Source organism: Gossypium raimondii, chromosome 5 (assembly GCF_025698545.1).
Source record: "Gossypium raimondii isolate GPD5lz chromosome 5, ASM2569854v1, whole genome shotgun sequence".
Taxonomy (NCBI): Eukaryota; Viridiplantae; Streptophyta; class Magnoliopsida; order Malvales; family Malvaceae; genus Gossypium; species Gossypium raimondii.
Window position 1 is genome coordinate 44,839,150 of NC_068569.1, and position 59,191 is coordinate 44,898,340.

The 59,191-nt window shown below is 33.5% G+C and overlaps 1 protein-coding gene and 1 pseudogene across 1 annotated transcript; one reads left to right on the plus strand and one right to left on the minus strand.

The window, feature by feature from the left end:
* Window positions 1-20,204: 20,204 nt before the first annotated feature.
* LOC105766182 (protein ECERIFERUM 26-like) lies at window positions 20,205-23,791 on the plus strand. The gene is made up of 2 exons (XM_012585532.2): window positions 20,205-20,805; window positions 22,657-23,791. The coding sequence occupies exons 1-2, from the start codon at window positions 20,371-20,373 to the stop codon at window positions 23,521-23,523; spliced, it is 1,302 nt and encodes a 433-aa protein (XP_012440986.1). The 5' UTR covers window positions 20,205-20,370; the 3' UTR covers window positions 23,524-23,791.
* A 10,538-nt stretch (window positions 23,792-34,329) lies between these two features.
* On the minus strand, window positions 34,330-39,128 carry LOC105766183 (uncharacterized; annotated as a pseudogene).
* Window positions 39,129-59,191: the final 20,063 nt, after the last annotated feature.

Below are 59,191 nucleotides of genomic sequence, written 5' to 3' on the forward strand. Positions count from 1 at the left end.
ATTCATTTCCAACTATTGTGGTTGTTGGAAATATGAATCGAGTCGTTGAGGATGAAAATACCAAATCATTAAATTCACCTACAACAAAAGGTATCGATACTTTTTCTATGAGTGTCGATACTAATAGCATTTAATGTCAAATTTAGTGACTGTTAAAGTTAGTTTACAATGATACCAAAGACAATTTATCGGTAACTGGTAAAAGGTATCGATACTTTTTGAAAAGGTGTCGATACTTTTTTATAATTGATTGAAAATAGAATGTCAATTTGTTATAAATTTTAGAAAGGGTATTGATATTTTGAAAACTAGCGATACTTAGCAAAAAAGTATCGATACTTTTTGGCCTAGAGAAATACTGACTTGTTTTAAAATAGTTTTCACTTGATTGAAAATGTGTAACTCAATTGAAACCGTTTTAACTTGATTTTATCATTTTGCTAATTTTGTTCAACTTTAACTTTATTTAAAAACATTTTAATTTGTTATATCAAAACATGTTATCAAATAAAGCTAAGTATAACAAATAGTGACAACTTTTGGTTAATAACCAAGTGAAATAACTTTTGGTTACTTGTAACTTTTCATTTGCAATTATTGGAACACTATTTATATTTTGAAAATATTCCAACAACCTCCCCCATTTTCAAAATATTCTAGATTTTGATAATCTTTGAAATCAATTGCATAAACAAATGTGTCTTACAATTGAACCTTTACTTAGCAAAAACATGTTAAATTTAATCGATACTACATGGTACACTATGCTTTGAACCAACTATTCCATTTGATTAACCAAACACATCACACAATGATTTCAACACTAGCCAATGCACAGTATCCAGGGACTTGATGTATTGTGGCCATGTATTTGTAACCTCTTTTCATTAGTGTTGTCAAAGCCAAGCCCTTGAGCTCCTAAAAGCGGCCACACTTCCACTCACATAGGTAGATCCAATCAAGAGTATTCCCATAAGTATAACACTCTAACATATTTATGTTATGGATCTATTAAGAGTATAATACTCATCCTTCCCCTTATCAATACGAGTACCTAACACTTTTTACACATATTATTTTATAGTGCTATCAGTCACATATTGATGATATACTTTGTCTCATTGAACTCAAGACTTGACGTTATACAAAATGTTGAGTTGTGTTTCCATCATGGGAGACTCAAATATTATAAGCTTGTACCCCATCCCTAAATTTCCGTATTTTCAACATAGCTATGTTAATTATCTATACTACATGGTGAAACTTTATATTTATTTTATATGTTAATTATCCCCACCTTGTTTTATTTTTAGAGGTTCGTCATAAAGGCTTTCCTTTATAGAGGTTGGCCACAAAGGCTTTTTATAATAACCCGTTTTCCAGTGGTGTCAAAAATAGTGGTTTCAAGACCACAATTCTAACGTGTCAGTCCATAAATATTAATTATTTAATATTTATGAGGTCATTAGTATAGTATTAAAATTTGGTTAAGAAATTTTGATGTTTGATAGGTTAATTAAATAAAATGACTAAATTGTAAAGGTAAAGTTAACCAATATTGATTATTATTAGTTAAAAGGTTTAAATAGTTAAATGGGGATCTTAATGGAAAATATACCATAAGTGGTGATATTGGATGGCATTAGGTAAGTTTGATATGGAATTTTAATTAAAATAAAGTTAAAATAATTAAAATGATAAAAGAAAAAAAAGAAAAGAACATGTTATCATCTCTTCCATTTTAAGTCTTCAAGCTTCGGTCTTGCTATTTCCTTTCCATGTAACAGTATTTGAACTTTTTTTCATGAATTTTACGTTTTTGGGATCGTTTATAATGATATCTAGCTAGTTTAGAGACTAATTTGTAATACTGTTAAAGTTTTAAAAATTCACCATTGTTGTTTTTGAAGATTTCTATAATGCCCCAAAATTCTAATTTTGGGTATTGTGAATGTGTGACACAAAATATCTATCTGATTTAGTGGTTATGTGTTCTGGGTGTGTTTAGGAGGTCCCAAATTCAAGCTAGGACTTGGGAAAATTTTGGTATTGGTTAATAGGATTTTAAGTAAAACTTGGCAAATAATTAACAGAATAGACCTGATGTTCTGGTGGATAAGTGGAGTGTTGGTGTGAAGGAGGTCCTGTGTTCGAATCTTGGCATGGGCATTATATTTGCTCGTGCGTCCAGGAAAGTTTGAGATGGACTAAAAATCTGAGTAGTGGATTTAGTGGGGAGTTTGATAGAGAGAAATAAGAGATTGGGGTGGTTATCAAATATTCTGTTCATCCTCTTTTTTCCTTTTTTTTTTTACTTTCCCCACAATCCCTCCACCCTCTTGCCATTTTTCTCTTCATTGCTGCCGAATTTCTACTCTCTTTCACCCATCTTCTTCTTGATTTTTCTTTTCCCACTCTGCCTCTTGCCGCTCCACGTTTGTCTACGATCGTTCAGTAAGTTTTAGATAAGTGATTTGTCTCCATTTGTTAACTTTCTTCTAAAGTGTTTTGTTTATGCCAATTAGGGGAGGTTCAAGGGCTCGTAATCACCAATCGAAGTCTTAGTTTGTGTGGGAATTACTATTCATCGGTTGAAGGTAAGGTTTGGTCACTTATAGGTTAAAACCTCGATACGAGTTCAATTTGGGATCACGTTATGTGAGATTAAATTAGTGTTATTTGTTAAATTATAGGCTTTGGAGAGCTCGGTGACTATTTTAGCATCAAACAAAACAAGGTATGTACCCGAAACGCAGAAAATGGAATTCGACGAAAAGCTGAAATTGCTTGCTGTTTGCACAGCAGCAGTAGGCTAAATTTGAAAAATCACCATACATTGTGGAAATAAAATTAGAAGATGAACAAAATATGGAATTAAAGCTTATTAAGTCTAGTTTCTCATAGAAGAAACAGTGTAAAAATCGTGACATATAATAAGTTTTGTGAGACAAGGTCAGAATGAATTTGGGTTCCCCTATTCTGACTTTGGAAAATCATCAAAAATTGGAGAAAATTAATTAGGGGTTAAATTTTACATGTTTAAATTATTAATGAGTCTATTTTCAATAGAAACAAATGGCAACATCATCCAAATTTTTTACTAAGAGATAATTAATTTTTAACAAAGAAAGGTCGAAGCTGTCAGACAACAGAATAGGGGTAAGATTGAAGATTTTACTTTACTTATTGGCTGAACCAAAAATTATGAAAATTTTATGGTAGAAAGGTATTTGAGTCTAGTTTCAAATACATCAAGCAGACCTTAATTTGGAATTCTGTAGCTCAAGATATAAATAATTTAGTAATAGTGACTCAAGTAGATAGCTTTGAAGGAACATATAAGTAAATAGTGAAAACATATATGAATATTTAGCTAGCACGGGTTACATTAAAAATGGATCACGCGGCCAAGGCCAATTTGGGCCGAGTGGGCCACATGGGCGTGTGAGCCCATTTTTCTAAAAAGTTCTGTAAGGTTGCACGGGTCGCCCAAGTCGACTATGGACCTACTGTAGGGTCGGTAAGCTTTACTTAGACCCCTATATCTGTGATCTGTCTGTCTGATTTCTATACCGAGCATGACTTATGATATCTGAATGTATGTACTATTAATTGCATAATGGCATGACATATTTTACATGTTGCATTGCATCGGGGTAGGTTGATGATATTTAGAGGAAGTGTCTGAAAGGCTATTAAGCCTGTTATCTGGTAGCTCAGCTGCAACCTTCTAATTGTGTGTTGCATTTTGGTACAGCATGGTGTGTGGGGATGGATGGGTTGATTTAGTCCTCACATGGTGTGTAGGGTTGGACGGAGATGGCGTGTAGAGGCTGGTGGGTAGGATTCTAATTTACTGTATCTGCATTTTGTATCTGGTATGGGCCAAGGCCCTAATGTATTTCTGAGAATGTATATAAACGGGCTAAGGCCCAAACTAATTCTGTGATGGGCCCAGGCCCCAGACTATATCTAACTAAATGTTGTTGAATATCTGTATGCATGTTTTCTATGGGGATTACACACTGAGTTTGTGAAAACTCGCCATTTTTCTGTTTAATCTATACAAGTAATCCCCAGACTTGACGGATCGGTGCAGTGCAGGACTCGACGGTGGCCACACGTAAATTTTAGACTATTTTCTGTTAATGTCTAGAATTTATTACTTATTTGGGGTTTTTGATGTAACTTTTGGACTATGGACTGGTTGGCTCTAAATTTGGGACTTTATACTATTTTTATGAAATTTTTTTTAAACTGAAACTCAACAAAACGCGGTTTTTTAGAAACTAAGGTTTTCGTAAATAGAAACGACTTTCCCTAATTAATTGGTTACAAAAGCTTCCGCTAAGAGACAAGTTTTAAAGCAAATCAACTAGTACTTATTTTTTTCCGAATTAAATAAAAGCTAACTAACTGTAACGGTTTTAACTCAACAATCTTGTCTTCAAATCTCATTCCATGTGACATCACCAGATTCGGCCATAACATCTAGGTCGGGTTTGGGGTGTTACAATTTCTTAATGTTTATGCTTGGGCTTAAAGCTTAATGATGGATTTGAACTATTTTGTAAAGTAAATTTGTAGAGTTTTGAGTTTAGGGATTAAATAGATAACATGTGAAATTAGAAGGATTTTATTGAGAAAAATTCAAAATTTACGGGTTTTTTATATAAGGTTGAATGTTTGGCAAAAACGAGTATATGAGGTAATTCTGAAAATTGGCTTGTTTTAATATTAGGGATTAAATTGAAGAAAGTGTAAAAGTTTGGGGTAATTGTGAAAAATTGTAAATAAGAAAGAATATGTACTGAATTGAATAATATATGAAATTGAATCTAATAGATTTAAATAAACTATTTTATAGATCAAGATCAAGCTGATAATCGAAGAAAAGAGAAAGTTATTGATTAGTTCCTAAACCTTTACTAACTCTGCAGTTTAGCCCTGGTAAGTTCATACGGTTTTACTAGATATAATTTTTAATATTATATTGAATCTTGAGTTGTGATATGTTAAATATATCTTTATATGTTGGAATTGTTACAAACTGATACAAGGCAAGACAATAAATTAAATAAAAAATGTTATACGGTTACTTGTATTGAGCCTAGATGAACATAGGATAAAATACAATTGGCATGTCAATAGAATATATTGCACGTGGTACAAGGTTGACTTGCGATGAGATGATGAATTTTGATTTTTTATTTTCCATTGGCTATATCGATGTCCAACATTTTTTGCGGACTATTGTGTTATATTTACAGTGATTCTGATGTGTTTTAGGGGCAATTGTAAGGCCTACAAGCTTGGCACTTGATGCCCAGGTGTGTTTCGCAGGGATGTTAGCCTACAGGCTTGGCACTTAGTGCCTAGTTCACGATAGAATGTGCAAGTATACACAGTCGTTATCAAGTAATAAGTAAGTAAAAGAGTTAATCATCTCCCCAGGGGACTGTATTTGTTAATCAGATAATTGCAAAATTATGAATTTACAAGTTGGTAAGAAAAACACAATATTTTAGGGTGATGGATGTTAAATTAAACTAATTAACTAAATGCAACATTTGACTCAATTCATTTTTCATCATGTTAACAATGTTTCGGAAAAATTCCATGGCAACTCAATCATCCATTAACTTGGAATCTAATATAGTTTCTTTCAAATTCTCATACTTAGAAAAACATGTATATATCTATGTCCATATTTAACTAAGGATTCCTTATAATTTATGTGAAGTAACAGGGATGGGTTAGATTTGAAACAATTTAATCACACAAATTTGAAAGTTATGCAAGGTAATAGAGCTCTCTCGAGTTATTACGAACCTTTAATTTAATCGGGTTAGGATCTAAATTAAGCATGCACATTCCAATTATTGTGTCCATTAATTGCCATCTGGTTAGGATTGATCAACTAATTTTAATACATTCAAACATATTTTAATGCATGAAATACATAAATGATTTTAATTGGAAGCATGAATAATTGAGGCACAAAACATCATAAACATGAACCAAATGAACTTCATCAAATTAATGCAATCATTCTAACTAAAACAAAATTAAATCATCATTGTCAACGAAAAAATATTAAAACAATTTGCAAACATGCTGAATAACTAAGAACAAAAGTAAAGAATAAGGAAGAAGAAACTCTTGATGATTTTGGTGGTTCTTCGAAGATTGATCGTGGTGGCTTCGTCTAATTCTCATGATTACTCCTTCGCTAAAGGGAAATTCTAGCTAAAGGGAAGTGGGGAAATGGATGGCTTATGCGTGGAAGAGAGGAAAGAAAGATGAGAGCTGAGGGATATATTAATGATGATGGATGAGTCAAATGGGAAACGAATGGTGGTATTTATAGTAGAGGAGTGGTATGGGAGTTTGCTAAAAATAGCTTAGGGATCCCTTGGATTGCTTCCTTGCTTGGCCAACCATGAAATGTGGGATGAGAGGTTGATGGTTATTTGATTTGATAGTCAGTTCTACCTTGATTCATGGCATGGGTTGGATGGCAATCAAGGCTCAAGTTGGGGGTGATTTGTAATTTTTCCACAAGTGTGAAGGCCTTCAATTTAATTATCCCAAAGTTAATTTGGTTGCTCTTGATGGCTTGCCGAATTCGGGCTTCTCTTCCCCTTGTTGGACGGTTTTAGTGACCCAATTCAGAAGAACTTTAATTTTTTTTAGCAACCATCTTTAAGTTGGGTCAAGGCAATATTTCTGAGCCCAATTCATCATCTAGTCATCCAAATGAGGTGGATTTTAGCTCACATGCATGTGTGTTTTTATTGACTCCTACATTAAATAATTCAGTGGTCCAACTGCAGCAAATTGAGTAAAAATTAACATGTAGCATAAACTAGTAAAATTAAGTAAAATTAATACTAAATTTCATAAAATTACACACTTTACTAAAATTATGCCCAAGGTCTAAATATGAACTAAAATGACTCAATTAGCTATCCACATGTTCGGAATTTGCGTGAATTAAGAGTAAAAAGGTGTTAAATAAACCTATATAAATTAGACATATCTATGCCCATGTGTGTTTTCGGTTGGCTTGGCTTATTTGAGCGTTCTAGTGTGTTCTGGATGGTTAACCGCGTATCCAAATCCATTTATACCATTTATCGGGCAAGTTTCGAATGGTTATATAACGTGTTATTAAATCTTATATGTGTCTGCATGGTCTTCTGAATGTATATCTTGACTTGATATTGAATGATCTCATATGATCAAATATATTTTGCAACTTGTATATGTACATGTATAAACTCACTTAATGAGTGACTGTGAATGACACAATTTATTATTTGTTAATCTTGTTAATGAAATAGCTATGTTTATAAGGTAAGTTTTATTATTTCAGCCATTGAACTTACTAAGCTATATTGAAGCTTACTCGTGCCATTTTTCATGTTCCTTATAGATAACTTTTTGTGAAGTTGGGTGATTGGATCAACTTGAAGATCACACTATATAGATACATTTTGGTAGATTTTGATACATTTATTCTGGGTTATATGGCATGTAATAGGTGTGTTTTGTAAATGTTTTGAACATTTACTACATGTGTTACATATAAGATTGATGCAAAGTTGCTTAAGCCTGGTATTAGCTTGCTTGTGTATGTGCCTTTAATCTTGGTGTGAATATGTTCATATAAAGTTGTTTTGGTCATTTGATATAAAATTTATTTAAGTGTTTGAATCATGGTATGAATGAATGTGAATGAATAAGAAGAAATCGTATGTTTGGCATGAGTTTTATGTATGAACTTATGAACTTGAATGCAAATTAGTTTTATGTGACATGTGAATTGAGGTTGATAATTGAATTGTGGTGTCAATGAGGATACATTGGTTTGGCACTTAGGTTGAATGTTTTGGCATGTTTTAGGCTTATTTAAATGTGTTTTTAAATTATGGAAATGGTTGATTTTTATTTGGCTTGGTATTTAAGTTATGGATGAAAGTTTGCCTTGTTTTGGATGCTTTTTAAGGTGCACACGGCCTGAGACATGGGCCATCACACGACCGTGTGCCACACACGGCCTACTCACATAGTTGTGTGCCTTATTAATTTTAGGTGTAAGATTTTTCACACGAACACAGTTAGTTACATGGTTTGAGCACAAAGGCGTGTGAGGCAGCCACACAGCATGTCCCTGAGTCACACGATTTGGGCTCTATCACACGGCTGTGTGACTCCTGTATCCAAATTTTTTAAAATTTTTCATGTTTTTCTGTTTTGATTAAAATTAGTCCCTGATTAATCCTAAACTTTTTTAGGGCCTTGTAAGCTTGTTTTAAGGCCCGTAAATGTGATTATGCTATGAATGAAATGTAGATTCGAATTTTGTTATTTAAATTAATAAATGAATGGTTTAATGATGTAATTTTTTTATATGTGTCATAATACTCTGTAACCCTAACCTGACAACGGAGACAAGTTAGGGGTGTTACACTTTTATTTTCAAAGGTTCACCACAAAGGTTTTCATTTGCAGAGGTTTTCCACAAAGGTTTTTCTTTTCCTAGTGTATTCGCGATAGGGAGTTGCCTAGACCCATCCTACGTGAGGTTTGCCCCTCATCGTTTGGGTCTCGTAGAAACCCCATTAGGAAATAACCTTCCATTAGTTCTTTCCATATGATGCCATAACCCACTAGCTATGTTTTTACACGATATGGTGCCATGGAATTTTCCGTATAGAAGTCTCTATGGAGACAGACATAGACTCATCACACATACTGACTCATTCATAATAGACACATTCCATAGCATGTTTTCAAGACACATACACATGTACATTTCAATCATTCGTAAACAATCATCTTTTAGGCTCAAGATTCATATCACGACTTAGACCAGTCAAATCTCATACTCTCTATACATATAAAGTCTATCAAACACTCCTTTTACATCAGAACCATCATACCATACTCATCTAGCTTTTCTTTCATATTTCAATCGTTTTTCATAGAAGTTTTTAGAACACATAACATACATGCAAGATTCGGCTTAGGGACTCACTTAACTTTCATCATCTGTGGCTCCAAATACTCGATCAAGTCCTTCCTTGTGTAATCAATAGCTTGGATCCATATCCATTATTCAGCAAGATGCTACAGTCGCCTCTGCCTTGATGTGAGTAAAATCACTAGAAAAAATCTAGGGTTTCAGACTCATCCCAAAGAAAATGTTTCTACCTTCTTTTAGCCCCTCAATCTTAATGCTTTTAGAGGAAAGAGGGAAGAAGATAAATCTCCTTAACCAAACCTGAATACTCCTTTCAACCTAACCCAAGTCTTTATTGGTAATTGGTAAACGTCACATCAATATTGAGTTTTCATATCCAAAATCTGCCACTTTCACGAAACCCACTCGATTATTTCCTTAGCTTTTAACTTTTCTTAGTTCATGTTTAGTTAGTTCCTAACTACCTTTCCTTGTAACTTAACTAGCACAGGACCACAATTGTTACAGGGTGTACTATACCACTAGATGAACTCATACCCTAAAAATCATTTTTGTTAAGCACAAATCTTATTCTTCCACTTATAAAAATCTGGTTTGAACCCTTATTCTTTTATTTTCATATTGGAGTCCGCCCACTCTATACGACGAAAAGGGCTTTTGGGCGAATACTACTTTGCCAATTATACTTCTTTATGACTATCTGCCCGATCATGTGCCTGCCAAAACTAGGGCATTACAGGCGCACTTGAAGAGTTCCTACACCTAATCAAATCCTAACGTCAAACGTTCAGAACTTACTCCATTAGCCTTATTTCTAAAAACAACACTCAAACATCCAGGGCTTCGTCAGGCGGGATGTTACATATAAAAAGGGGTCCAATTAAAGTATTCTAAAATATGTTTCACATGTTTTTATTTTGTTAAATCTGATTTAACTTATTTATTAAATAGTCTATTTAATAATTCCAATCAAAGAAGGATTTAAAGGATTAAAAGAACGGATATAATTTTGGTAGTATATCATATTTATGATTTTAATCCCTAAAATCCTTTTTTCTAGATTTATCCCAAATTCAAAAAGCGATGTTTTGAATAAGAAAAGATAGGTCTCTTAATTTTCCTAAATTATTACTTGACTATTTTTCACTAGCCTAGCAATAAATGGTGAAATTTTGAAAGTTCTCTAAAAAGAGGAGAGCTTTTCAAATCATTTTTCTTCTAGGTGGGTAGGGGCAGGAGTGAAAATCGTTGCAACTAGTTTCAATTGAGGATTACAGCACTTCTTGCCAAATTATGTACTATTTACTCATATTGGTTTAGGCATATTTTTTCCCTTTTTGATTTGTTCCTTGTACGGGGATACATGGGTTGTCATCATAGATTAATTTTCTCGATACGTTACAAGACGTACCAGCCTAAAAATAGCCCCATTGAATGCTCTGAGATTGATGGATTCCATGCTCAATTTTATCATAGTAGATGGGATATTGTATATGATTCAATATGTCTGATGGTTAGAGATGTCTGTCGAGAGAGGCCAATCAAAGAAAGTCATAATCAAATTTTAATTGTGTTTATCCCTAAAATTGATAACCTAGAGTCCCTATCATAGTTTTTGACCTATTAGCTTGTGTTTTTTTCTATATAAAGTGATCCCCAAGGTAATTATGAGCAGATTAAGAAAAATTTTGCCTTCACTCATAACTTCTAATCAAGTTTACTTTATCCTGGGAAGGAGAATTGAAAATAATATTTTGATAGCAGATGAAGCCATTAATTCCATACAGTTGAGGAAAGGTAAAAAAGGTTAGATGAATATCAAAGTCAATTTGGAAAAGGCTTATGATTGAATTCGTTGTAATTTCATGTAGGATTGTTTGGGTGAGGTAAGGCTACCCACTCTATTAGGTAATATCATTATCTATTGTATTTTGTCTTCTTCCATTCAAGTCCTTTGGAATGATTCCTTCACAACCAAATTTCAACCATCTAGAAGACTTTTTCAAGGTGTTCCATTATCTAATTACCTTTTTTTTTATGGGTATAAAAACATTAGGTCATTGTATCAATAGTGTAGTGAGAGGTGGGATTTGGAAACCAATACATTTGGAAAGGAATATGGGTGCCACTTTCTTATCTTTTTTTCACCGATGATTTAGAGTTTTTTTTTTGTGAAGTCTATGTACAACATAAGATCAATGTCATGAAAACTCAAGCATATTATTTGAAGAAATTAGAGGACAATTGCACTACTCAAATTTGTAGTAAACTAGAATTTACCAAGGTTAATGATTTTGGTAAATACCTAGGTGCGTCTCTATTCCACAATAGGGTTACTAAGGAAACCTAAATCTTTATTATTGACAAAGTTCAAGGGAGACTTAATGGATGGGATGCTAAGCTACTTTCTTTGACAGAATGTATCACCTTGGTTAAGTCAAATTTACTCATAGTTCTTAACTATTCATGTAATATGCTTTACTACTTGTTAATATGTACGACGAAATTGAAAAGGTTGCACGAAAGTTTGTTTGGAGATTCACTAGTGAGAAGATAAAACCATCTTAAGTTAATTGGGACCAATACTATCAGTTGCCTAATAATAGAGGATTGGGCTTTTAAAGATTGAAGAACCAAAACTATTCTTTTCTAACTTAAATTGGGGCAAATCATTACTAAAATTGATGCTTTATGGGAAAGTACTTAAAAATAGGTATAAGGTTGAAGGTAGTTATCCAACATATATTGAAAGAACAAATGCTTCTTTTGTATGAAAGTCCATTACGAACATATGGGATGACTTAAGGGAGATATTAATTGATCAATTGGTGATGGTAGCACAAAGAACTTTGGCATAATAATTGGATACTAGTGATGGGGCTTTTAACAAACTATTTCTTGTAACTTTTAATAAGATATATGAATAGTATGGTGGTTGATATGGAAGACAAACAAAACAGCTAGTCATAGGCAACACTAGATGGTGTTTTACCACAGCGTGTTCTACAATTAATGGGAGGTATTCCACCACTGCAAGATATGCTAAAACTGAATTTATGTGTTTGGTGTTGAACACCCAATGGCTATTGTTCGATTGTTGATGCACACAGACACTTAACTCATAGTAATTGGAAACTAAAGGGTGAGATATAGTTAGTCACATGGAAATTTAAATGACCATAATGTTGAAACAAGTGCCCTAAGTGTAGTCTTTTCTTCTAAGTACACTTGTAATTTTTTGAACAGATGGGTTAATAAAATTATTCATGAATTACATTAATAGTTTGTATATTTTCCTCACATGGTTTTTGTACGTAAAGAAAAATGGAAGCAAATATTGCTCATTGGTTGTCTAATGTTTAACTAATATTAAGTGGTATTATGTAGTCAAATCGTAATACAAAAAGACAACTTCTATTAGTAGAAGAACCTAAACATGTCCTTAGTCTAACCAGAAATGAGCAAATCGATTAAAACACTAATATGTCATCTATCAAATCCGATTGGGGAAATGCTTTGTCTTGGGCATCGGAGTGAATGACTCCCAAAAGATAAACACATAGATGTGGCTGACTGGACTGATAGTACATCGAACTGGATCCAAGTAGAATAGATCCTAAATTCATTTACGGATTTATTCACTTGTGATGTTTATAGTGTGGCATACCTAAATCCTGAATGGATGGCAGGCTATGTATGTGTGACTCGTACACTTTGATGCAAGTAAAAGCCAGAGTTTGAATAGATAAGGAATCAAAAGCTGGGGCGTTGGGTGTATGACTTCTGTAGTACGTACTATCATTCACAATAGTGGAATTCATGGCCCAAGACATGGGTAAATGATATCCTCTCATTGGCATTACATGGTTGATGAAAAGTAAACATGGCCACGAGTATTTCATCTTTGTGATGAATGACTTAATTACTATTCGATAGTAATTGATTTTTCATGAAGAAAGATGTAATGGTTACCATGAGATAAAATAGGATCATATTGGGAGAATGGATATTCTCCCAAAGAGATCAAGGATATCCTATAAGGGTAACACACTTATGACAATGTCATTGGACGACCACTAAGTAGTTGTTTTTGTAATGGTATGTCGTTAGGGAGAGCTCAATCACAATACTATAGTGGAATTACTTCATAACTAAATGAGGTTATAATTAATAGGTGAAAAGCCGAAACTTAACAGTAAATCACTTGAGCCCTAATTACATATGTCCAATCGGTCCCTTTGCTAGCTCGTTGAAACCAGAAAAGAATTTCGTATTTGAATAGAAATGAATGGAATGGATAAAAAAAATGGGAAACATTCAAGAATGATTATGATTTTTCGGAAATGGAAAAATTGAATCATTTGGAAATGGATGCAGGTTTCAAAAATGGAAATGAAATAGAAATGATTCATTTGCAATTCTATTTGGATTACTTAAAAAGGATCGGAAGAATAAGTTTATGCTTTTGAGTTTTTTTGAAGCCCGAAAATGAAAATAAAACATTCAGTCATAGAGAACATGTTGATTTGTGAAATATTAAATAAATTTTCTAGAAATTTTACTAGGGGTAAAATAGTCAAAATTTTACTAGGGGTAAAATAAGGATGAGAAATTTTTTTTAACATAAAATATTAAAGTTTATTTTGGAAAATAGAAAAATCGAATCGGATTAGATCACTTTACATAGTACTGGGTTAAAAGGCCAAAAAAGTACTAGTAATTGGACCTGATGTGAGAGAAGCCCAAAACCCCTAATATAACATGAAAGGGGTGACAACCCTAGCAGGAATACTAGGGTGTGTCGTCCACCCCACTCCTACTCTAAGTAGAAAGTTGTTTTTCTAGTTGAAATAAATAGATGGCAGCGGTAGGGAATAAAATAAAACTTGAAGATATTGTTATTCTGTCAAAAAATAGAGAGAATTTATTCTCAACTATTAAATATATTTTTCCAGAATAACAATTCTATCAATTTCTATTAAAGAAGAGAGAATTTTTAGTTTCACCCCAAATAAAATAGAGAAAACTTTTTCTTGTTTTGTATTTTGATTCAATTGGTTTGAGCCCACACTCGAAGCAGTTCGTGATACAAGAATAGCATAGCATATACAGGTATGAATTCAGTTAGGGTTTATTGCTATAAATATCACAAACCGGGTCAGTTTTCAAAATTTTAATCTTTCACTGTGCAAGAAAATTGTGTTTAAACCAGATTTTTTCCATCACACAACGTATTCGATAATTTTTGTGGATCATTTTTAATAACTAGTTGCTAACTAATAAAAAAATTTAAGAAAGGTATGAGCAATGATTGCAATTGTAATTTGTGTGGCTACAATCTAGAATTTATGTTGCATATTCTTAAAGACTTTCTTATAGTGAAGGCAAGCTAGAAATGTGTTGTTATGAATATTCAAAACAAGGACTTTCATAAATTCGATGGAGCAGACGAAGACATTCTCTTCACGTTTATTTGTTGGAACCTTTGGCGCTAAATAAACTTGTCATTTTTTGTAAGGATAACTTCAACTGATATGAAATAGTCTCTCATAGCTTAACTTTAGCCCTAAATTCTTCCATAGGTATGGTGGAATGGCCAATAGCAGAGAAAGAATCAGTGATGGTGACTTGGACTAAGCCTGGGGAGAGATGGATGAAAATAACAACTTATGGTGTTGTGATAAAAAAATTTTCCAAAGATGCAACAATAGGCTTGATGTGTGATTGGTGCGACAATTGGCTCTATGGTTATAGTCAAAATGTGGGAATTGTCAAGTACTTCAATTGAGATTATGAGCAATCCTTGATGATTGCAACTAGCTTAAGGGAAGGGTCTCATGATAATTATTTTTTAGAGTTTCAATTTACAAGTTGTTAACATGCTAAAAGGGTTGTCGATGGAGCTAAGGATCTTTGCTTAGCTAGGTGAATTAAAGACCTATGTTGCAGGGACTAAGAGATTTGTTTGTTGATAGGTAAAACCAATAAGGAGGAGGAGAAAGATATAATGGAAATGGTTCACCCTTGGCTAGGGTGGAGAGCCACTGGTTCTAGTGGACTGAGTGGTTGTTTGGTGGATTGGTTTAGATGGAATCTAGTGTCTTGGTTTCTTTCTATCACTTTGCCTTCTTAAATGTTATACATGGGCTTATATATGGAAGAAAATGGAATCCACGCATATTGGGTTTACGAACAATAGAATTATACCTTTATACCTTGTCTTCTTGTAGTGGCGGTGTTGTGATATCTTAGATCAAGGATATGACTTCTGAAGATAGCTGAGTAATAAATGAATCTAAGATCCCACATGCAGTCAACAGAGGTAGTCTTGCAAAAGTCTACCACTGTGTTAACTGTGAACTAGAATCTGCTCGGTAGAAAATTTGTTCAACAAAGACAAATATATAATATGTGATTCGCCTATTAAAGGCATATGGAAAGTACACGTGGATGAGGTACAACATTGTTTTTGTCATGGTTACTAAGAAGTAAGTTGAGCAACCGACTTAATGGTAGGATTTGCAATGACGGATGCTCCAAAATTATATGTTCTTTAAGACCAACCAGTAAGCATTAAAACATATTTACAGAGTGATGCCTTAGGTGTTATATTAGGAATTAAATGTGATTTCCCGTGTTAGGTGTTAGTTATTTAGTAATTAAATGTGATTTCATGTTTATATTCTAGTTTGTAGCTCGGCAAATTTATTTAAATATGATGAAAAAAATAAAAATTGAGAAAGTATGCCATTTTTTTAAAAAAAAAATATCGATCTATGTTGTTTTTGGAGAGAGAAAGGAAAACACATCTTACAAGGTGTGTTTTCATTGAACTGGTAGAGAAAACGTGCCACATAGGGCATGTTTTCCCCTATCCAAAAAAATACGTCCTACATAGGGCATTTTCTCTGCTAGATTAATGAAAACACGCCCTGTAGGACGCGTTCCATCTAATCTTCATGTGCACGTCAAGGTTGATCGGTGACCGCATCTCCTCCCTTCGCGGATGACTACGACCGTGTCACAGCAGCTTATAGTGCATCCCCCCTGACCGAGTCGGCATTTGCAAGGACAAACCAGATCATAAGAACAATGATGATGGGGGTGTTTGTGACACTATCGACGGGCCACTATATGGTGTCACATAGGGTGATGGCACATGGGGGTGTAATACGATGCAGTGGGTGGCGGTCGTGCGAAATATCTCCCTAGAGAAGGTGTCGGTGCAAGAAATGATTGCGCGTGTTGTGGTGCTTGTGTAAAATAAATTGGTGATGACTGTGTTGGTGTAGTGACTGATTGCGCATGTTATGGTTTAGGTGTAAAATACATTGGTGTGTGTTTTGATAACGGTGTAAAATAAAATGGGTTAGTGACAAGAATAAATAAACCATATATCAATTCGTCTTGGCCTGTCCTCCCGACCTGGGTTTGATGGAGCAGATATCAATTCATCCACGGCGACTTGAGATTGATGGACCCTCATCTTGGCCTCTTATGACGACGTTGCCTACTCCTTTCTGAAGCCATCAATAGATATGGTTTTCCATGATGTTTGAACCAATTCATGTAATCCGAAGATGTCACCAATTCTGGCGTCAAGTAAGGTTCACACGTTGACAAGTAATCGTACCTATGTTGCCACAACTCGATATACTTCTTATGGAATGTTGCCCAATTTTAATCTGGTCTCCCCCGCATGTCGATCTTGTGCAGGTCATCGAGCTCCTAAGGTTGCCGCTGAATACGTTGTGTACACTCAAACTGTCACATCATTCGGTCGAATTCATGCATCTCGACAGTTGCAAAAATAACCAATGGTACTTTCACATGCCAAATGTTGCGATTGTCCAAAAATCCCTCCGAGACGCATTCTTGAATTCTCGGATCTTTGTATGGCATCCACACAAATTACAATACGAATTTATAAATTTCAACAAATGCTTAATATTTAATTTCAAATGCTGGATGAAAAATTGATAACTATGAAATTTATAAACTAACCTTATCCTCAGTTTCTTGATTTAAAGCTAGTCAAATGTCCTCGAGCTTGGTCGGTATATCGCTATGGCTCGCGAAGTTGTTCCACCTATTAAAAAATATGTTATTTCAAAATTAAAACAATAAAAATTCCAAAACGGCAACAATATTATCAAATGAATTTTACCATGTTACGAGTGGGAACTCGTAAGGGACTTGCACACGGAGGCGTTAAAATGGTAGTCGATACCATGCCCACAATTGAAGGAGTATGCAACCCCCTATTTTAGATTTTCCCAGTATCGTCACTCGATACATTTCTTGGTAAAATATCGCCAACACCGCCGATCCCCAACTAAGTCATCCCACTTCTCTCAAGTCAGTTAGTAGTAGTAGCCAATTCAAGTGTACCAGATTGCGAGATTTATTTGGCGTTAGCAAACCCTCGATCAACCTTGAGATGAATGTGCGCGTAAATTGCTCCTTTTCAACGTCGCTCGCTAAAGCCTCAATAGTTTGGAAGTCGTCCTACAACCATCTCATCTCGATCCGGCTACCCTTAAACCTGTTTGGCACCTTCCCCAGCAGTTGCTCGCATGTTGCACTCCAATCGGCACTAATGACTGGCCCCGTAACAACATCCCCATCGATCGATAGATCAAGTTGTAAACTAATGTCCTCGAGTGTAATTATACACTCTCCGCAGGGGAGATGGAACGTATGCGTCTCCGATCTCCATCTCTTGACCAAAGCACTGATGAATAGGGGAACCAATTTAGTCTCCCCGAGCATACAAGTCACGAATAAAAAGCCTACATCTCGCAACTGTCCATGAATGACCTTTGGTGCACCTTCACTTAAGTTGTTTATGTCGTCTCCAAAATTCAACCTTCGGCTTGTGTATATAAACATAAAAAATTATTAATCTGAACAGCATAATAATTAACTGTTTAAAATTAAATAATTTGATAATATTTTATTAACATCATAATAATTAACGGTTTAAAATTAAATAATTAATAATATTTTCTTACCATTTGTAATTGAACATCAGATATGTGCTTGTCTTCCAAACGAATAAATTGATATGCCATTGAAGAACTAATAAAAAATTTAAATAATTAAAAAAAATTAAAAAGAAGTTTGGAATTGGGAATTTGGATTCAAAAATCGAGAATTGACAATTGAGAATAACAAATCAAGAACAAGAAAATTGAGAATCAAATTGTGAAAATTGAGAGTTGAGAGTTGAGTTGAAAAAAAAATAAGAATTTGAGGGTTTATACAGGGGAAAAAATGGTTGTTGGGGTCCCATAACCATTGGGATTTCCGCCCGTTCAGAATAGTTACCGTTGGAAAGAAAACACATCTTATAGGGCGCGTTTTCGCTGAACTGTCATAAAAAACACGCCATGTACGACGCTATTTTTGGATGGGGGAAAACGCGTCCTATGTGGCGCGTTTTCTCTACCAATTCAATGAAAACGCCCTGTAGGACACATTTTCCTTTCTCTCTTCAAATACAGCATAGATCGATGAAGTTTTAAAAAATGACATACTTTCTCAATTTTATTTTTTTTAGCATATTTAAATAAATTTACCTTGTAGCTTTTCATTTACCAAAATAATAATAATAATAAATAACTTTTTTTCTCATTTTTCATTTATTTTTTTATTTTCAATTTTCAATCTTTTATATAATAACATTATTATTATTTTTAAAATATATATATATTTTTCTCCATTCAGGAAATGAGTACGATGAAATTTTAGTATTCAAATAATGTCAATTGAATATATTAAAAAAAATAAAACTATTCATTATATGTAATGATTAAATGATAAGTATTTATTTTAACAATTCATTAATATGTTGATTGAGTCTTAGTTCTGTTGGCATGACATTATTGTCAGTGCAAAAGAACGTGGAGTTCGAATGCGCTGAAATACATTTAACCTCCTATTTAAAAGTTAAGGAAAGACTATGGGTAGTTCTATACATTGTATAAAAAACAATTCATTAATATATCAGTGGAGATTGTACCAATAATAATAGTTGAGGCCCTGGCTCAATAGTATGATTCAAGTCTTGCGAAATTTTAGATCTTATGAGTTCCACCAAACGTAAATATCATATGTAAGTTCTCAGTCTAGATTTTATTCTAGTTTAAGTACTATCATATTTGAATTTTATCCAAATTTATTTTGATTTAAGTCTATGTTTATTTTTACATTGTAATAATTGATTTTGGTTGTAGGCATAAAGATTTATTTATTGTAACTGTAATTTCCTTTCTCTAATTCTAATTTTAGTTAAAGATGTATTAAGTGTAATTATAATTAAAAAAATTATATAAAATTGTTAAATGTTAAATAAAATAAAGATAACATATTTTAAAAGAATTAGAAAAACAATATAAATCTAAATAAATTTGGATTAACAATTTACACATTTGAACACATTTAAACAAAACTTGAAGCTCGTATATTGAATGGATAAAATTTAGGTAAATATGTATTATACTTAAAATCATTGGTATCATAAGTCAATCGAGTACAGTTAGAAAAATTTTTAGAGGGCTGAAATTAATTGTAATTTTTACGATAGTAAAAATACAATTTCACCATTTTAATAATCTATATTTTTTAAAATTTTAAAGGATTAAATCAAATTTTTATCATTTTAGGGGGCAAAGTATAATTTTATCTTTGTTAATTTAAAATTTTAAAGAGCCTCAATGAAAATTTTTCCTTTTTAGGAGGGGCCAGGACCCCTGCCAGCCCCCTAACTATGCCCCTGCAATCGAGTACCAATTTTATTGAAAATTGATTAAAAATTATTTTTTTTTATAAAATAAGTTATATTATTATAATGATATTTTTATCTTTTTAAATTTTGACAAATCAATAAATACTCACATATAATGAAATTTTAACTTTAAAACATTAAAAATTTTAAAACGTCAACTTTTATTATTTTAGTCAAAACTTAATTTAATTTTTATATAATTTTTAATAAATGTATTTATTTGAACGTGACGTAAATATATAAGGCTAATATTATGGGTAAGTCTAACCAAATCCCCAAGAAATACCCATATATAAGAGCAATCTTTTCCTCTACCCTACGCTAATAATCTTCTCAAATCTGGTTAGTAATTGAGTGAATTCCCATTTCAAACCAATGAAGATTTAATGCAGAGTCGAAGTATCCAGCTGCTTTACATCCAACAAGAACAAATAAATGAAAATGACCCAATTAAATGTTTCCCTTTAACTCACCCACCGGTCATGATTGAAGAACCAATTTATAAACCCCAAAACCCCCATTTCGGAAAACCATAAAATTTCCAACCATAGTTTCAGTTCCATCTCCCAGTAGTCAAGTTTGAAAGCAAACCATGGTTCCCCCCCAACAAGACCATGATCTTGTCTATAACCTTAGGCTCTCATCGGTTGGACCAGGTTGTGTCACCGGTTCGGACGTGGTTCATGACCTAAGCGGCCTGGACTTGACCATGAAACTCCATTACCTCAAAGCGGTTTACTTCTTTTCCAGCCATGCAGTGGAAGGGCTAACTATCATGAACATGAAAGAAGCCATGTTTTACTTGCTTAACGATTACTACATCACCTGTGGGCGGATCAAGCGGTCGGAGTCTTCGGGTCGACCGTACATAAAGTGTAATGACTGCGGCATAAGGTTCGTGGAAGGTGTTTGCGACGAAACTGTGGATGAATGGCTTGAAACTGACGACGATTCTAAGAGGAATTTGCTTGTTTATCATCGAGCCATCGGCCCTGAGTTGTCCTTTTCTCCTTTAGTTTACTTGCAGGTATCCTTTTTCTACCAAAATTCATCTCAACCTTTAAATTAATATATATATATATATATTTAAATCGGAAAAAAAAAACATTTAAGTCGCTTTACTAATACAATATTTACAATATCAACTTACCTAAAGCTCAAAAGGCGATTTTCTTTAAACAATATTAAATCACTTTACGATTATATTAAGATAAAACTAGATTATCTTTGGCTGACTATATGGTGAGAAAAGAAAATTTTTCCTCTATACTTTATGCTTATAATATTTTTTTTGGTGGTTATTTTTCTAAAGGAGTAATCACGAATTTCAAGTATTAATCATGAAAATACCAAAAAGTATCCCTAATTTTGTAATCTATTTAACTGAATTTTGTCTTTGATTCGTCACACTAAATTTTGCGTACCAAATATACTATATATTTAAAATATATATTTTCAAAATATTTATATGAAAAATTAAATAAAGTTTTAGTTGAAATGGTAAATTAAATGTTTATGTGTATTCTTTTTATATATAAATTATTAAAAATTTCAAAATAATATAATTTATTTTGTAAAACAATGATATTTTAGTTATTACTTAATTGAGTTGGTGGTCAAGTACTTATATATAGTATAGATTAATAAAATTTGACAAATAATATGTGAAATCAATACATAATTTTAATTTATATATATATATTCAAAGTTTATAAGTATAAAGAAAGTACAAATATAAATGCTAACTATAAAGTTCAGAATCAATTAACTTCAATATAGATGAACTGAGAAAAGTGTAGAATCAAATAATTATAACACGAACAGACAAAAGAGTTGGAACAACACATATTAGAATTAATAACTAAACTAAAACCTACACATATCAAAAATAGATAATGGGATTCGGAGGTCTCGAACTTGAATACTCAAGACTAAAAGTGGTCATGGACAGACTTGATTTGAAAAAGAAAATTCTAAACCCAACCATATCATTATTTTGAAAAAGAAAAATGTATTATTTTAGATTAATATTTATATATTTTAATAAATGAAATTGGGGGTGGATAAGATAAAACTTTCACCTCTATCAAAATAAATGAAATACATAGGAGTTACTTTATGAAATTGAGCTTCCATACCCCCAAAATAGAAAAAGATGATGGCATCCAAATTGCTGCAGGAACACCAACCAAGCATTGCAATATTTTATAATTACGTTGTGAAATAATAAAATGAGGTTGGAAAAAGATTTCATAAGTTTTGGATCCCACCAACAATACACCTACCTCAGTTTCATGAATTGGGAGATACTAAAAACTTTATTCCATTTTATCTACCCATTTGTATTGGTTAATTTGTACCCACCAATCGACATGTACCTACCTGTTCTATCTATCTTTAAATATGTCTTAATGATTTTCATTTTCTTAATTATAGTTAAAAATAAATTGACTTAATTAATAATTAAAATTAGTTATATTTAAAATTTTGAATACCAAGTATTTAAGAATTAAAATTTATATTTTGTATATAATTTGTATATATTTAAATGTGTATGTGATATTTTCAAAAAATATTTAATTGATATATCTTATTAAAATATGAAAATAAACTACAAATATATAGAAAATATTAAAACAGTACAGATAAAGTCAAAATGATAAGCATAAACACATTAATGGTACATATATAATTTATAGAAAATTAAAATAATGAATATTATGGGTTCAAAATATAAAAAAAAGATATAATTACTTTCGACTTATGAGTTGAGATCTGATTGGTAACATACAACAACTCAACAAAAGCTTTATATACTAACAAAAATAACACATCCAACAACAATTCGATATTGAAAATTTTGTGCATCTTTGTGCAGGTTACTCAGTTCAAATGTGGTGGAATTTCACTAGGGCTGAGTTGGGCTCATATCCTTGGAGATGCATTTTCAGTCTCTAATTTCATCAACAATTGGGGCCAACACATGGCTATGGTCAATGTCAATAGTTCCCCAGCCCTCGCACCAAGATCCCTAACCAATACTGCAAAACCTGAGGCACCCGGTGAACCACTTTCTGCAAAGCAAGTGAACCATGTGGGAGACCTTTGGGTGCTTGCCAATAACTGCAAAATGGAAACTTTTTCTTTCAACTTGACCACACAACATTTATCAAACTTACAAGCCAAGATCGGTTCAGTTTCGGCTTTCGACTCAATTTGTGCCCTACTTTGGCGAGCGATAGCCAAAGTCAGGGAAGGATTTGAGCCACAAATTGTTACCGTTTGTAGGAAAGATCCATGCCATGACGATAACAATGTTCTTGGTAACAATCAAATTATAAGAACAATCAAGGCAAGCTTCTTGGTCGGTGAATCGGATTTGAACAAGTTAGCAACGTTGATCGCCAATGATCAAGGTCAAGTGTGTGATGAAAGAAACAGGATTGAAGCCGCGGTGGAGAAAGATAATGGGTCTACAGATTATATCGTGTATGGATCAAATTTAACATTTGTGAACTTAGAAAATGCAGGTTTATATGAATTGGAGTTGAATGGAGAAAAGCCAAAGTTGGCATATTATTCAATCCAAGGTGTGGGTGATGAAGGAGCAGTTTTGATTCTTCCGCTGCCGCACGGTTCCGCAGCTGAAAATGAAGGTGAACCAAGATATTTGGTAAACCTAACTTTGCCTGAGGGTCAAGTATTTAAGCTCAAGGCTGAGCTAAAAAGGGCTTCTCTACTCTAGATTTCTCTATGCTAGGGATTTCAACATAGAATTTGAAATAAGTTTCCTATTATTTAAATTAAATAATAAAAACTTATTTAAATCTGATGGTATAAATAAGTTGAAAAGGGTGATCAGGCTAGTTTGTGGGGATTTCTAGTGCAAGCTCTTATACAAAAAGTTTAGCCTAAGCTTTTACCTATTTAATGTAACAAGTCATCACAAAATATCTAATCTATTTTGTAACTCTCAAAATGAATTATTATGTTATAAAATACTTTTAAAAATATCTTATATGAGTTGGAGTATATTACAGAATTTCTTACCAACAACGTGATATCTTTTGTAACAAAATACCTTATCCTTGAGTTGTAATATATTATGTAAAGCAAATTACAACATATTTTACCATAATTACAAACTTTCTTACTAATATCCTTTTGTTTGAATGCATGATTAATTTTAGAATCCAATTATCACGTCATGAACTGCTGAATTTGAAGTAAATAATATTTTATTTCTTTATTTTTTTACATTTTACTACTTATTATCATAAAATAATATCAAAATATTTGGACAGATCTACATGCCTAGAATGGATGACTAAACTCATTTCAAACTATTACAAGATGTGATACAATTGAGCCGTTGGAAAGCAACCTGAGACAAACATCAAAAAGGAAACGATGAAGCCAATCTTTTAGATTGATGATGACTTAAGGGAGAAGACATTCAAAAATCATCAGGTTATAGAGGACTTAAGCCAATCTTTGTAGTAACAATGTGTCGATATTATGATTTTATGAAACATATTGGTGTCTTAAAAGTTTTTATTTATGCAAAGTTTATTCATAAATTGGTACCTATAACATATATTTTTTCAATTTCATACTTAAAAAAGTTTTTTTTCATTAGAAATGATTCTTAAATAACTCATGTTACTACCTCTACCATTTAACCATTAGTCAACAATGGTCATTAATGACATGACTTAATCACACAATAGCACTGGTATAAAATGTCACATAAGCACTGTCAATATTGTTCAAGAGTTAACCCAGCATTGGTTGACATTGATTAGCTTTAATCAATCAACTTTTAATTCGAATATTTTTATTTATATATTTTTGAATTATTTGTATATTAAATGGTTATATATAAATTTTATTTTATATAATTTATATAATAAAATTTCATGAATTAAAAGTTGAATTTTTATATAATTTTAAACTTTTATTTAGAACATTTAACTTTTTTAAATTTTTTTAAAAGTTATATACTTTAAATTATATTTATTTATTTTAATATTATATAATTAATATATTTTAAAAATATTATTTTAAATTTTATAAAATTTTCCTTTTTTGAAATTTTTTTTTTATAGAAAAAGACCCAAAGGTCAACCTCAATTTATTGCATCACTTAAAATAATATCATGGATTTCCAAAGGATAATCCATATAAAAATCCTTAGTACAATTATTATTAGAAGCCCAAATACAAAGTTGATCTGCTACTTTACTGCAACTACGTGGGGCCCAAACAAATTCACACTATTGAGCCGATTCACTAAGCTGGCACAGTCAAATTCGAACTCCAGCTAGCCTTAGCCAATTTTTCGCCCGCGCAAGATTATTACTTTTAGCCTGCACATGCAATTCAACCCATTCAGCTTGAACATTCCTATCCAAAACGCCTGCCCGCCCACCAAGAACAAAGCCATCATGATCCCTCGCCACAAGACCAAAGCTCATCTTCTGACCGTTAACAGCAGCATCAAAGTTTATTTTAACCACCCCATGCCCAGGCTTCTTCCACCCTTTCTCCACAACAGGTTTAGGGATCATCGGTTTCTCCATAATATTAAAAATACAGAAATCCTTGCTTAACGCAGCAGCTCTATCCCAGGTCACTTTGGCTTCTTCCTCCGTATCTATAAAGAATTCCAAAGCACCGTTATGAAGTTTGAAAGAGCCTTCTTGTCTAGCGAACGAGCCACATCTTCAATCCAGTCACACACCGCCAATAGCTACCCTCAATCAAATTACTATTAAGGCCCCCAAAAACCAACACTGCGTTAGCCCTTGGACAATCTTTCAACGCGTGTATGAGGGTCTCCTTTGCACTCTCACATCTCGGGCACATGCTGTTAAACTCCCTCCGGATGCTAGAAATTTTCTCATACATGGGAAGGATGCCGTGCCCCAAGCACCAGCAAAAAATTATGATCTTCGGTAATATTTTCAGCTTCCAAGCAAGCCTCCAGAATAACCGATGGGGGCCAAACCCCACATGCTTAAGGGTCAACCAAGAGTAGGCGGATTTAGTAGAATAAAAGCCCAGGAGACTGTGAAACCAAATGAGGTAGTCATCCGGACCATTATGAAGAATGGAAATTTTGTAAATTTGGTCCCCCAAATAATCAGCATAGATCTCCATAATTCTCCTCTCCTTCCAGCCATCGTGCGTCTCATTCAGCAGCTCGCAAACTTTAGTCTCTTGGACCTCCCTTCTGTTGAGGCGAATAAACTCACCAGTAAGCCCTTCAAAGCCCCAGTTCTCCTACCAAATATTAATCTTACCGCCATTGCCTACATTCCTCCCGAAACCCTCATGTAAAATGCTAGTGGCCCTAGCAATGCTCTTCCACATAAACGATGGCTTGTCAACTCTCTTAGGGTGGAAAACATCACCATCCAGAAAATATTTAGCACTCAAGACTCTAAAACATAACGTGTCTTTGCAGCTAATAAGCCGCCACACTTGTCTACCTAACAAAGCCACGTTGAAATGCCTTAAGTCCCTGAAACCCAGGGCCCCCATGCCTTTCGAAAAACACATTCGGTCCCAAGATAGCATATTCCACCCTCTAGACTTTTCCTTACCCCCCACCATACACAACTGATCATAGATTGGAGCTTTTCAAGGACGCTGTCAGGGACAAAAACACCGAGAAAGCATAAGTAGGGATAGACTGCAGGATAGACTTGATGAAAATCTCCTTTCCACTGTTTGACAATAATCCCTTCGACCAACTGTTGATTCTGTTGGCCACACGATCCAAAATACCTTGGAAGGCCGCAGACTTCTTTTTAGTAATCGGAATGGGCAGGCCAAGGTACCCGTCAAGGTTGTTTACCACCTTCATCTTAAGCATGCTACTTAAAGTCGCGCGTTGAGGACTAGGAGTGCTAGGATTAAAAAATTTTAATCCAATGTATTTTAAATATTTTACATTTCAATCCTAGAAATTATTATTTAAAATCCCTTGAATATGTTAAGGGTTTTTTTTATAAATTTTATTTAATGCATTACTAATTGTCATTATTTTTTTTACATAACATTTCCATAACCAAATATATAGAATTTTTAAATAAACATTATATAATACACAATTAATTCATACTATTCTCATATTTTATAAATTATTAAATTTATGACTGTTATTATCAATCAATAATCAATATTAAATAATTAAAAACATTGGATTATTCTAGATAATAATTAGCGATCTTTTAATGCAAAAAGAACGAGGGTTGAAAAACCCCTAGAACTTGTGCACACTAACATATATGGCCACACCTTTATTGATGATTATTCCAGATATGGGTATTCATACCTAATGCACCACAAGAGTGAAATCTTTGATAAATTCAAAGAGTTTCATGCATAAGTGGAGAAACAACTAGATTTACCCATAAAAGCACTTTGGTCTAATCGAGGTGGAGAACATTTATTGGGTGAGTTCTTAACATACCTCATAGAGAATGAGATTCTATCCCAATTAATCGCGTCGAGCACTTCACAACAGAATAGCATCGCAAAGAGAAGGAATCGAATGTTGTTAAACATGGTACGTTCGATGTTAAATTATTCGAAGCTGCCAATCATTTTTTGAGGATATGCAGTACAAATGACTTGCTAAATTCTGAATGATGTGCCAACTAAGGCAACATCAAAACCTCTATATTATTGTGGCATGCCAGGAAGAAAAATCTAAATCACAAAAGGATTTGGGAATGCCTAACCCAAGTAATGGACAAAGATGAGAGGAAGTTAGATTTACAGACAGAATTGTGTATATTTGTAGGATATCCAAATGGAACAAAGTGTGGTTTGTTTTATAACCCGAAAGAGCAAACTGTTATAGCGTCAATACATGCTACTTTCCTTGAAGAAATTTACATAAAAGTTTAAACCTCAGGGTAAAGAGGTACTCGAGTAAATTTCAAGAAATATACAAAACCCAATAGAAACGGATCTAGTACCAACTCCTAATAGTAGACCTGCAAACAATCAACAGCATAGGGTGCTTCGCCGTAGTGGGAGGGTCTCTCATAGGCCTAAGTTCTTCCAATCTGGAGGAAGAGTTTTTAACACTGAGTCTACTGAAAAGGAAGATGATGACCCACTCACGTATGATGAAGTGATGCAGAGTTTTGATTCCAATCTTTAGAAAATAGCAATGAAAGCTAAGATGGATTCTATGGATTCCAACTCAGTGTGGAAACTTGTTGATGGATCAGGTTCCCTAAGTATAGTAATTTTATCTAAGTACACCTGTAATTTTTTGAACAGATTGGTTAATAAATCTATTCATGAATTACGTTAATACTTTGTATATTGTCATCACATGGTTTTTGCACATAAAGCAAAATAGAAGAAAATGTTGCTCACTAGTTGTCTAATGTTTAACTAATCCTAAGCAGTATTATGTGGTTGGATCGTAATACAGAAAGATAACTTAGTCTAATATAAAATGAACAAACCGAGTGAAATACTAATATGACGTCTATCAAGTCCAATTTGGGAGATGTTTTTTATTAAGCATCAGAGCAAACGACTCCCAGAAGATAGAGACATAGATGTGACTAGTTGGACTGACAATACATCGAACTGGACCCAAGCAGAAGAGATCCTGAATTCGTTTATAGATTTATTCACTCTTGATGTTCTTAGTGTGACATACCTAAATCCTGAGTAGATGACGGACTATGTATGTGTGACTCGTACATTTTGATCTAAGTAAAAGTCTGAGTTCAAATAGATAAGAAACCAAAAGTTAGTGCGTTGGGTGTATGACTTCTGCAGTATGTAGCGTCATTCACAACAGCGAAATCCATAGTCCAAGATATGGGTAAATGATATCATCTCATTGGCATTAGATAGTTGATGAAAAGTAAATGTGGCCACGGATCATTCGTCTTTGTGATGAATGACTTGATTAATATTTGTGTTAAACTAAGCCTTATTGGATAATATGTTTTGATATAACAAATTAAGGTGTTTTTGAATAAAAGTAAAGTTGAGCAATTTGATAAAATCAAGTTGAAATGATTTTAATTGAGTCAAACATTTTCAAATATGTTTTAACCATTTTCAAACAAGTTAGAATTGCTGCAAGACAAAAAGCATCGGTACTTTTTGCCTAAGTATCGATATTTTACAAGATATCAATACCGCTCTGATAATCGATACCAAATTGACATTATGTTTCTTTCAAACCCTAGTAGGTATCGATCCGGTATCGATACTTTTCTTAAGGTATCGATATATTTCCTAAAGGTATCGATATTCCTGCTCCAACGGTAATTGAAATCTACATTAATTACAAAAAAATCGATACCCTTTTAGTAGGTATCAATACTCGTTGCTGCAGATGCAGTTAATGACCTGGTATTTCATCCCAAACGGCTACGTTCACTTCTAAAAGAACCACAACAGTTGGAAATCAAATAGAAGGTATAAATATCATCTTCCAAAGGTCTAGCAACAACAAGAGTAATGTGAAAAGCTTAAAGATCAATCAAAACAACCTAGAGCTTAATTCTTTCATACATTTTCTAGTAAACACTTGTGAGCTTTCATTGTATTCATCTAGATCAAGTGTTCTTCTTTGTACTTGTGCTTCATTAGCAAACATCCTGATCTTGTAAGGATTGTTTCTTTATTTGATCATTTGTTTCTCTTTGAGAGAGAGGGTTAATCCTTAAGGTTTGGGTAGAAACCTTAAAGGAATTGTATCTTAAGATTTTGGGGCATAAATCTTAAGAGATTGTAAGGTTAAACCTTGTCCTCAAAGGTTGCCAAATTAGTGAATTTGGGGAAATCCTTAGTTGTGGTAAGCTAAGGTAGTGGAGTAGGCAATTGGGGTCAAACTATTATAAATCCTTGTGTTCTTTGTTGCATATTTTTCATTGCTTCCACTACAATTTCTCAAAGGCCAATTCAACCTTCCTATCGACGATCTCGAGTTGATTCTTCCAAGCTAACAATTTTATACTAATTAAATTTTTATGAAGGAAGATGTAATGATTACCATGAGATAAAATAGGATCATATTAGGAGAACATATATTATCTCAAATAGATCAAAAATATCTTATGAAGGTAACACACTTATAACAGTGTCATTAGACGAGAACTGGTTGTGTTACTTTCGTAATGGTATGTCGCTGGGGAGAGCTCAGTCACAATATTATAGTGGAATGATTTCTTAACTAAATGAGTTTATAATTAATAGGTGAAAAGCTAGAACTTAATTATAAATCATTTGAGCCTCAATTGCATATGTTCAATCAGTCCCTCCGCCAGCTCGTTGAAACCAGAAATGAATTGCGTGTTTGAATCGAAATGCATGGGATGAATAGAAATAGAGAAATGAAAAACATTTAGGAATGATTATGATTTTATCCGAAATGGAGAAATGGAATAATTTGGAAATGAATGTAGGTTTCTCAAAATGGAAATGGAAATGAGAAAGTATACATTTGCAAATGTACATGGATTGCTCAGAAATGAGCGAAAGTATGAGTTTATGTTTTTTTAACTATTTTAAAGCCCGAAAATGAAAATAATTCATTCAGTCATAGTGAATGTATTGAGTGGTGAAATATTAAACAAATTTTCTCGAAAATTTTATTAGGGGTAAAATTGTCATAATTTTATCGAGGGTAAAATTAGAATGAGAAAATTATTTAATATAAAATATTGAATTTTATTTTGGGAAATAGAAAATTAGAGTTAGGTTGGATCAAATTACAAAGTACTTGGTCAAAAAGTCCGGGAAATACTCGTAATTGGACCCGATATGAAATAGACTCAAAATCCCCTAATGTAATATAAAGAGGTGGCAACCCTAGTAGGAATAATAGGGGATGTCGTCCACCCTACTTCTACTTAAAGTAGAATGTTATTTTTCTAGTTGAAATAAACTTCTACAATTCAACAAGAATTTTACCTTCTCTTCCTATAAATAGATGACACTAGTAGGGCTACTAACAGAAAACTGTAATAAAAATAGAGAGAATTTATTTTCAACTATTAAATATATTTTCCAAATTAACAATTCTAACAATTTCTATTAAAGAAGAGAAAACTTTTGTTTTCACCCAAAAAAGAAAAGAAAACTTTTTCTAGTTCTTTATTTTTATTCAATTAGTTCGAGCCCACACTTGAAGCAGTTCGTGGTACGAGAATAGTGGAAAAGATCATTTAGTTGAAAGTTGAAATCAAGGATTCGCTAATTCGAAAACATAGGTACGATTTCAATCTAAGTTTTATTGCTTTAAATATCACAAACCGGGTCAATTTTTAAAATTTTAATCTTTCATTGTGCAAGAAAATCATTTCAAACTAAATTTTTTCCACCAATTGGTATCAGAGCTCCAGGTTGTGTTATGTTTTTAGTGTAAACCGAGACTGAATCTCTCTATTCATCTTGTTTGATTAATATTTGATAAGATATCACATTCTTGTAATTATTCACATGTTCAGGGGAATGTATGTGAATGAATGTATATAATTATTTTATTGCTACGGATGATAAAGTAATTTTACCAAATTCGTGATTCCTAGAAATTTATTTGTAATTTAATTTTTTTCGGGCATGTATGTTTTAGATCATGGATTATCATCTCCATGCAAGATTTTATTTTATTATTTATTTATTTAGAATAAAATATTTGAGCCAGAAACGAACATAGAAATTTTGTAACCTAATTCTTTCCTAACAAAACTCAAAAAATAGGATGATGAAAACTGACCCAGTGGAGCCGACAGTGGTCCGACAACGATGGCCGATGGTGGTCCAACGACGGTGGTCAATGATGGCCCAATGGTGGTCGATGATGACTCGATGGTGGTCGGTAATGACGGTGACACAAAAACTGCAACAGAAAGACGATGACGATGGAAACGTGAACTAGTACCGCAACAAAAGACCGTGGTGGCAACATTAAAGTATGCTTTGGGGTGAATTTTGTAATTTTATAATTTTTTTTTTAGGATGGAATCATGAAAACTTTGGTTGATCAGACTCATTTAAATTTTATGCTTGTATACTTATGAGGTAAGCATAGTGATATTTATATGACTACGTATGTATGTTCATGTATATATGATATGAGCAATTCATATAGATTTGGGAAGAATGCCACATATATTTGTCATGTATATATTAATCATTCATGATTGAAATTGAAAATTAAAAACCTTGCATGTTTTTAAAATATTGAGTGGGAGAAGGTCCCTAAACAATACCTATGGCCTCTGTAACATCCCGAGATCAAGCCTGAAAGTTTTGGCCTTGTAAGTGAGGGTTCACTAGTGTTGCGGCGAACTAGTACTTTGGCGAGCTAGGAAGTTCACCAAAAGAGTGTTGACAGCGTAACAGTGTATGCAAAAAGATATGGTAAGGGGTTCACTAGATTCATTGCCAAGTTGGGTTCACCAATGTGTTTGGTGAGCTGGAGTTCGCCAGTTGAGTTACGAACTAGAGGTTCGCCAGTCAAAGATTGAGTCAGACTCAAATTAGGAAATAGTGATATGGTGTATCTAGGAATACTTTTCGTGCAAGTAACATCTTTCGTAAGTTAAGTAGGGTATCCTACGATTTCTAGGACATTTAGGACTATAAATATGACCCTTAATTCATGAGAATTCTCTCATTGAATATTCTACCATCAAGTCTTTGTTCCGAACTAAGTTCGTAGCACCCAGGGTAAGTTTTTTCCCTGTTAGGTTTGATTGTCCAGAAAGCTAGGTTCGGTTGCATGTGTGAATTCTGTAGGTTTGTCTGTTTAAGTAAGCTTTGTGTATGTTTATATTGCGAACTAGCATGTTCACTAATATGTTTTTCAATGAGTGGTTTGGATCATCATAAGTATGTTCACTATTATGTTTTTCAGTAAGAATGTTCGAAGGTTCATATCTTGTGTGCAAACTGCAATGGTTTTCAAGAACTTTGTTTTTAAAAACTAAGTCTCAATAGTAAGTTTTCAACAAAACCCTATTTTCAAACTCTGAAGCTCTATTTTCAAGATATAGTTTTAAGCTATGTTTTTAAGCTAAGTTTGATGCAAGCTCATAAATGAGCTAATATTTTAATGTATGTTTTAAAGTACGAGCTTATAAATTGTGTTTTACGAGCTTTTATATGAGCTTTATAAAAGTGTTTTCAAGTAAGCTCCCTATACGAGCTCTCTGTGATAAGTCTCTGTACATGCTCCTTCGAAAGTCTTATGTTGGTATACCAAAGGATTGTGAGCGCTCACTTCTCAGTTTTTGTGATTTTGGGCGTTGAGGCCCTAGAACATGTGGAGAGATAAGGGAATGTCGAGCTATACTCTATTTATCGGGACATGTTACTATACAAGAGAGTGTATTGCTTTGCGCTGCACTTATGGGACATGTTATAAGGACTCTTCAAGTCACTCTGAGGCGTTATAAGGAGATCTGCATATCCAACGAGACTTAAGTTATTTTATTATTTATTTGTATACCAAAGGATTGTGAGTACTAACCTATCAGTTTTGTGATTTTGAGCATTGATGCTCTGTGACATGTGGAGAGATAAGGGAATGTCAAGCTTTGCTCTATTCACCAGGACATGTTTCTATACATGAGAGTGTATTGCTTTGTGCTGCACTTATGGAACATGTTATAAGGACTCTTTGAGTCACTTTGAGGCATTGTAAGGAGATTTACATATCCAACGAGACTGATAAAATAAGTGTGACAAGGGTAAGAACGTATTTTATGTTTCTCAACCATTCTGATATGACAAGTTTGTGGGAATGTATCATGCTATATAAGTTCTCTTTTCAAACGAGCACAAGCCAAGTTTTTTAAGTTTGGTTTTCAATAAGTTATATGAAATTATTTTTACAAACTTATGTTTTCTGACAGACAAAATAGGCAAACTAGGTCTCATGACCTTCTTCGCAAACCCAACACTTGAAAAAATTTTCAAATTAAGTCTTGTTTTCTATTTTAAACTCTAGTTTTAAGCATACTCTGTTGATTTCACTACAGCAAAATAGACTTTTAGCGGCGTTTTTTTAGGCCTTTAGCAGCGCTTTCACAAGCGCCTCAAAAAGTGCCGCTATAGACAATGCCGCTAAATTTTGCGGCGTTTATGTGAAAAAACGCCGCTAAAGATCATGACCTGTAGCGGCACTTTTATCACAACGCCGCTAAAGATCTTGACCTTTAGCGGCGCTTTTATCACAAACGCAACTAAAGATCTTGACCTTTAGCGGCGTTTTTATCACAAACGCCGCTAAAGAACAAACCTTTAGCGACGCTTCTCGCAAAAACACCGCTAAAAACATAACCTTTAAAAAAAATTAATCAAATAATATTTATTTTTATGATAAATATTATATTATGTTTTATTTTTTAAAATTTTAACTTTAAATATACTTTTTAAGGATAAATAAAAAAATATTATTTAAATTAAATTTTCTATGAAAATTTTAACTTTAAAACTAAATATAAAAATTAATGAATTTAGTTTTAGAATTTAAAATAATAAATTAATAACACAATTAAAATCCAAAAGTTAGAACTCAAGTTGTCATAAATATTAAAGTAAAAATAAAAATTTAGAATCAAAACTAAAATAAATAATACATATGAGAAATAGACTGAGTAGTTGAACCTGCCTATGACTATACACATTGCAAGGTAATAAAAAATACAATGTATTTATCAATGAATTGAGAGCCAAGAGATTAGGCTTCAAGCCATATGCTCCCATGTATTCATTGCTTGCTCAAAGTTGCTCACAAATCCATTTGGAATCCCAGGTGGGCATGGAGTCCTCAAAGGCGCTTCTCTGTTTTCTTTGCCCCAGCATTGATATGCTCCACTCCATGTATTAGGTTGTATGCGATCATAACTGAAGACAAAAAAAAGTTGGAACATAAAATCAAAGTAGATTTAGAATACATGAATGCATTACAGGAATATTATCATGTGCAGCAAATACACGTGTGCAAGAAGTAGAGAATAAACCTATTTGGAAGCGGTGCTGTGAATGCCAAAATTGAGGGAAGATGATCTAAAACCCCTGCCATGAACTCCTCTCCAACTTTAGACATTCCATGCTGAGAAGATGCATCAGATATGCTTGGAAAACATTTTGTCCATTCTGCCATAAACTGAGATGCACATGGGATCCAGAACCTATGTCATCCAAAGCATACCTGGGCAGAGAAACATAGTTAAAATGTTGGGTATTCCAAGTTTCTAACGTTAAGGGCAAAACATGCATGAAAGCCTCACAGCATTGACTAATATATGAAGTTTAACTCAATTCAAATGATTATCAGACGAGCCTCCCATAATATCTATTTGTTATTATATAATCAGAAAGATTCACTAACTCAGTTGGAATGATAAAGCATAAATTGGTATACTAGTAGACATTCAATAAACCCTTCATCTGCAATACCACTACATGACAAAATAAATATTTTAATGAACCATTTGAGTTTATCCAAAGCAAAAGCGAAAAATATCAGAAACTATAGGCCTTGACCAGAAGATGAGGTAGAAAGCATTGGTCGAAATAAGAAAAGTTACAACTTACTTGGGGACAAAATATGAGTAAATTTAATGACAGCCGCATAGTATCAGTTGATGAAAGTCCCTCCAATGATAGTGGATATCAAGAACATGACTTCTCATCTATTCCTGCTCAACAGCAACATTCAAGGAATTTAGAGCTGCAACAATTTCTTGAAATAAAGTAGAGATAGCATCAAATCCAGAAGAGGAGCAATAAGGTTTTGAGTCGATTGGCAGCCACTCCTCTTTCCCCTCTCTGCAAGTTTTCAAGGGGAAAAATTCACTATAATTAACCAGAGCTAAAGGCTGCTAAAACAACAAAAAGGAGGGAAGTGCCTATGTCACCCACCTTTCTAGCTTTTTCAAGAGATAAAATTCATTTTCGAATCCTGCATTCATTACCTAAATTTGTAATAAACAAAGAAAATAATTGGTAGTAATATAAGACAATGTTTCCTTCCATAAACACATGTTTAATATATTTTACGAACGTGAAAAAGTAAAGCAAGACTAACAACCAAATATTACCTAAATTGATCCAATAAAAGGAATTTACAACCTTAAGCCTTTTAACTTCTCGCTGCTGACTTTGAATCTCAGGGCAGCATTATTATCTAACAAATTTGGTTTCATATAATAAATTTTAAGCAATATTATATAACAAATTTGGGGTTTGAATCCCAATATTGCAGCATCCATTGCAAAAACAAAAGAACAATCAAAATGTCAAATAATATCTTATCATATCATAAATCCCTATTTCTAATATAATATGAAGAAGACCCATTTTGGCTTACCTCCAATTCTTGAGTACCCAGCTTCACCCTTGGAATTTGAACTTGGGTTTCCTTCTCCATTTATTTTTCTGAAGCTGAGTTTTGTTGAAAATGGAGTTTCACAATCCTAGCCACTTAAAAAATGAAAATATCGTATATTATATAACAAAATATTGATATATATTCCCTTACCAACCTTTTTCTTTTACTTTTGCATCCACCAACCATTGTAGGACCAGTTCAAAACGCTGACTCACCACTGCATTTGTGAGTTGAACAAGGATGCATCAACTCATTATCTTGGTGAACATTTTTACCCCATGAAAATGCTTCCTGCAATTGGAGAAGAAGGGCACATAGTGATCTGAATTATGAAGCCAAAGAAGGAATCTTTTCCCCAAAATCTCATCATCATTACTATTATTACTTTTCAAAATTCTTTTATCCTGAAAACTACTGATCAAAAGACACGAAGAGTAGGAAGTGAGAATGAATCATTTTTATGCTTCGTGTGTAGCACTAAAGTTCAGGATCCAATCTTTTAACATTAGCATTAGACATTTCTACCAAGGCTGCCATGCCATCCACTATTTCCCCTGTATTCTCAACATGATCCAACAATACGTGCATATAATTTTTAATACAAATTTAAGCTCTAATTCTCCTTTAATTGATTTCATGTATTGTCTCTGTTAAACCTGTACAAAGCTCTACTAACATTTGCATTAAATAGCAAGCTTTATATTGAGTTCATGCAGATGAAACAATACAATGAACCCCTATAGCGAAAATTAGTGAATAATGTCATCTTTGCTACAGCAATGGATTCCCAATGCTGTGTAAAGTCTAACCTCTTAATCTCAAGCATGGTCATCGTCTCATTTTGAGGTCGTGGGTATATGAACTAGCATTGAGTCCCGTTTACGGCTATACCTATTGAAAGCTTCAGATTTGGGAAAAGGTTGTAGAAAGTGAGTGAAGGGACCATTGTGATTTTAGAGCAACCAAAACCTAAAACCTCCCCTCTCAAATTTCCAGGAAAAAACATGAGGACCATCCGTGGGCAATAAATGGCATTTTGACTTCAATTGATCCATAGTTGAAAAACTGAAGGAAAAAAAACAGAAGTACAATGATCCCGTGATTATAAAAATGAATTGTTGAGATTGCAAAGTGACAGAAACCAATCTCAGCAAAGTGTGGCAAAGTGTTAGCTTTTGGACATTTTCTTTAAAACACCCAAATATAAGGAGCAACAAATCGAATCAAATCAATAGACTTTAAATTCTATACATTTTTATCATTCAAAATTTTCTAGTAAAAATATAATTTACAACAACCTTAATAATGTAATCAGAATTCAAATATATAAGTCTTGAGTCTCTGGAATGATCCTGGAACATGAAAAGTAAAAAGTTTATGCATAAGTTACAGCTTCCTTTATGCGGGCCATGACAAAAGCAAGTTGATAAAACCTTTCATGACCGCATAACAGAGTTATGAAGCCATGTCCTACCAAAAAACAAGAATATATCCTTCCCTAAAATGCAGTAATATATATTCAAAATCTGAGCTAGTAATTTTTCCTCTTTCCCTAAAATGCAGTAGTCCTGGGTTCTGATCAGCTGTATGCACAACCCTCTCTGTTAATCAACCTGCTGAAGCAATTTCATCTAATCTAAAAGTAAATATCGAAGTCCATTGATGGTTTCTTGGATCATAGCCAATCATTCAATACTGTTTCCCTTGTCAAGCAATCAACTGTTATTGTTTAAAAATAAGTTTAGGAGTCTCAAATCGACTTACTACAGCGTGAAGAAGGGCCTAGACATGTTAACACTGTCTCTATAGCAATTTGCAATGGGCCAAATGTTAAGCTTTCTTCCATTAATAAGAACAAACCCAACTAAAAGGGACTTCATTAATACCAAAAGTCGAAAACACATAAAAAGGAGACTAAAATCGATAAGTTCGCAAAGTCCATTTACAAAAAAGTAAATACCTGAGATATTTGAACTTCTGATTTGAGCTTCGACAGATTGGATTCTTGAGTCATTTCACTCTATCAAGACAAAAATTAAGTTTCCATAGTGAATACAACGTATGGAAGCATTAAAAATAAAAAGAGCTTACTTTCCGCATCTCAAACTTGGAAACAACTGAAAAAGACACATTTTCTAAGCTGTCATTCAAAACTTCAGTCATGGCTGCTGTTATTGCCTCGGCTTGCTTCGAAGCCAGACCTTCCGCCTCTAACCTCCTAACCTATAAGTATAATGCACCATGTCTTCAGATACTTTCAAGATTCCATGAGATGCAATGTGCCTACAATTTTCACAAAAGAAGCAAAATTTTAGGCAGAGACTTAGGATGGGTTTGGATGGGCGATTGGGTGCGGTGCGGTGCGTTTAGCTTATTTTTTGTCTTACGCTACAGTATCGCTACGTTATCTAATCTCACCGCCACTACTGTTTTTACACTAACTGTAGGTAAACACATCGTCCATCCAAACCCAACCTTAAAGTCTTAAAACTTCTCGTCAAAAAAGCTGCAAATTTCCAGAATAAAGTCATTGGTGAATAATAGTTCAACCTGAAACAATAAATAAAGAGTAGAAACTTCAGTGCATGTTGTTGTCTTTCCAAATACTCAAACAGTTTACACATCTCAAATTCAAGTCCAACAGAGTTCACTGAAATGCTGATCCTTAAAGAAAGCGGCACTTTAAAAAATAAAAAAGGAGTTACCGATTAATGTCATAAACCCTAATACTTAGGTAAATTGTATATGCAAATCCTCATAGATACTGTACAATAACATTCTATCTTTACCCTTTGTTTGGTTAGAAGGAAAATGTGAAATAAACAGAAAATCAACCAAGCAAAACCCAAAACTTTCAGCTACTTTTTTCCTACACTTCCCATTTAACCAAAATCCAAATGAGGAAAAAGAAAGATTAAATGTATAAGAACTTACCGTCTTAGCTAAGATGGAAAATAGGTGCATAATGACAGACAAATGGATACGATGCAAATGAAAAGGGTAAAAAAAAAAGAGAAGATGAACAATTTTTAATGGAGAAACTAAAGAAAGTTCTCGAAAAATAAAATTCGTAAGCAGATTGGAGAGGGTGAGATCCGACAAGGTCGCTCTTAACGCCGTGGAGAACGAATCGCAGCGCGTCGTTCTACTCCTCCAATTTTGTGACTTTTTTCGTTTGGGATATTGTGAACAAATCAGTGCGAATTTGGGATTTTTTAGTTTTTGGGTTTTAGGGGGGAAATTTGGGAAAAAATCGGCTCCAATTTTTTTAAGCAAAATGAATTTTGTGGCATTTTTATAAAAGGTGCCGTTATTGCTTATCTTTTGCGGCATTTTTGAAAAATGCCACAAAAAATCATTTTATTTTGAACAAAATGATGTTGTTTTGCTCTGTTAAAATTTTTTTATTTTATTTGCTAAAATTATTAGTTAAGTGATTTTATTTATTTATCAATTTTTTAAAATCTAATATTTAAATATATCAAGTGATTTAGATTAAATAATTTTAAATTTAAAAGCATTAATTGATTGTATTAAATGGTCAGTAATTAATTATTAAGTTAGAATTATTCAATGTAAGCAATCAATCTTTCACAAATCAAATTTCTATTAAAGATTGAAACTTTAATCATGATTTTATATTATTCTTTTCGATCTAATCTCCATTTTATTAGAGATATTTTTTCTAACTAAAATATAACTATTTTGCTAGATGTTTGATGTGGAATGATTTTAGTTTTGTATTTCATTTTATTTGTTATAAATTGGTCCTATCCAAAATAGATAGTTACATATCCATATCAATCATTGCTTTTATTTATTTATTTATCAATTTTTTTAAATCTAATATTTAAATATATCAAATGGTTTAGATTAAATATAAAAGCATTAATTAATTGTATAAATTTTCATCATTTAACAAATCTAAAGTAAACCTTAAATCCTAAACCATTTAATATATATAAAATTTATCTATTATCTCTTAAATAATTTAAACTATAATCATAATTTTAATATATTAAAATTAATATTATCTCTTTTACAATTACATAAGAAATTATTTAATATATAAATTAAAAAACACCAATTAATTTAAACCCTAAACCCCTAACCTTAATCTTTTAAACCCTAAACCCTAAAACATAAACCCTAAACCCATAACCCATAACCCATAACCCCTAAACCTTAAACACCAACCCTTAAACCATAAACCATAATCCATAATCCATAATCCCTAAACACATAATCCTTAAACCTTAAAATAGTAACTCCTAAATCTTAAACCCTAAACCATAAACCCTAAACTATAATGATAATTAATTCAATATTTTAAAATTAATACTATCTCTAGAGATAGAGCATTAGCGGCGCTTCTTCAAAAACGCCGCTAAAGTCTTGAAAAAGAGCCGCTAAAGCCCCAAAAACTCTAAAAATGCCGCTAATGCTCATTTTTAGCGGCATTTTCCAAAAAGCGGGGCTAATGCTCGATCTTTAGCGACGTTTTTTGAAAAGCGCCGCTAATGCTTGATTTTTAGCTGCGTTTTTTTATCCAAATGCCGCTAAAAATGCCGCTAAAAGCCTATTTTGGTGTAGTGTTTCTAATTATTCACTAAGTTCACAATGAACTCATCCACTCCTCTCTTACTTTGTAGGTAAGTAGGTCGCAATTGGCAGTGGCGAGGTAGACGACTTGGCAAAGTTCATTTCTGAACAGATATTAGCGAACTTGGGAAAATAGGCGATGGGGTTATATTAGTTATGTGGGTTTAGAATTACCATAAGTTAACTCTGTTTGAGATAATGTTATTTAAGTTTAAGTTTTTGCGAACCACATCTTAGAGTAAAGTTTGATGTTTATTCATGCATGAGAGTACGTATTTCCTTTGCCATAATGTACGAGCCAGGTTTATTGTTTTCTGTGAACTACTATTTTTTACTACCTCAAAAATTACATACGTACCCCTATAGTCTGCAAACTCGAGTAGAATGTGTGAATCCAAATATGTATGTGAACCCATGTATTTATAAGAACCCTATTAAAGTATGATAATCCATGCATGTACGTTTTCCCTTTGTTATGAAGTCTATTTATTTGAGAACTTAGATAATACGTGAACTATTTAACGAACTTATATTACTGAAGGCGAACATTTCTTTTGTTTATTTTTTTAAGCTCCCATGTCTACATTCAGTGTTGAATATTTTCGTTGTTGTTTTATGAATTATCATATATTTTGTCGCAAGTGGTGTGTTAGAGGTTAGGTTGGGAGTTAACAGAGAGTAACTTTGGTGGCTAATGTGGCACGCCGAATTCAAGTCGAACCTACTCGGTCGGGTTTGAAGTGTTACAGCCTCCATCAATGGTCTTTTGTGATTGCATGAGACAGACATGGCCCAAGGTGGACATTGTCATATAGATCTCACTAAAGAGATTTCTTGAAAGTAAACAAAATTTTTCTTATAATCGTATGATAGTTGGACCAGCCTCTATGGTAGGTATTATCATGCGATAGGTGTTGAGTTGATGGTTATACACTCAAAATCATCTAGTTAAATAACTCCCCAATGAGCTATGCTTAAGTTAGAATGATGGTCAAATGTTACAAAATTATTAATATGTGTGAATGCCTAAATAATTAGGTTCATGTACATTGGATAGAAATCCATATTCTTACTAGTTTATCATGATCACCCCAAGGTGGCTTAATTCAATGGGTGTAGGAATTATTGTTTCAACAGCTTACAAAAGTTTTCAAAGTTTAATGTAAGACACATGCATCATCTTAATGCATATCAAAATGTCAGAAAACGTTTTCAAACATTTCCTTAATACAAAGGTATTAATATATGACTATTTTATTTTTAGTTCAAAAATGACACCAACTCCCTTATTGAACATACTCATTGAAAACAAACTGAACGAAAATAACTATAAGGAATAAAAAAAGAACCTAATGATTTTCCTGAGCTATGAGAAACTTAAAACAGTTCTTGATAATAAGGGCACATTGGCCACTCAAACTAAGGCTAGAAAACTCTAGGAGGAGTCTGATAAGATAACTCATTGCTATATGCTGGCAAGCATGACCAGCACCTTATATAACCAACTAAAGAGATGTAAAATTGCCAAAATAATTTTGGATAAGCTAGAAGACATTATTAGATGCCAAGTTGCCTTAGCTCGACAGTCTGCTATAACTAGCTTGATGAATGCCCAACAAAAACCCAACACTTTGGTCAAATACCATATGATTAATATTATGGGATACTTTACTGAAGCTAAGGATAATGAGACCAATTTGGACCAGAACACTCAAATTGAGATGTTGTTACAATCCTATGAGTTGATGTTGAATGGCGGTCAGCCGATCTGAAGAGCAGAAGCAAACATAGTTTCCGCTTCTTCCTTGGAAGGGAAGGGAAATGTGCTAAAAAATGCAAGGCTAATTTAGGCCACCACAAGTGGAAAGGAAAACAACCAAGAAGCCTAAAGACTTATCTAAGTCTAAATGTTTCTTTTGTAACAAAAAAGGACACTTCAAGGTGAACTGTAAAGAGTGGAAAAAATTCTTGGCTACCAAAGGCAAAGGTATGGAACTCTTAATTATAAAAACTTGTTTAGTGGAGGATTCAATAGACCACTAGGTCATTGATTCGGAAGTCACTAATCATGTTTGTACTTCTCTACAAGGGTTTGAGGAGATGAGAGATCTTAGAGATAAGAACTTATCATTGTGAACCAGGAATAAGACAAGTGTGGCAACTAAAGCAGTGAGAAATATACATCTTTATTTTAATAATTTAGGAAGATTATTTTAAAAGACGTTTTGTAACAACCTATTTTTTTGTGGCACCAAAAATTGTGCTTTTGAAACCCTAATTTTTGATAATTGAGTTAGTAAATATTATTAATATTTATGAGTCTATTATAGAATTATATTAAGTCCTGATCCAATAATTTTTGCGCTTGAATAGTTAGTTAAGAAAAAAGGACGAAATCATAAATTACGTAAAACTTAATCATTATTGAATTTTATTCGTTAAATGGCTTATTTAGTAAATGTGAGAGGACTTATATGGTATTTAGGCCATAGTAAAGCATTAGTGGATGGTTCATGCAAGTCTTGGGTGGAAATTTTGAATTAACTACAAAGGTAAATTGGTAATTAAGTAAATAAAAACCTAAACTAATGAAATCAAAGTCACCATCTTCTTCATTCTAACTTTCCCAACCGAAAAACACCATTTTTGAACTAAAGAGAATCGTTTAAGCTTGGTCCATTGCATGTAAGTGATTTTTTATTATGTTTTTAGTGAATTTTATGTTTTTAATATTGTTGTAGTTAAATCTAGTTATGTAACGCCCCAAAATTTTATTTTTGGGTATTGTGAATGTGTAACACAAACATCTGTCAGCTTTAGTGGCTATGTGTTCTGGAAGTGTTTGGGAGGTCCTAAGTCCAAGCCATGGCTTGAGCAAATTTTGGTATTTTTATGAATAAGCCCTATCTTTGGTCAGTAGAATTTTAAGTAAAAGTTGGCAAATAATTAACAGAATAGGTTTGATGGTTTGGTGGATAAGTGAAGTGTTGGTGTTTGAGAGGTCATGGGTTCGAATATTTGGGACGACAAAGGTTGTATTTTTGCTCCTAATTTTGGCAAGAGTTGTGCTAAACAGGGTTTCTAAATGGTGGATGTGTAGTGGGAAGTGAGGGAGCAATTTTAGGAGTGAATTAGGGGATTATGGGGGAGAATATCCAAAATCTAATCACTTTTTCCTTTTCTAAAAAAAAAAGAGTCATTTTTCTCTCAATCTTTCTGACGTTTTCTCTCCCCTATCTCTACCGAATTTTTCTTCTTCTTTGCTTCTTACTCAATTATCTTTCTTTTCTTTCCTCTACAACCGAAATTCCCTTGTTCCCCGTAAACCATTCTTTCCTCTTGATTTCGTAGCGTTAAGCAACACTTGTGAAAATTCAGAAAGTTGTTGGGTATCATTTTAAAAGATTATTTTGTGTTCAATAGTCAAATTCCAGGGTGTTGGCAGCAGCATTTCACGAGGATTAAATCTCTCCTAGTGATATTTGTAAACGTACCGATTTGAAGTTTTTGCAATAAGTGTTCATCGTTTTATGAGTAAGTATTTTGGTTTCGGGATTTTGATTAATCGCGAGATAAGACTGATTATGGTGTTAGTTGTTCAATTATAGGCTTTGGAGTGCTCGGGGACTATTTTAGCATCAAACAGAACCAGGTGTGTACCCAAAACACAAAAATAAGGGACTCGGCGAAAAGCCGAAATTGCTTGTTGTTTGGATAGTAGCAATAGGATAACTTTGAAAAATCACTATAAATTGTGGAAATTGAATTAGAGAATGAAAAAATATGGGATTAAATATATTTGAGTTTAGTTTCTCATAGAAGAAACAAAGTAGGCAAAATAATTTCATATTATGAGATATTTGAATTTTAGTGAGACAGGGTCAGAATGATTTCGGAATCCCCTGTCCTAAATTTGGAAAATTATTAAAAATTGTATAAAATAATTATAGGTTAGAATTTATATGTTTAAAATCCTAAATGAGTATACTTTCAAGAGAAAGAAACGGGAACATCATCTAAATTTTGTATGAGAAGATAATTAATTTTTAGTGCAGAAAGATCGAAAGTATCAGACAGCAGAATAGGGGAAATTTTAAAGAATAAATTATACTTATTGGCTAAACCAATAATTCAAAAAATTTTATGGTAAGAAAATATATGAGTCTGGTTTTAAGGAAAATTTAGTAATAGTGACTCAAGTAGATAGCTTTGAAGGATCATATGAGTAAATAGTGGAAACACGTATGAATAATTAACTAGCACGGGTTACATTAAAATGGATCACGAGGCCAAAGGCTAATTTAGGTTATGTAGGCCACACGAGCGTTTGGGCCCACATGGGAGAACATCATGGGCTTGTAGGCCCATTTTCACTGTTTGACTGATAAGGTTGCATGGGTCGCCCAAGTCAACTGTGAACCTACTGTAGGGTCAGTAAGCTTACCTAGACCACTAATTGACTGAAATGACTGTATGACTGATATGATTAAGCCTGATGATGTCCCACTGATTTGATACTGTATGCCCTGTTTGCATGCATGATATTATGTTATAGCATGTCATATCTGTATATTGCATTGCATTGGGTTGGGGGATTATAATGTTCGGAGGAAGTGTACTAAAAGGCCTCAAGCCTAATTTACTAGCAGCTCAACTGCAAACTACTGTCTAGTGTCGCATTCGGTACTACTTGAAGTGTAAGGATGAGTGGGTTGATTATATCCCTACATGGAGTGTAGGGTTAGACGGAGATGGTGTGTAGAGGCTGGATGGGTAGGATTTTTGTGACTACATATCTCATTATCGCTATCGACATCTTGTGATGGGCTAAAGCCCTACTGCATGATTGTTTTTGTACTGAGATGGGCTAAGGCCCAAACTGGACTGATATTGATACTGAAAAGGGCTTAAGCCCAAACTATGATTATCTGTTTACTATCTGTTCATTTGTATGGGAATTACACATTGAGTTTACGTAAACTCACCCCTTCTGTTTAATCTGTATAGGTAATCCCCAGATTTAGGCAGATCGGTGCGGCAGAGGACTCAGTGGTGGCCACACGACTTCTTTTACACTGTTTATTACCTATTTATGATTTTACTTTTATTTGGGAGTATTTTGCTGTAATTATGGCCTTTACGGATTTTGGTTTAAATTTGGTTTTTATACGGTTTTATGATTTAAATCTGCTAGTGTTAAGTAAAAACTCAGGTTTTCAAATGAAATTAATGTTTTATAAAAAATACCACGAATACGTAAACTATTTAAAAGCTTCTGCAATAAGAAAATGTTTTGAAATTGAAAAACGATTTGTAAATGAATAATGTTTTGGAAACGAACGACACGATTTGAAATTAACATAAGATAATGAAAAAAATGGTTAAATAGAAAAAGGGATTTAGCGACGACATATTTTTCGAAAACCACTACCTTGTGACATTGTCAGATTCGGCCATAAAGTCTAGGCCGGGTCTGGGGTGTTACAAGTTAACCCAGGGACTATTTCATAAAACTATTAAAGGTTTTAAAACTTGCCATTAATGATTTTTAGATGTTCTTGAAGTTAAATGGTAGAATTATGAGCTTGGTTGTTAAATAAGACTATTTTATAAAGGAATTTTTGTTAATTTTGAGCTTAGGGACTAATATGAAAATATGTTAACTTTAGCATGAAATTTCTATAAATTGCAGTATTTGAAGGCTAGTTAGGGTTGAATATATATTTAGTTTTAATTTTGGTGTTTAAATGTGAAAGATATAATAGTTTCGACTTTAGAGATTAAATTGAATAAAGTGTAAAAGTTTATGAAACTTTATAAAATGAAATTGATAGGTCATATTCATGAAAATGAGTGTGATAATACAATCGAATTGATGAACTGAATTTAACTATTATATAGATCAAGGATTGAATCTTACGGAGGAAATTGAGGAAAAGAGAAAATTGCATAATAATCCCTACGAATCAACTTGATAACCAAATATAAAAGGTAAGTTCATAGTGTAATGGAAAATGTACTTATATATGTTGTTAATATTGTGAGTTGTAATGGAAATGTTATAAACAAATGCTAAGGCGAGTAAGGATTAAATTAAAAATGATTGAATACTAGTGAATATGATTCATATGGATTTTTGAAAGAACATAACGTATTTACAGCATGTGTATTGATAACATGGAAGTGACCTGATTTGCAAGTGCTACAAATCTTGTTTAAGTGCTCGTTTAAACTTAGTAAATGATTAGGATACAATTGGCATGCCAAAAGGGTTGGGATGTGCGGTTGTATAGGTTTGTACTTCGATGCCTCTGATTGCACAATTGTGCCTCTGTTTTCACTTCGGTGCCTCTAATTGCAAAATTGTGCCTCCGTTGCACTTTGATGCCTCTAATTTCATAATCGTGCCTCAATTTGCACTTCGGTGCCTCTGATAGCACTATGAAGCTCCCTAGTGGGGCGCAATTACCTGAGTATCCGAATTAATTTATTATAGTTCATCGGACTAGTACAATGTGTGATTAATTATCAATTGACTTGTTGATATATGTGAATGCATGTGAATGATCTTTACTAGACTATTGATATTCATGGAATTACCTTGTGATTTGAACTTGTGCAAAACTCAAATGTTTCTTGTAAATTGAATGTCAAGTTGTCATCTTTGTAATACTTGTTTAAATTTCAATTACTTGATTGAGGTAAATTGGTTTATAATTTAGCTATGAACTTACTAAGCTATTATAAGGTTACCCTATTTCATTTTATGTTTCATGTAGTTGATGTTTTGTAGAACAAGGTAGTCGGATCAAATTCAAGACTCATACTATCAAGCTTCAATCTCGGTAGATTTTGATTCATTTTATTCTGATTTTTTGGCATATATATAGGCTATTTTGGGTTGATGATCTAAAGTTATAAGCTTAAGTTGTAATGTGTTATAATGATTGACATGTATAAGATTGAATTTAATGATTCTTATGGTACACATTTGATAAATGATGATAGTATGTGTAGTGATGGTATGTTTGTCCTTGAATCATGGTAGATTATGAATTGGTAATTCTTGACGAATGGTTGATTATTTGATGTATGATATAAGGTTAGTTGTTGGCTTGAGATTTATATAGTCAACATTGGTATCTTAGATGCAGGACTATTGACACAGTCTGAGTCTCTCACACAGCCCAACCGTACAGCCGTATGAATGTTTACAATGTTTTACAGTTAGGTCCACATAGTCACAGTTTCTTACACCGCCTAGCAACACAGTCGTGTGACCTTATATTACACAGCATCATCCTAGTGTCACGGGCCAAAGTTTAAAGCCCGTGACCATGGCATATGATGCGCCATATGGAGGTCTATCAATTAGATAGGGATCATTTAGCCCATGAGAACTGGCCCGATTCCAAGAACTATTAGAGAAGCCTATCAGATTGAAGTCTGGTTGGATTGATACTGAAGATATGGCAACATAGGCTATTTTTAGTAAATATGATTTGTAGATTTGATTTGATATGATGTAATCTTGTAAATTCCTAAAATCAAGGGATAGGCTAATCTCGTCCGTCGATGTAATTTGATCTTGACCGTCGGTTTTGTGGGAGCTCAACTATAAATAGAGAGCCTCCCTCTCATTTGTATCTCATCCATTGTAAGTTGAATTCTTAAGAGTAATAGAATTTTTTGAGCATTTACTCAAACACTTTGTGTGCATTCTTTCTGTGGCTTTCTGTTGTTCTTTTGAAGCTTCTCTTGGCACAATTGCTTCCATTATACAAATTGGTGCTTTAGAGGAATTCTAAAGGAATCTTCACTTTTGGGAGTAAAGGCTGACAAATGGTATCTGAGCTATTGGTTCAAAGGCACAGTTGGGATGTTGAAAGAAGTTGTTGATCAGAATGAGCCAATTCAGACCAGTGTGAAGCCAGAAAAGTAAGTCGCTCGAGGGACATGCTGATAGCTTTGGAAAATCGAGTGGGTAATCTCGAGGAGTCAGTAGGGAACATGAAGGAGACGCTTGAGTTGGTCGAGGGACGCACAGATAGGTTTGACTGAATGGAAGAGCAACTCAGAAAATTTGTGTTGGATTCTCTCGGTACCAATGCGGAAAAGATGAATGGATTAGTCAATTCCACTGCGAAAAAGCTGGCAGAGAGGGATGATACCCTCGAGGATATGGTGCTAGCCATAAAGAAGGAAATTCAAGAGCTTAATGGGAGCTCACAATTTACAAAGCTTCTTTGAGTAATGGGATGTTGTCTTCAAGGTCGAAGCAACAAGCAATGGATGTTCCCAAATCGGAGAAGTTCAAAGGTGCAAGATCCACAAGGGATATGGCCAACGTTTTGCGGGAAATGGAGTAATACTTCCAAGCAATGGGCATCGAGGATGATGCCATTAAGGTAAAAATTGCTTCAATATATTTTACTAATGTGGCTCTCTTGTGGTGGCGTCATAGGTCCACGGATGAGAAAAGTGGTGGGAACGCAATTGGGACCCTGGAGAAGTTCCAAAGAGAGTTGAAAAAGCAAATTTACCCACAGTATGCCGAGAAGGAGGCTCTAACTAAGTTGCATCGTCTCACGCAGCAAGGCAATGTTCGGGAGTATGTTCAACCATTTAACGAGTTGATGCTTCAAATCTCTGACTTGAGCGAGAAAGAAGCGTTCCATTGGTTTGAGGATGGGTTAAAGTCGTGGGAAAAGCATGAGTTGTGTAGGCAAGGAATCACCGAACTTACTATAGCCATGGCCGAAGCGGAGTCCTTTGTTGAGCTTGGTTCAACAAAAGACAAGTTCTGGTCGTCTAGGCCCAGTGGAAAGGGCAATGGTGAGAGAAACCATGAGAAAGATGAAGAGGGACATAGCGATGATACGAAGCAAGGATCCAACAACCCAAGGGACAAGGGGAAGAAAATAAAATGCCAAAAGAAATCGATGATTTCGACTATCGAAAAGAAAGATGTGCCGGAAGAAGCAAAGCCTGTTGAGAAAAAGACATCGAGGGTCAATTCGATGGTGCTCTTTCATAAGAACAGGGATGGTGAAGAAGGGTTGATGTTTGTGGACATCAACATTGCGGGTCAAAAGCGAAGTGCTCTTGTTGACACGGGAGCATTGGACTTGTTCATATCGAAAAAGGTTGCGAAGAAGCTTGGTCTGTCAATTAGGAAATCAAATAAGAAGATCAAGATAGTAAATTTCAATGAGGCCCCAACTGTGGGAGTAGTTCGAAGTGTAGAACTACAAATCGGCGAATGGAAAGGCAAGGAAGAATTTGAGGTAATCCACTTAGATGATTACGATTATGTGCTTGGTTTAAATTTCCTTAACAGGATTCAGGTAGTTTTGTATCCATGGGCCGATCAAATTCATATTGTCACCGATCTGTTATCAAAAGCCATTGTGTCGGTGCATCGAGATATGAAGGTTGGGACCAAGGTGTTGTCGTCAATCCAACTAGTCGAAGATTTTCGTATGGGAGAAACACTAACTCGATAGAATGGAATACTACGAAAGCCCCTTCGGAAAGGTTAGTGGAGCATGAGACCTATATAAGGCCTATAAAGTTGACTCTGGAGCCATCACCTTTGGGAAAGGTAGGTTGTGTATCAGACTTCGAGGGGAAATAAGCGATGCAAAAGTAGTCGAAATGAGTAAATGCTGCAAGTAAGGTACATTGTGAACACTCTGATAGTAGTTTGAATCCTGACGTGTTGGCTTGACAAGGTTGTAGGGGACCTTTTAAAGTTCTTAAGCAAGGAGGTTGAAAGACTATGCGCAGTACGAAGCTAAGATGTGAGAATCAAGGGGATTCCAATGGGAGCAAGTCAAAATTGGGGCATGTTAGAGTAGAGACTTCTTGCCAACGAGATGTACCAACGAGTGCAACGGTTCAAGTTAAGAGGCGACGGAAGCTTAGAAAAAGGTTCCGAAGGAAAGGACAAACCGATCGCAAGTCAAGTCGAGATGAAGCCAAGCAACAAGAGAGTTCCAAGGTGAATCAAGTCAGTGTCATTCAGAAGTCGCCAAGGGCATTCCGAGAATGGGTTGGGGAGAATGTCACGGGCCAAAGTGTAAAGCCCGTGACGATGGCACAGGATGCATGGAACGACGGAAATGTGCAAGTGTACACAGTCGCAACAAGTAATAAAGTGACAAGTAAATGTCGAGTTATTGTACCCACAGGAACTGTAAAAATAATTATTTATGAATGCAATTTTAAGAACACTTTGGTGAAGAAAAATATTTTGATTTGAAGAGGTGATTAAAAACTAGGATTTAAACTAAGTAAAATAAATAAAAATTCCAATGCACAATTTCAAAAGATGATTTCAATCAAGATGACATAATTGTGCTAGATTAATTACATTTCTAAACTTAGAATTATTGAACTCATGTTTATGTTGTTACGAATAAATTCACGGTAACACGGTAATTTGCTAACTTATGAACAGACTCACCTACCAAAATCCATTTATCTCTTAACTATATCTCTATGTCAATTCAACCGATTAAACAAATTTTAATAAGAAAATGTGTTAATGCACATACATATTTATGAAATCAAAATAATCTCTTGTACATATCTCTATGTCAATTAAAACAATTAATTCAATTTTCATAAGCACATAAAAGATTACATGAGGTAACAATGTATTTCTACCTTGAAACAGTTTAATCACAATAATCTTGCAAGTTATGCAAAGCTAATGTATCGTTAGATACCGTTGCTAATTTAACCCTCAGCTACCTTAGATGATTAAACATGCATTGACTAAGTATCATGTCAATTAATTACAATTTAAATCTGTTTAAATAATTAATTCATTAGTTACCTTACAATTGTAATGCTACTTAATCAAACATCTTACGGATTCCTATAACAACACAAACACAATTTTAATAACTCAAGTAAACGAAATACAATCAACCTAACATGAATTAAATTTAAGCCATATTAATTAAATTAAAGATATCAGCATCGCAAATATTCATAGGCATGTTCATAACAACAATAAAATTAAAAGGATAAGGAACAAGAATCAAATCCAGTGTTTCTCCGAGGCTTGACTAGTTTGCTCCGCTCTTCCTTCTCTACTTGTTCTATTTGAATCGAGGCTTCCACGAAAACTTGAATGCTGCTCCAAATGGTGGTTGAATAACTCTTTTTCAAGAGGTGAAATCGGCAAGGGAATGGGGAAGAAAATGAAGAATAATGAAGAGAGAAAAGTAAAGAATGAATGGTTTTGAGATGTGTTTGAAGTGAGTAGCAAATGGGGGTTTTTATAGGTTGAGATGGCTACTAAAATTAGAAAAAATCAGCAGCCATAGAGTCCCCCCATGGCCGGCCACACATATGGCAAGTTTGAAGGTTTCAAACTTGCTATTTTAAGGTAGGGGGAAATCTAGAAATGCATAAATAGTGGAGGGGTTTGAATGCAATTTGAAGGAGTCTTCAAGGGATATTTTGCAAGTCAAATAATCATCCAACCAAGCTGATTGGGTATGCATTTGGGACGGTTTTAGGCTGCCCAGTGCTCGGTTGGATCAGTTTTCTCGGTTCAGCTCAACTAGGCCCCTTTTCATAATTAATTAACAATAATTTATTTAACCCAAATTAAATTGGATTAAAATTAAAATTAATTATATTATGAATTAATACACATAATTTTGACCATATTAGGCTGAAAAATTAGTTCACCTTGATACTCAAAAATTGCTTCTCGATTTTGTGCTTTTAGTAGTATCTGCCGAGCCGTTTTTCGCCCTTTGTGCAAATCTGTCGAAAATAATCAAAATTAATTATAAAATTAATTAAAATTCAACATGTTAATAATTTAAGTAAAAAATAATTATTTTATAATAATTATATATTTTTCGACAAGAATTTTACCGAAACTACATGAATTTGAGTTTAAAAAATGCATGAAAAATGTGTATATTTTCGTGTTTCCAATGCGCCCCATGGAGACCTATCGATTAGATAGGGATCATTTAGCCCATGAAAATTGGCTCGATTCTAAGAATTGTTAGAGAAGCCTATCAGATTGAAGCCTGGTTGGCCCGATAATGAAGATATGGCAATATAGGCTATTTTTAGTAAATATGGGAATCATATCATGTAGATTTGATTTGATATGATATAATCTTGTAAATCCCTAAAATCAAGGGATAGGCTAATCTCATCCGTCGATGTAATTTGATCTTGACTGTTGGTTTTGAGGGACCTGAACTATAAATAGAGAGCCTCCCCTTCATTTGTATCTCATCCATTGTAAGTTGAATTCTTACGAGTAATAGAATTCTTTGAGCATTTACTCAAACACTTTATGTGCGTTTTTTCTGTGGCTTTCTGTTGTTCTTTTGAACCTTCTTTAGCACAATTTCTTCCGCTATACAAATTGGTACCTTAGAGGAATTCTAAAGGGATCTTCACTTTTGGGAGTAAAGGCTGACTTAGGCGAGTATAGAGCAAACAAATCACCTAAGATCGCACAAATCGCGAGACGAAAGATCTAGCCCCGTAACACTTGCACATGGTTGGAGTACACGGTTGTGTGGTTCAATTTCACACGACCTTAGCCTATCAAACGGTCTAACCATAAGACCGTGTGACCCCTATTTTACATTTTTGCCACACTTTTCTAAAAATTTTCAAATTAGTCTATGATTAGTTCTAAATTATTTTTAGAGTTTTCGTAAGCTTGATTTAAGCCAGATCTTGCATGTATAACATATTTTAATTGAATGTTCGATGATTAATCAATATTTTAATAATTTTTTAACTAAAACTGCTTGTTCATATTCTGTTATTTATTGTAGCATCTCGTAACCCTAATTCGGTGACGGAGACGAATGAGGGATGTTACATGTTTTCTATGTATTATGTTTCAAAAGAAACTTAATTTCTGTTGCATGTTTACATAAAGACAACTTGATTGTTACTTTTAATAATGAAATTGCAATATTTAGAAATCACAATCTTATCGGTAATGTATTTTAATAATCTCTAACTTATCAAACCAAAGATATATACACTACTTGAGACAGAAATATTGAATAAAAAGCTTAAAACTTCTCTCTAATGAGGCGTACCTTTAGCCATAAAACATGATTAAAAAGTTTAACATGATTAGAAGGTTTCTAAAATTACTTTGAAGTTTCGTCAAATATTTCTAATGTTTTAATGAATTTTTGAAAAATAGCCATAAAACTTGTCAAAAAAGTCGATACCATAAATTGAGTAGTTTTGTGTAGTTCAAAGGTTGAGAATTAGTCGTAGGTGAATTATAAGATGAATGAAATTTGTTTTAGGCGAAAAGATTAAGTATAGACAGAGATATTTGAATCTGTAATTTTCTATGTTAAAGGTTTCGATTGCATGAGAACTTAGTTTAGGCTTATGTGTTTGATTGCTTGTGGTGAGTCCTTAGCTTAATTTTTAATGTATTGTTGTGTGAATTGCTGTGTTGAAGTTTTGGATTCGATAGGACCTTCTACGAGTAGAGAAAAAGAAAAGAAAAAGTTAGTTTGAGTTTTCGGCTTTTATCAGAAAAAGCATAATTTGTGAGTGTTTTGAATAATTACTTGTGGACATGATTCAATACGTTATTAGGAATTTAGTAGTAGCCTAAACCCCTACTTTAAAATCCGAGTGTAAGCTGTCTCATACCTATGTTTATCTTGTGATTTATGCACTTATGTGAATGTGAATACGTGAACTGAGATGAGATGATATAACATGTGATATGTGGATATGATAACTATTGTGAAATTTCAAATCTGTACATGTTATATATATGTTAAATGTCAGCGATAGTATTTTGCTAAAGATGCAAATATGTAGTGATAGTGCATCGATAATCGATATGATATGTGTTTGTTTCAGATATTTTGGCCTTGTAATCTTGAAACCAGTTTATATAGTTAACATGACATAGGATTGTGAGTACTCGCCTATATGTACAGTGATTTTGGGCGTTGAGGCCCTGAGACATGTTGGAGGGATAACGGAATGTGAGCTAAGCTCCATTCAACGGGACATCCAAAGGGAAATAATGAGAGTGTTAGTTTTATGCTTCTCTTTTGAGACATATTTGACTCTATGAGTCTATGTGGTGTGTAACACCCCCTAATCGATACCGTTGCCGGAGTCGAGCACGAGGCGTTACCTGACTTAACTTACTAGTTCGGAGCAGAAAAAAATTGCTTTTAAAATTAATTCACTCACATTCAATCAATATGTCCCTAAAATAACTCTCGAGACCCTAAAACATGCAACGAAAATGGTTCGGGTCCCAACTGGGAACATTAAAAATTTTCCCATTACTTAAACAAATAAAAATAATTTATTTCACTATTCATAATAAACTGTCTACTTGCGTAGCAGTCACTAAATTAATTATAACTCAAGCTACGAAACTAAAAATTTAGAGCCTTAAATTTTACCTAAAACTAGACTCATAAATATTTTTACCATAAATTTTTCAGAATTTTTGGTTCAGCCAATTAATACAGTTTATTAGTTAAAGTCTCCCCTATTTCACTGATCGACTGTCCTGACCTCTCATCACTAAAATTTAATTATCTCATTGTACAGACTTCATATGGTGTTCTCACTTGTTTCTACAGAAAATAGACTCAATAAGGAATATATACATATAAATTAAAACTCATAAATATTTTTTTTACAATTTTTAATGATTTTCCAAATCAGAACAGGGGATTCCGAAAACCACTTTGACCTTGTCTAATTAAAATGCAAATATCTCAGAATAAATAATTTCTTTGTCTACACTGTTATTTTTATATGAAAATAGACTCAATAATATTTAATTATATATCTCATCCACCCTCTAATTCATTTTCTACTATCCTTGGTGATTTTTAAAAATCACATCACTACTGCTGTCTCAAAACTGATTCACTGCCAATTTTTACTTTTTCATGATTTCTGTGCATAATTTATCACCTAGACTTTTATAACAACAAACACCTTCATACTTAGCCATTTTAATAACTATTCATCATCAAATATTTATATATCATATTTTGGTTATAATTTAAGGATATACAATCGAAATGACTAAGTCCCTATACATGCCATAGCTCGAAACATTTATCGTCTTAAAATAACGAGTTGTGGTGGTTGATAGTGTGAACGCTCTCCGACGTCTTCAAGATCCCGACTATTCTTGATAATACTATATGAAAGAAAAAGAAATAAAAGAAGTAAGCATAAAACATAGTAAGTTTACAAGTAAATAAAAAACAACATTTAACATAAATAATGATATGCAAGTATCATGTTCTTAAGTTTCCTCTTTACTTACTCTCATTTACTTGTTTATTTACTTACCTATTTAGATAGCTTAAGATTACAACTTACTCTTCTCTTGATGAAATATTGGTTCTCACTGATATCATAACATATTCTTAACTCTTATAACTCACCTGAAGTTGCTAATTATACTTTTACTTGAACTTCCATAGAACATAATCTGTTTTCTAGCCCGTTGAGCCAAAATGGAATAATAAGGATACTTGGGTCTCATATCTAATAATGACATGCCAAAGCCATGTCCCAGACATGATCTTACATGGGATGTTTCCTGTACTGCCAATGCCATATCCTGCCCATGCCATGTCCTAAACATGGTCTTACGGGGGACCTCTCATCTCGGTGCCAACGTCATGTCCCAGACATGGTCTTACATAGGACCTCTTATCTCGGTGCCAACGCCATGTCCCAGACATGGTCTTACATGGGATCTCTTTACCCAAATGTTATGACATTTGTATCCAATACACTCCTAATGTTTTAACTGGGCTTTTTAACACTGATTCTCTGTCATATCATACTTGAGTCAACATTAAATAAATTCATGAAATAAATATATAATTGTTGGAAAATAACAACATTAATAATAATTATTAAAATATTGCATTTATTTACCGTAAACTTACCTCGGTACAAAATTTGACCAAATCTAGCAACTTAGTCCTCTATCTTTTTCTTTCCCCGGTCTAACACTGAATTTCGTTTTTCTTGATTATGGAGCTTGGAAGCTTGAAAACCCTAACTATGGCTTCCCCCTTGCTATTTTCGTTCACCATGGAGAAGATGAGCACATTTTTCCATCATTTTCCCTTTCTAATTCTTTTTATTACTAAATTACCAAATTATCCCTAACTTAAAATTTTCTTATTTCACTTATCTCATGTCCATTTTTGTCTTCCAACTTAACCAATGGTCTAATTACCATATAAGGACCTCCAATTTAAAGTTTCATAACAATTGGACACCTCTAACATGTAGAACTCAACTTTTACACTTTTTACAATTTAGTCCTTTTGAGTAAATTGAGTGCCCAAACATCGAAATTTTTGAACGAAATTTTCACAAAATCATTCCGTGAAATCGTAGACCATAAAAATATAAGAAAAATAATTTTTTCCTCATCGGATTTTTGGTCTCGAAACCACTGTTCTGACTAGGCTCAAAATCAGGATGTTACATGGTGTGTTGGAAATTTTTGTATCCGATGAATTATGATAGAGCTTATTTATGTTTCATAGTGCCAAATTATCTTAAAATGTATAAATGTGTAATGTGATGTATGACTAAATGAGTATGTGACTATTATGCAATTTATCTATAAAGATGTTTTGAATATTGTGATATATGCTTGAATCTTAAGTGATTATATATGTAATAGGATATATGAGAGAGGCTTAAAATCCCCTAATATAATATGAAGGGGTGGCATCCTTAGTAGGAATACTAAGGGATGTCGTCCACCCTACTCCTACTCTAAGTAAGAAATTTTTCTAGTTGAAATAAACTTCTATAATTCAATAAGGGTTCTACCTTCTCTTCATATAAATAGGTGGCATCAGTTGGGCTATTAACACAAAACTTTAAGAGATTGTTACTCTGTCGAAAAAAAGAGAGAATTTATTTTCAATTATTAAATATATTTTTCCAAATTAATATTTCTACCAATTTCTATTAAAGAAGAGAGAATTTTTGTTTCCGCCCCAAAAAAAAAACTTTTTTTCTAGTTCTGTATTTTGATTCAATTGGTTCGAAACCACACTTGAAGTAGTTCATGGTACAAGAATAGCGAAGAAGATCATTTGGTTGAAAGTCGGAATCAAAGATCCGCTAATCCAAAAACGCAAGTACAATTTCAGTCTAAGGTTTATTGCTTTAAAAATCACAAATCGAGTCTATTTTTAAAATTTTAATTTTTTACTGTGCAAGAAAATTGTTTTCAAACTGGATTTTTTTCAACACTTGTAGACATACTAGAAGGGATAAAACTTCTAGGGTGTAAGTAGATCTACGAGAAAAAAATGCAGATAAAAAAAATGAAAACTTATAAGGCCAGACTTGGAGTAGAAGATTATACTAAAAAAGAAGGTATCGATTATGAAGCAACTTTCTCTAGTTGTCATCCTCAAGTTAATCCGCATATTACTATCCATTGCAATTACTTTCAATTACGATATTTAACAAATGTATGTTAAAATAGCATTTTTGAACGACTATATTGAAGAGAGTATCTATATGATGCAACCTACCAGATATATAACTAAAGGAAATAAGGATAAATTTTGCAAATTGCAGAGATTCATATATGGAATTAAGCAAGCATCCTACTCGTGGAGTCAAAAATTTGATCAAGCGATAAAAATTGTTCGATTTGAGAAAAATGTAGATGAATCTTGTTTCTACAAACATTTAGGGATAAAATGTGGTCTTTCTCATTCTATATATCGATGTCATTCTACTCATTGGGAATGATGTATGGACATTGTCATCAGTTAAACTGTGTTAACTCAACAATTTAGCATAACGGACTTGGGTAAAACTAATTTTGTTTTAGGCATTTGAATCCCAAGTGATCAAAAGAATAAAGTGATAGCACTATCTCAAGCTTCATACGTAGACAAGATATTGGAGTGTTATGCAATGACTGATTCGAAGAAAGGTAACTAACCTTCCATATCGAGATTTCATCTCTCTTTAGAGGATTGTCCAAAGACAGCGGAAGAAAGAGAGAACATATGAAAGGTTCCTTATGTTTCGACAGTAGGAAGTCTCGTGTATGCTATGTTCTGCACATGCCCAGATATCTATTTTATGATGGGGTTGGTGAGTCGATATTAGGAGAATCCAGAACCAAGACACTAGCAGGTAGTTTAGTATATACTCAAGTATTTACAGAGAATGATGGATTATATTCTTGTGTACTCCAGATGAGATCTTACTCCTATCTGATATACTGACATTGACTTCCAAATATGTTGAGATTCGAGGAAATCAACCTTGGGCTATATATTTGTTCTAGACAGTGGGTCCATTGTGTAGAGAAGTGTAAAGTAGAGTTGTACTGTTGACTCCA

Excerpts from the sequence above, each read along its gene's own strand:
- LOC105766182 (XM_012585532.2), top strand. The coding sequence starts at position 20,371 with ATGGTTCCCCCCCAACAAGACCATGATCTTGTCTATAACCTTAGGCTC. Across the intron at positions 20,806-22,656 it reads CTCCTTTAGTTTACTTGCAG|GTTACTCAGTTCAAATGTGG; the intron begins GTATCCTTTTTC and ends ATCTTTGTGCAG.